This window comes from Pterocles gutturalis, unplaced genomic scaffold (assembly GCF_000699245.1).
Source record: "Pterocles gutturalis isolate BGI_N339 unplaced genomic scaffold, ASM69924v1 scaffold10424, whole genome shotgun sequence".
NCBI classification, from domain to species: domain Eukaryota; kingdom Metazoa; phylum Chordata; class Aves; order Pterocliformes; family Pteroclidae; genus Pterocles; species Pterocles gutturalis.
In genome coordinates this window covers 3,370-61,305 of record NW_010128238.1, presented here as the reverse complement: position 1 = coordinate 61,305, position 57,936 = coordinate 3,370, and the positions used below count along the sequence as shown (strand labels likewise).

At 39.3% G+C, this 57,936-nt stretch overlaps 1 protein-coding gene across 1 annotated transcript; it reads right to left on the bottom strand.

Annotated features, from left to right (window-relative positions):
* Positions 1–13,797: 13,797 nt before the first annotated feature.
* LOC104466188 (disks large-associated protein 2) lies at positions 13,798–42,567 on the bottom strand (the record flags this gene model as incomplete). The annotated part of the gene is made up of 6 exons (XM_010079533.1): positions 13,798–14,571; positions 16,896–17,048; positions 21,448–21,539; positions 29,213–29,628; positions 30,856–30,941; positions 42,224–42,567. Coding segments are annotated over 6 exons (1,310 nt in total), but the record flags the coding sequence as incomplete, so codon positions are not given.
* Positions 42,568–57,936: the final 15,369 nt, after the last annotated feature.

Here is a 57,936-nt window from a genome sequence, read left to right as displayed (position 1 = left end):
AAGGTAAAATGATGCAAGAAGGGTCAAAGATTTGCTTTTAATCAGAGCTGTCCAGGGAGGGAGCTCCCAGGACCCTGTTAACGTCTGTTTGTTTAGAGTACAAGGAAATAACAGTTTTACCTTTCGAGAGCTTCAGAGAGGGGGGCAGATTAGCAGAGAGAGCACAGTGGTGTGACGGGGGGGGGGGGGGGGAGGGAGTTGAGAGGGCTGTCAGCCCCTCTTATGCTTTCTGAAATCCAGATCTCCCTGGGGAAGTGTAAGTTAGTGCAAGGAGAATTGCAGCAAGTTAGATCCTCTTTGATTACAATAATCTTTCATTTTTAGCTACTGGAAATAAGCTGGTGACTGAAAAGCAGCTATTGTTCCCTCCTATCCATCTCTGACATCTCCCACCCACTTCCCCAGGAACAATTTCCCCCATATGTTTTACCTTGCAAACTACACCATTTCATTAATTGACTCAGAGTTATCACTCATCTTCTCCCTGAACTCACCTAACCTTTCCTGACAGGTGAAAATACAACAGCAGCTTCACCGGAAGCCTTTAATCTTTCTTCAAAAAAGTCAATGGTCCCAGTGTAGCATCTGACACCAGATAACATGACAGATCATCACAGAAGATATTTACAGAGACTTCCTTTGTGACAATGAAGACAAATACTAAGCAGCTCATAGGCAGGCTATTCCATCTGCTTTCCAGAAGAAAAAAGTTTGGGCCCAGAAAGAAGCCAAGGAAGGGTCACAATCTGTTAGATCTCACAAGGTAAATGCCATTGAGGTGAAATACATCACAGATGGTAAATTGTGCTTCCTACAACAAATCTTTCACGTGGCCATGGAGGGCTGCTGTCTGCTCCTCAGGCCCTCCTCTTGCACAAAGCCCATCCTGGTGTTGTGTCACCTCCTTCTCCCCTGAAACAGTTAATTCAAGAGAGAAATTTCTAACCCCTGACTTACAACAGCATTTTGATTGCTCTTATTTTACTTTGATATTTGGAGACAAGCAAGCTGGGAAATGCCACACACAGGGAACCTCACCTCCACGTGTGCTGTCACAGCTGGGACACGCATGGCCGTAAACGACCCTTCTGACTGAAGGGACAGAGATTCACATTTATCTTCAGGTATTAGGCTTTCTTATTCTTTGGGTACTACATTCAGAATGTAAAAACTGATGGAGTATTACAGCTTCTTACTAATGATTACAAATAAGGATGCTCTTGCAAATTTTATTTATTCTGTGTCACATTAAAGAGGTCAATTGATAAAATGTATTTTTGGAAAGATTATCTTGGGAGAATGGAATGAATCTGAATGGAGGAACAAAAGATCTTGAATTTGTTATGTAGCAGTTTGTCTCAAAATGATACAACTACCTGTCCTAATTCAGGCTGGAAGGTGTTGAAATGCATGAATTACCTTGTCTCATGCACAGACTGTTTGCTTTCTGTCACAATATGCATGTGTGTATTTGATTTGGGATCTGGCTGTGGAAACAGTTATGTAGTGTGAATTAACTCAAAAACGCTTTTTTACCCTAAAGCACAATTACGGCAAAATCCTGTTTCAAATCAGCTAAAGTACTTACATATTCCTAATAAGCAAAGAATAAAGAATATAGCATTTGTGTTTATTTTGGTCTATAAGTTTTCCCTTTCCTCAGCCTTGTTCTCCTTATCCTTCTTTTCAGTTTCCTCTTTCCATGACTTAGACAAGAAAATGGTTTATCCCAACATATAGTCATACACAAACCAAACAAAATATAAATTTTTGCCATTTAAAAAAAGTAAACGTATGTAAAATTTACAGTTGATCCTCTTTTATTTCTGTATCGACAAATATATACATACATATTATATATATACATATACCTATATAAACATACACACATACAAAGCCACATATACAAATGTATAAATATAAACATTCATAAAATTCTAAATACCTCTTCTTTTCTAAGATGTTGTCAGTGCTTCATAAATTTACAAATATTTTACAAAATTTACTTTGACATATTCAAACCCCAAAGCATAACATTCATCTGCTTCCCTTACCGTTCACTCATGATTTATTTCCTATCTGGCACAGCTGATTTATCACCTCTATTATGACGGGGTTTATGTCACTTTTTAATACTTAGAATCCTTGTTTTTTACCAAAACTAATTTCCTTTTTAAATTTGTTTGTAGCAGTCCATTATCCTATGCTCCTCAAGGATCTGCATTTAAATTGATTTGTCATTATTTTCCATTCCATTGACCTAAGCCCTGTCCTTCTCAAATATTTCGGTGCCAACCTCTGCAGCGAGTATGATGAGGTTCAGCTGCGAGGAGGTGAACCACGCACGGCAACGATGGGTGCGCAGTCCTTCTGACGAGCAAGCCCCTCTGTGTTTTTATGTGTTGCCTAAATAGCTCACATCTATGCAGGTGAGCTAGTGTGGGTCATGAAGAAGACAATAACCACCCAACAGCCACAAGGACTTTCTAGGAGATTTTGGTTGATCATCATAATTATTTCTACAGATGGTCAGGATCTGAGCTCCTCTTCAGCAGTAAGGGCTGTGGTGATGTTACTCCTCATGCAGAGCAGAAACTTTCTTTTGATTCTTCCCTTAATTCCAACATCTCAAGCAGCCCAGTGCCTGCTAGTAAAAAAAAGGGATATGAACCTTGTTCTGAGGACAGAACATTGCTGATTCAGCTGCTGTCACCAATTTTCTACAATTCCTTTGTTTGGTATTAAGGCCTTTTATTCAGGAACGACCCAGCTTCATTCCCTGCTGATCTGACAGACCCGTAATACACAGGAGAAGAAGCGGAGATCCAGCTGTGACCCTGAGCACTCGCCTCCCTGAGTGCTGATGCCAGCTGAGGTCCACGTGAGCAGGGCGACACTGGAGACCGGCCATGGCCACAGTCCGGGCTAGCCTCTCTCATCCGCCCTCCTGGACACCGTCTCCTTCTGGGAGGAGCTGGGGAACAGCTCTCAGAGCAGCACCTGCAGCTTTGGCCAGTGAACACCTCTTTTACACTTGCAAATGGCCAGTTGCTTATAAATAGGATCGCTTGTCAAGCCAGCGGAGGGGATGGGTGAACTGGACGCATTCCTTTCAGAGCATGTGTGCAGCCCGGGCGCTGGGTGGTAGGTCCTGTGGCTCTCCAGGGACTCTGACACGTGGATCGCATCTGCAAGGTTGTACAGGGTATCCTTGCTGCCTTGTATTACTGAGTCCTTGAGCTAAATATTTTTTTCCAGGATTCAGTACCCTTATCCAAACAAACCAAAAAAAGCTAGACTTTTATGCTAATTATGATAATGAGCTCCTTCCAGGGAATGGGGAAACAATTGCATTAACTGTTCATAACAACCTCTTTGTGTTGAAACAAGTCAGTCTTTTCTTGATCCATTTTCTGAGCTCTGTTCACTTAGGTCATGCTATCTAAATCTCTTATAATCCTTGTTGCATTCTTCTGAATTTTCTCCATGTGCTTCTCAATTTGTCCCAAATAGGATTTAATACTCTAGCAAAAACCTTACCAGTACTGATCAGAGTGAAGCAAGAACCTCTCTGTAGCATGCAGGAGACATCCCTACATCCCCAGAATCTGGCTTGCCACTTTCTCAGTGGCATGACTGAGGACTCAGCCATTCAGTGTCACTTTTGATATTCTGAAATGCTTCTTCCTATCTCACTTGGTCACATTTTGTGTTTAAGCATTTGCCTAAGATTCAGAGGGTAATTTCTGCCTTCTCAGAGAGGACTTGGGTGGAAGTGGCTAAGCTGAAGATAGTGAGATTCAGAGAGTCTGTACCCTACCATTGCCCAAACGTGGCAGTCTGGTTCCTAAACGCAGGCAGCCAAGCACACAAAAAGCATCCTGCCCTCTGCCCATCATCCCTGCTGTGGTGCGGGTCTAGGACAGAGATGTGCACAGTCTTCACCCAAGACCTAAAAGAGGCTCAGACTGTTAGAAGTCCTCAGACACCTGACATACAGTCAAATGCAGTGGCCATGGAGATTGCTACTGAGCAGCCTGGGTGGAGGAGGACGAGCCATGCCTCAGACACCCAAATTTTATTTTTATGCATCTGAAGACTTTTTCCTTCTATGGGTAATTTCTTTTAGCTTGGCTTGCAATGTCAAGTCCAATAATGTGTGTGCACCACAATTTAAGATTGTGTATACATGGCTGATTACACAGAACGATAATTTGTTAAGCCACACTAATTTAATGATATGCTAATACATTCACTATTAGATTCCCCCTTTCCTTATGAGCGTGTGATTTAGCTTGTGTTGATTTAGCATCAGGTTGACTCTCATTTACCTTGTGATCCACCATAGCCCATGTCTTCTTTGCTCCACTTTTTCCCACGTGGGTATTCCATCACACCTGAGCTTGATCACATTTTTCCAGGATAGCATTTTACATTTTTTCCTTCCTGAATTTCATCACATTGGATTTAGAAAGTGTGTCCAATGTTTTGGGATCACTGTGAATTTTGATTATATTCTCTGTACAACCTGCAACTGCTCCCAGGGCTGTATCTTATGATCAATGAATGTTATAGTTTTTAGTATATCATCAACGTTGTCAATGAAATTACTGACTTGCACTGAGAGCAGGTTAGATTTGTTGTAAGATTCTTCCTTTCTCTCCCACTTCAAAATCCCTTCTGATTTCATGCGGGGTCAAGGGTAAAAAATATATTTAAAATAATATTTTCAGCTGCATCAGATTTTGTTTTACAACAATTTTATTTAGACAGTATCTTCCTAGTTTTGTATAAAAAATGTTACACTGAAACTGTATCAAAAGCCTTAATGAAGTAAACATCTATGACAGCCTTCTGTTTTTATGTAACCATTAGGCCATTCATCCTGTTAAAGAAGAAAATTAAATTCGTTGACATGATAGGATGTTGGCAAATTGGTGTTGCCTAGTTTTTATCACCGTATTATCCTCTAGCTACTCATAAATTGATTGTTTAAAATTTCACAGCAGAATCTGTCCAGGGATTGTGTTAGGCTGCAGTAGGTTATGTAAGGCACTTGTCTACATTTCAAAATTTTCACACTTCAGCTGTGCTGCTACCGTTAAAACAATAACAGCCTTCCACAAACCCACTGCCAGTGTCAGTGCAGTTCAACTGGAATAAATATGCTAATTCCAGAACATGTATTCTGTACCTGATTATTTGGTTCAGCAATTGAAATAAAATATGCCACATCTATGCTCCAGCTTTACTGACCTTACTAGTTCATCAGCAATGACTGTCCTCATTTCTGTGGGTATGCCTACGATACTAAGGCTGGCATGCAACCATCTGTAATACTACTGTACAAGAAACTGCTTGCTTGTTAGTCCTGAGATCTTTTCCAGATTGCAGGAAGGATCATCCTATTTTAGGGAACTCATAAAGGCTAAGACAATCTAAGTGGTTACTGGGATTTCAGCTAGAAGTGATCAAGGCCTTTTTTGAGTTGTAAAATATCAGTACAGAACTGCCATGAGTGATGCTCTATGTCATAACATCTACTGTTAGGAGACAGACAAAAAGCAGTGCTAAGCTGCTCTAATGAACTCTGTCTCTAAATTGCATTTTCATTAGAACTGGAAAATTTTGGAAAATTTTGAGCCATCCACAATTGTCTCTAAATTGCATTTTCATTAGAACTGCTGGAAAATTTTGAGCCATCCACAACGGGTATTAAAGATGAAAATTCCTTTATGCAAATAATGAACCAGCAGAGTACTGAATCTTTAGTTTTACTGGTATTACTGCCAAGACCTTTCACAGCTTCTTCGTGTATCACCTGTCCACAGTGTACCTAGCATCATTCATTAATTACGGAGATGTCAGCTTTCACCTCCAGTTGACTCATGATGGCAAAATTCATCACCTCTGTGTTAAATTTTCGAACAAACATCTTTCTTGGACTCCGTCCCTTCTTGGGAAGAGATCCCTGAGGGTATCTTCCAACCCACTTCATTATCCTCTCTTTTTCTGATGGCTATGAAACAACTGACAACTGATGGGCTGCTGGGTGGCTGCAGTTGCTCTTCATTTTAATTAATAGCATCTCACTTTTCCCCTTGGTTTCTCTCCTGTATCTGCCTATCTGTTGTTTCTCACCTAATGGTTGGGTTGTAATCTCTTTGTGTTAAGGGAAATATTTTCATTTTGTAAATATGCAATCTTGTCTTAGTCCATAGCTAGGGCTCCTAAGTGTTACGATAGTATATATAATAAATGAGCAATAAAAATCCAATGATTCAAGCAACTAAGCACTTTTCTATGACAAATAAATTCATATTTGTCATAGTACTTCCAGCATCTCCTTTATTTAGACTCAGAGACTCCACATATTGTCATTTCATGGGTACCGTGGCTTCTGTCTTATGAAGTGTGGCCAATGAAAAGCATTGATCAAATTTTCTGATGAGATGCTAAAGCTATTCCCAGAAAGAGACTTTTCTGCCCTAGAAGGAGCTGGAAAACATAAAGTGAGCTAAAAGTTCTTTCGGCTATTCTGTTGCAAACAGCAAAAAACACACAGAGAAATGCTCCAGGATTCACCTTTCCAAAATTATTTCAGTTACTTATGCCCAATAACAACTGTTTACAAAAAATTCAGTTTCTGATGTTTTACACACAAAAGAGGCTATTATTCTGTTAATTACACACAATGGTCTTATTCAAAATCAGCACATGATATTCTTTACCTAAAGTATTAATGACTATAAATCAAAACTCATCGACAGCATTGCATAGCTGATTCCGTTATTTGCCAAATTCCTTCAGATTTTCGATGTGTCTTCCTTCGAATTCACATAAAACCCTATCGAAATTATTTTATTGAAAATTAATTTCCCGACACTCAAAAAGCTACATGTCTAAAGTAACAATTTAGTGTGGTCTACAAATTCTCTGATTGGAAATGGCATATTTTAACTAATCCAAAATTTAAAATGTAATAAAGAGTGTACTCTATTTTTCTCAAAAAATTTAATTGCAGAATTATTTACAGGAGATGAACATAAACAATACACAAACCAATTGAAAGAGGCAGCTTCATAAAAGAGCCATGGGGCAAAATAATGAAGCACATTTTCTTACAATCAGCTGGAGGTGAGTAGAGAATAATGAAAAAAAATAATAATAAAGCAATTATCAAATATGTTTTCAAAGTAACAAATAACATTCTGGTAAAGAAGATATTACTCAGAAGCAAGAAATTATTGTAGCAATGAAACAACATACTGTACATTCAATTTAGGTATCCTGCATGCTACTAAATAGAATTTATCAAAAGAACCATAAAAGCATGAGAAAGAGAATTACATAAAATAGTTTAATTCTAGTGAAGTGTAGATTTATACAGATGGTGAATATTTGGCACTCAGTTCATCCTCATTGTTGATATGATTTCTTATGTATATATATATTTATATATATTTATATATACCTTTAATGATAACTAAACAGCTAGTTTCCTGGTTCTAACATTCCTTGAAATTCTATAGGAGGCATTTAATTTAGTCTTCAGGCCACACATGAATATTTTGGCATGTCACATGGTAAATGAAAGTATGAGTTTTGTCTCTGTACAGAAAATCCTGCACAGTCATAGTGGCTTTTCTTCAGGAAAGAACAGTTCTAGAGCAGTATAAGTCAGGCTACTTGAAAGGGAGATTTTCTTAATTCAGGAAATTAATATATAAAGTGAACTAAACAATACATACATGCTGAGCCCTTTTAAAATGAGATGGCCATACTATTAAACCTCTGAAGGGTAAATCAATGCATGGATATGAGCATGTGGGTTCCACAGGTAATTATAAACAAAGCTAGTATATCTTTGTGAGGACTACAGTCAGAGACTTGAACCTACCACCAAGGCCTCCGCTTGATTGTGACCTGCCTGAAAGGAAGAACTATATCCTGGAAAGTAGTTATGCACTTGCTAACTCAAATGGTCAGTCCTTCCTACCTCCGCAGGACTTGCTAAGTCAGATATTGATCTGAATTATACTGACCTGAATCTGACAATCCTTTCTAATTTCAGATTCTTAGCATTGGTTATATTTCAACTGAGATCAGAACTAAGCCTGAAGGTCTGCAATAATTTATCTCACAAATAAGAAACTTGTGTGACCGTTCAGCTTCAGGAATGGGAAATGCTCTGTTGAATGAAAGAAGAGTAAGGGAAGGTGAAGAAAAGTCCCCACTAATGGGCTGTGTTGGTGAATAATGACCACATCTTCAAATAAACCTCCCCTTCGTTTAAGCTTAGGTGAAAATATTCATGGTTTTGTACTAGAGAAGTAAAAAATCCTGTCCCACAAAACCAATATAGAAAAATAACAATTTGGCCTTAATAAAATAAAGAATTAAATTGCCAGCTGATGAAAACTGTTCTGTGTTTGCGCAGTTAAAGAGCAAACCGTGTAGACAGATTAATTTACATTATCTACGATCTGACTTCAAAAGACCAGTTTCTGTAATGGGAGAAACACCCATGTGTGGAATGGTGGGACCATGAACATGCAGTCTTCTTCTGTGATCATCATTTATGAAACGCAATACTCATTTAGTGAGAAGGGATCTGGAATATGGTTTTTAGATATAATGAGTGCCATGGCCTCTTGCAGCTATTAGAATTTTATTTCGTTAAGAGAAGCTGAATCAGCCTAAGTATGCTGGCCAAATTCTCATTTGGGCAAGTTTCCATTTCAATTTCAATTTTATACTTGCTGTCCTGAACAGCCTATTATGTCGTTAAACAGCTGCAACATTACACCATAGAGGTAGCTGCATTTTTGAGATAAATTAAGCAATTTCTGTGTATACAGAGGGCTTAATTCCTGCCAGGAGTCTGTGTATGCATATGAGTGTGCGATAAAACAGCTGTTCCCAAAAGATGGTCCCTGGAGGCGAACATGGTGGCTTGTTGCAGATGGGCCGTGGGGCTGCACCAGGCGGTGACCCTGCCACGGCCGCCAGCGCTGAGGCCGAGCTGCAGAAAGTGGCATGGTCTACAGGAATGGGTGTTGACTGTGGTTCCTGTGTCCAGCTGTCTGGGACCACGACACTGAAAAATTGTTTTTACATATATATATATCTGTATGTATGTATATATCCTCTTTCTGTTATCTGTAGTATGAAATGGCTGCCTCTAGTCTGCCTCTCCCGCCAACGCACAGAGAGGAGTCCCCATTGCTCTGCCGTATGAAGAACCCTTAGGGCTAGAGCTGAGTCTCAGTAAAGAGCAGCTGCCCCAGCCAAAGCATAATCCTTATGCCTAATTCCTGTGCCCCCCATTATCCCTAGCGTTAGCTTGGTTGGAGGGCAGACCCGCAGAGGGAACAGGGCGCCTGGCGGCTGTGCCGCAGGGGAGGGCTGCTTTTGCAGCACGTGCCCAGATGGATCTCTTCTGCTAAGGAAGCCGAGGGGCAATGCACTTGCAAAGGAGAGACTTGCCAAGATCCCTGACCAAGCGAGACCAGCTGCAGGCACCATCAGCTCCCATGCCTGGCACCAGCCAGGGCTCTCCTGCGGCCCCTCCCAGGGGAGCTCCTCCCCCGCAGGGACTCCCACTGTCATCGGCATGAACAGAAAGAGCAGAGATTGTTCTGGAAGCTTAATTTGATGCTCTTAATTCCCTGCCTACATGTGGGAGGCACGGTATGAGCATTGCCCTCGCAATTGTTCTGGAAGCTTAATTTGATGCTCTTCATTCCCTGCCTACACGTGGGAGGCACGGTATGAGCACTGCCCTCACCTCTGCTTTGCTCAGGACATCCTCATGGTTCTGTGAGTCTTTGCTTCTCCTTCGGCACAGGTTCAGACCGTAAGGGTCCCCCTGGGCACTGGAAGGGTGGTGTGGAGCGAACCCCCCTGGCAGCGTGGGGACAGGCGGGAGAGCCCCCAGCATCCCGCCGTGCTGGCTCACCAGGCCACAGGGAGGGTAACCCGCCCCAGCTGCAGCCCAGCCGGGGTTGGTGTGTCGGCTAATAAAGTGCTTGGAGATCCTTCTGGATGAAAGGCACTGTATGAATCTAAGTGTCAACCTGTCATACACCAGGAAGCACCTCTAGACATTAAGGGGTTTGCTGATATCCCTCACCTCGAACACCATTTGCGGGTGGCATCACTACATCGCACAATGCTCTGGGAACACTAATGGGAGTAACGTCCCTTCACCTTTCCATTAAATTCTCTGTCTCCTAACGAGGCTCCTGCCACACAGGATTTCACAGCTTTTCAGCACACATAGCTTGACACCTGGAGCTGCCAAACCAGCTTCAGACCTCAAATTAACATACACAAATCAGCGCTTGACCTGTCAGCCTCCGATGTGGCCCTGTCACCAGCGCCAGCGCTGAAACTCCGAGGAGGGCGTCAAACCCACCGACCGGCAGCGCAGACAAAGGCTTTGAACGCCAAGGGTGGAGATGGGCTAATCAGTGGGTGCACTGCACCGGGCACAGGGGGCTGGGGTGGACCTGCACGGGGAGGACATGGTGTGGAGCTGCCCAAGGGTGCTGTGGGGCCAGAAGCCTCTCAAGGGCACCGCTCCAGCGGGGCATGAGGAGACCGTGGGGCACGTATGGCACGTCATCACACAGCAGTTATTTCTTTTCCTTGCAAAACCACCCAATGACCGAACATTCCTTCATTTAGTACTAGATGCAGTGCTGAAGGAGATGAAACCAGAATACTAATTTACTGATACAGCAGGACATGGGCTTATTTTAAAACAAATAATTTCCATTATATGAAATGTATCATATATATATATGAAATCTGCACACCTTCCTATGCACGCTTTAGTTCCTTCCTCATTGATCTCAAATCTAACATAGTGACAAGGTTTAAGCATGAATTAAAATGTCATTTTTTGGTATCAAACTGTACAACATTATTAGTCTTTGCACACTGTCAAAGGCCATTCTGATCAGGTCAATAAGAAATAATAAAACATTTCATAGTGTACTTCACCAATTTACAAAGAATTTCAAATTTTAAAAAATGTACAAAGCAAAAATAAGTACAGTGAATATCAACAATTTTACTAGTCAGGTCTTCTTTATTTAAATTTTCAGAATTCTGTTTATTATACTTGTGTTTTACAGGCAATGAAGAAATGAACAGAGACTTTCTATAATTTTAATCTGCTAAAATAAATATTAATCTAATTAGTACTCAGTTAAACACTAGGCTATTTTGCTATATCCAGCTGTTCTGTGTTCTCTAAGTGGAAAGTATTCCACTTTCTATCTTTGTGTTTATTTATGTTCCTCCTATGTTGGTTTTGTACCTGAATTTTATTTTTAAGATGTGGGGTCAGATTACAATTGATCTGTTTATGTGTTTATTAAGATACCACATGCTGTGCTTCTCATGTCAGGGACTGAAGCAATTTGACTTTGATTTATTTGCAACACAAGTATGATAAGCATAATGTTATTTTTCTAAACTAACCAGATGTACCATATGTAAATAGAAATGGCTTGTTTGCCTTTAATGATGGAATGTTACCTGTACAAGAATTTAATATATTGCACTTTGAAATGTAACGTGCACAGATAACATATTATCCGATTTTTTCAGTAGGCATCTAGTTTACTTTAGATTCTTTTTTTTTTTTTTTTGGAACAAAGGTGTAACAAACAGAAATCGTAGATATCCAAAGCTTATATTGAACATTTTCTTGTAATGGCATGGGAATGTAAAATACAGGGTTGGCGTCATTCACGCAGGCGTATTTTTGCCTGAGAACATCCAATCAAATTTTAACATACAGAAAAACTATCAAAATATTATTCTAAAATTAAAGACTTATATGGGCTTCTCCAAGTCAGCATTATTAGGGCAGCTGGGATCTGAGCTTATCTGTAATCCATTGTTTTAAAATTTGTCTTTATAAAGTCTGATTACAACTTGTCTTAATCACGTGACCTATTGCTACAGGTGGGGGTTTTCAAGTGAGTAAGTCAGGTGTGATTTCTCCTTGAAGTGTACAGGAAAATTAGATAAAATGTATCAGCTGCCATATATATCTGTATAGGGGGGTTTGCGTCTATTTTAAATTTCTTAAATGTAGGAGAGACACTGGCTTTAGTTTTGTGTAGATATTTCTAATTAGCAGCTCCACTTAAAATAAGATATCAGTTTTCAAGACTAAAGATGCCAATGTCTGCAGGTACATTTGTATTTAAAATAGTACAACAAACACAGGAAGTAGCATCGATATTATACACTACCCAGGATTCAGCTCTTTCCTAGAAAATGCCTTGAAAACACAAGGGTTGGGAAATATAATGATTTAATCTATAGAAGAATATTTCAGGGAATTTTTTTTTTTTTTCATTTTTGAAGGATATACATTCGTCTTAGTTTTTGCTTCCAAATATAGTTTAAGGCTATTTGGTAAAGTATATACCACATATCAGTCTCAATTTACAGGGTTTTCTCTGCACAGAAACTTCTCAAAACTTCATCTCTAAAGATTCATATCTTGAAGCTAAACATGCTTTATCAGCTGTGCTCCAAAGACAGAACTCATTCTTAATACTACACACTGTAGGAAAAAGAGAAGGAGAAAGAAAAACAAAAAAAACCCCAAAAGAAAACAGATTTGAAGCAATGTCAGATCTGCATAACCTACGATACTTCACGTCTTCAGTCATTCATCAGGCTGCAGGGTGCGTGGGATTCAGATTTAAAGTGCTCATCAGGTGAAGAACCAAAGTGCTTGAGTATAATTAAATAGCTGTTCTGCCTATGGCTAAATACATTGCATTTGTTAAAGCAGGTAAACAGGGGATGCGATAGTTGGGGCTGTCTGTCTCACTGGGTTACAACTGTTTTGATCTAAAGTAGTGTTCTTTTGGATTCGAACCTCGGAACTGGGGGCTGCGGGTTACTCATCTTATTGCGTCTTCACCTGAAGACTTCTAAGTGCTGGGTTGCTCAAAGGTAGGTGAAGTGGAATAATTCTGCCTTAATTTGTTTTAAATTAAAGCCTCTTGACTGTGGCAGTTACCGACTCTCTGTTCTGATAATGTGAGGCTTGAAAATATATTATTTTCCTTATATTCCATGGCTGGAAATCACTTATCTCTTGAGTCATGTTTTTTTTTTTTTTTTAATGTTTGAAGCACGCAAGAAGCTTATTCTTGCCATAAATGATACTGCATAGAAAAATAGTTCTAAAAAAAAATACAATTGTAAACCACAGTTCACCTTTACCTTAACATAACCATTTAAACTTAGATATACTTACCACTCACATTCATATTTCTTAAACTGTTTACAACATCACAACTGGCATTTTAAACAAGCAAGATTTTTTTTTTTTTCTCAAGGATACCCTGGAAACTCAATTGATATAACATTTTGAGAGTTTGAAATATTACATGTAGCAGAGCTCTTGAAATGAAAGAGAGAAGGTTTATAAAATAAACGTTAATATGTAAAAGAACTGTTAAAATGCAATGAGTGTTCCAAAGGAGCGAGTATAACTTTTTCTTTACACATCTTGCTACAGAAGATCTAACTTTTTAAGGCTTCTGTTTTCCTTTCACCCATCACTCAAGTCCTCTTGCATTATACTTTTGCTTAGGTTTCAGAGTGTTGTTATACTGCTAACAGCAAATGTTTCTCAGTGGGCATTCCCACCACCACCAGACTTGTATGCTTCTTGGTTTCTGATGAACTTTGGAGTTTTAGTGGCTGGATATCCCTGTTCATCTCCAGAAACTTGACATGACATGAGAGGCCTAATGTTATTTTGCAATAACAAAGATGAGAAGAGTGGCAGAGCACATGGGTGAATATGTTAGCTGGGTTCTAGGAAAAGAAACTGGAGGTCAGAGAAATAAATGGGTTCTTTCTTTCCTGCTCTTTACATTTGTAGCACCTTCTACTTGGATTAGCTAATGCCTCTAGTGAATGGTGAGATGCACCCATTTATAGTTTGTTATTCTTATCCCTAATTATCACACATTTTATAAAAATATAAATAACAAAAAAGTAAGCTGGGTTCCATCTCAAGAGGTGTTTCTTGTTGTCCTCTGAGAATATATTGGATAAGTCAGGTCTCGACAAGCCCTATCCATTGTAGCTGATTGTAAGTCAGACAATAAATACAAAAAGAAGTCATTCTTGCGGTGAGCTCAGCAAATTCTGAGGAAATCAAAAGCATTCCACTGTGCTTATGGCACAAAGAACACAACAGCAAGGGCATATTTAGTGGAGAGAATGAGACAAAAATTACCAGGTAAGTGACAAACTGTACAAGCATTTTGTTTAAAAAAGGAACTCTGCAGCATTCTGTCTTTAAAGCCGGGTTTGAGCCTCTGGGATATATATCTCGATGCTGTCTGCACGCTCTGTGGCTGAATTCTGCCGAAAAGAAGCTGCTCTCTTAGCAGCCATTAGCCGTCTTCTAGCTTCTTGTCGCTGTCTGTCAGGTAGGTCCAGAGATTTTTCTCTTGTGATAGGGAATTTTCCTTTTGGGGGCTTCTTTGGTACAGGAGGAGGAACCTTTCTTTCTTCCTGCAATAGGGTATTAAAACTGAGGGTGAACTGCGTGCGGAAGGTACCGTCAGCAGAGCATGCAAATCAAAGACATGAAATGCAAAATACTGGTTACGTACATCAAGCATGCTCAATTTGTGCTCTCCAATCAGCTGACTGATGGATTACACGAATAGCTATCCACACTAAGGACACCGACAAAACCCTGTTGTTTCAGCAACGATTACAAATTCTGCAGTCCTGTGACTTAAGACTACACTTCCTTCTACTGTCCTTGCAGGTATCCTGCACATGCAATCTGTGTACCTCACTTACACAGGAATTTGTTTCATTTCAGCTGACACATTATTGCACTCATTATAAACAGAAACACACACTGGCTCTCCAGTAAGAATTCAGCACATCTGTGTGGTCTGCTCAAGTGAAAAGACTAAGATTAGCACGACAGGGTTTTTAATTAAATTAATCATACTGAGTTTAGCCTCAGCTGGATATGAGATAGCAGCTGTGTATACATGGCTATTAGTTTAGTCTCCTCTATGAATTGCTAAATGGAAACAGGCAAGCACCAACGAGAGAGAGAACATAGGGCTAACCGTTCTGCTTGCTGCCTTGACCATTTTAAAGAAGATTATATTGAAGAATTATCAAGTTATAAAGTGAGAGTCAGTAGATTTTGGTACCAAAGTAAAATTGAATAATAATTGTTTTGAAGTATGAAATTGATATTTTACTCCATTTAGAGACTGTGAAATATCATATAAGGGCCTTAAAAGTTATCATATAAGGGCCTTAAAAGTATATTGTAGAATCACAGAGTCATACAATAGCTTAGGTCGGAAGGGACCTCTGGAGGTGATCTGATACAACCCCCATTCAAAGCCTGCTTGAAATTAGATGCAACTTTGATGTTAAAGCAGGTTTTTCAACATCATATTTAATACTGGCCTGAATAGCCCCAAAGATGGAGATTCCACAAGTTCAAATGTATAGCATGGCTATTATGATCAATCTTTCTTCTATATCACTCTTAAAAGTAATCATAATCTTAATTGTCCAGAGTATGGGCTGTTCCTTATGGAGAACACAGTTAATTTGATGCACAGCAGTATTCAAATAATACAAAAATTGAACTGATATGCCTATGGTTTACAGACTCTTCATTGTTTGTTCTTTCTTTCAAAACTAATTCTGAGTCTACTACCAAAATGCATTAGTCAAGACTAAATACCTAAAGTTATTTAAGAACATAGTTCTAAGTTCTCAACTCAACAGGAACAGTGCAACAGCCTAAAATGCTATTCCCCATGACAGCCAGCTTTTCCAGTCTTTATTTTCTCTATTTCCTGGTTTCAGCCAGGAACATAAGGGCTCCATTCCTGTTGTTCCATATTTTTTTTTTCACTTTTAATTATTTCCCTCTTAGGAACATCACTGTTGCTGTCACTATAGTAATTTCTTACTTCCAGTTGTCACTAGTAAGCAAGAGTTGCAAACTCACCATCCACCAACCAGTTGGCTGAAAATTAAAATCCAAGAGGAGCATGAAGAAATGAAAGAGTTGTCAAAATGCCTCCTAATTTCTCCCAAACCAAACAAGTATTCACCTGAGGCCAACTGTACTGACTCAAACCAAATGCTGTCTTTCATCTGACTGATACAATAATCAGCAAGGATAGTGGGATAATCAGGGTGAGGGATGGAGCTCTAGAAAGGGGAAAGGCAGTTTCAGAATTACATTGCTTTTGTGGGCAATTTGCCACTTTTGGTTTGTAAGCATCATGGCTGGGGTGTCTCCCAGGTGGTGGAGATGCAGGGAAGAGGTGCAGGCGTTTTGCCACAACTACTCTTTGTCCCCCAAACTTCCATGGGCCAAGCTTTAGTTTGGCCTATGCTATGTTTTGCCACATGCTTTTATTTCACTCCTGTTCTATTAACAGTTGTGTCATGCAGGCAGGATTAAACACTGTAGTGCTCAGGTTTGATCTGCCCCAAATGTAGCAGGCTGCTGAGTTTACCTTGACTGCATTCTCGGGCTATTGTCCTCAGTCCAAATTAACCAGAACATACACCCTTTAGAGTGTGAAACCAAAGAATTTGAATGAAAGTGTTATGGAGTGGACTAACTTAGCAAAATCCATTTTATTTGTTATACAATTCAGCTCAGCATTGTTAAAAAGAAAAACCCTCACATCTGATGAAGTTTCCCCTGTATAAATTGGGCTATGCCAATTAGACACCTTTAGGGGTAGAAACCTGTCGTGTTTCACTATTGTATTTAGCACAAGGAGACAGCAGGACTACAAATGGGGAGTAAATGGTATTGTCCATGATCTGCTTACCTTCCTTTCAGGTGATTCTATTATTTTCCATTCATTGAGTTTCAACTGGTGCAGTTCATCAAACTTCATGCTTACGTCTTCAATCGAGAGCTGCAGTAAGTCCCAGAAACCTGCCAGGTCCTGGGAAGTTGGTCTCGGCATGGCACTCGGGTCCTGTCATGCACAAAGGAGAGGATATGAATAGAGCAGGAGGCTTTCAAGAACGTGCTTTGAGGCAGGAGAGGCATCACGCCAGAAGACACTGCTGCAGTGCTGCTCAGTGCTAAGGCTACGCGCGCTTTGCAGCTGGGAGCTGTGACTGGAAAGTTGTGCCTCCTACACAACCCAAACATGAATGAGTTGGATGTCACACGCGAGCCTTCCTGAGTCTGTGCAGCACGGGAAGTTCCTCAGCACCATATGCTGTGCTGACCTGCATTACTAAAAAGATACAAGCTGACAACCTCTGCCTGCTGATTATTAAAGGAAAGGGGAATGTGGTTCATAATCTAGCCAGCCTGAAGTCTTTCTGGTTAAAAATTATGTTAACGATAGCTAATTAGAAGGCAAAACAACATCACAAAGATGTTGTCAGCTTATGCTGAGCTCGATGTTTACATTGCCTTGATTTTCAAATGCATACATAAGGTATAAAATTTTGATAGGCATGGCAGGATTTTGTTCTCCAGGGAGTTGAATCACACTTAGGAACTAGGGAGGCATTGCCCCCAGGTACTGTGGTTAAGTGGTGCTATGTGCACAAGACTTAGTGGAGCAAACACTGGTGGCAACAATTAGCAAGATGACCCTCCATTTTACTATTAACCTGATGTCAGTGCTGGATAAAAATTACCTTAGAAGGTAGTGTGCAGGCTCTTAACCTATGCTGTATGGGCAGCTTTGTCACTTTAATGAAATAGGGCTTAACTGGTAAACATCTCTGTGAAGATGATGGAGAAATGTTTCTTGCTTTCCAGGGCAGGAGGAAGCCATTAAGAAGGTCTATAGAATGGAGCTGGGAGAGATGGAGTCAAAACGAGTCCAAAGGGACTCTGGATCTCCCCTTCCTGGGAAAAAGCTCTGATGACTAGTTTACTATGTTAGAAACCCTGGTGTTATTGCTGAAGCAAGGCTCTGTTCCCCATCTTTTACAAATTTAGTGGACAAAGGCATTTTAGATATTAAACACAACCCCACATAACTGCCTAAAAACTTGGAGATAAGTCAGCATTTCTAGTGAATTCTTCCTTTGAATCACACATTTCTAGAGGTTTTAAAGTAGGAATTGCTACTCAAGCTTGGGTTTGCAGGTGCCAGTGTGGGAGCTGAGTGCCTGCAGCTGGGCATGACAACATGCAGTGTCACCCATACCTAAACCCCTACGGGAATCTGGGCCAAGAATGAGCCTAAAAGCCTATCCACTTAGAAGTCTTCACTAGAAAAAAGTCTCCTTTTCATAGGGAGCTTTGGGGACTTAACAGAACTGGCCATCCAGATTGTAATAGACTTCTGGGAAACATGATAGAACTTCAGATTAGTGTTCACTGAAAATGACTTAATTGAGTAGATCCCAATTTGGTCTAAAACCATTTAAAATCTATGTCTCTGGTACTAGTTACTCTACAGAGGCTAGTATCTCAGGCTTCAGGAACTGACTCCCCGTGTGAAATTTGTCAGGACGGTCCCACAGCGATACATGTTATATTGCAATCTGTTCTCTCCAGCTTGGTCTCCTCAGTCCCTCTCCCCAGTTTCCTCTATACAGCCACAAAATGATGCCACTCATTGAAATGCCTTTGCCTTCTGAATCAAGGCTAATTGCTCCCCTGTACCTTTGTGCACCCCACTCTGCTCATCGTGTTTGGGAAGATCGCAGCCTCCAGCGCGGCTGCTTGCAGAGGAGTGTGCGGTGCGTGCTCTGGACACAAGAGGGCTGCCTCCTGCTGCTGTTGCTTATGGATCTGCAGTCCATGGATAAAGGCTGGCACAAATGATTACTATTACAGCTAACTAAGTTTTGCAAAGATTGGCTTAAACCTGTTTCTTCTCAGAAGCTGCTCATTTATTTGTATCTTATTTGTAATTCAGCTTTGCAACCTTCCTTCTGAAGGAAGCCTAAAGCAAGCAAAAGCTACCTAACTGGTGCTCGAGCTGCTCTGTTTTTGCCTGCAACCATGACATATTGAGCAATGATCTCACAAGCTGAGCAGGATCTGTGCTGACTAGAGTACGGAGGAGGACACTTCAAAGAAAAAATGGTGTTACAAGACATAATGTGAATAATGCAGCAGCGAGTAGTTATTAATCAGTGATGGTTTTTTTCTAGCAGTTAGTGGGAACAGTACACGGTAGGAGATAGCCAGCCAGATTCTTAAAAAACAACTCCATCGAATCTTAAGAGTGTTATGAATTTACCCTGACTGAGAGTCTTTGGTAAGATATCTTAAACCAGAGCATAATCAAACGTGTTGCTTGACGTTCCTGTGACCCTTTAGAAAAGTCCATAGGCAATGGGTGAATTTCCTGGTTAAGTTTCAGTTCGAGTAAGTATATAACCCTTGATGCATTTTGAATTGGCAGAAGTAGATACTGTTGTTCTTTGTCCTATATTTATGCTTATTGTTGAACACTGTTAGAGAAGCTGCTGTGTGGTGGCCCTGTAAGTGCTGATGTTCTCAGGTAGGGGAATGCACTAACTGGCTGCTGTCTGGCACCGAGACTCTGCCTTAGGAGCATATGGAAAACCTGCTGTGGATACACACTAAGTGACTATTTAACAACAAACTCCGTCATTAGGCATAGGAAGGAAAGCCTCAAAACGTGAATGAGCTAAACACCCAGTCCTGCAGTTGCTGCTTTCTGCTGAGCCCATTGCTGATTTAATGAAGCTGAAGAATATTCAGAGCCTAAATCTTCAGAGTGGGAGCTGCTGTTATGGAGTTCAAAGGTTTATTATCCAAATAAGAAGGAGAGAAAAAAAATATTTTTTGGTCATGTTTTCTGCAAAGCTGTAGATTTCTCCTTTTCCTCCTATTGCTTTTGCAGCAATGAATTGTTCACACTTCCCAACAGCTGACGGCTGTGCTGAGCAGGAGCTGTGCTTGCTATTGCAGTAATGCTCTCCAGTACAAGTGCTGGACCCACTTGAAGATAAATGAAGTGGAATGGAGGTTAGGCTCTCCAAATCTCAGTTTGCTTAGCTTAATCAATCAGGTAATGGAGGGCACTTTGAAATTTGCAGTGAGAAACTTTTAGACATTGATGAAGATTTCCTCCTTTCGCTATGAAACAAATTACTAGATAGGAGCACACATGATGTATTCGATATTACAAACGTGGTCATCTCCTGCTTGCCTGACTTTGCATATTTCCTCTGTCATTTTGTAACAGCTATTAAAATTCTTGTTTTGACAGTCTTCGAAGTGGATAATTGGATTCTTTCCTAATGAGGACCAAAGATCTTATCATTTTCTATCAGAAGGCAGAACATTTTTGGCATGACTTTCTCAGTAATATTTGATTACAGTTTCAGGAATTCTGGATGTTTAACTTTACGGATGGTAAGTGGCAAGTAGGTCTCTGCAGAATGAATGTTTCGCCTTAAAAAGTTATGTGGCAAATACAAGTAAAGAAATGTATCTAACCAGACATATAGGTCATGTCTGCTGTCACTCATGCAACAGAATTCAACACTTTCAATATATGAGGTGTAGGGGCAATCAAAAGGTGAAAGTTACACTTGATTATCAAGTGAGCTGAAGAAAGTAGGTGCGCTACCACCAGCCATAACTAGAAGAATTATGTTTTTCTATTGAATAGCATCATCTTGCCACAAGGTTTGTATCACTGATGGCTGCTGTCATATTAATGAAGATAACATTTAGAATTGAATTAGTCTCTAATGAACTTCCAGAACAATAGCAGTAACTCTCACAAGTAATATACTGCATCTGTTCCTTTAGCCCTAGGACATCTTATATATAATTGACAATGCAAATTATAAAACCCAATTCTATGAATATTATGTATATTCTAATTTCCAAGATCAGTCCTATTTTCACCTAACTAGAAAGCTGGATCATGTATTCTCTGCTATTCTGCTATTTTACTGTTCTCCACTTACTGTAATGTGAAAAATTTCTCCTTTCTTACCAGAAGTAGAGTTACTATTTTAGGGTATTACAAAAATAGGCCATAATATTATGTCTCAGAAAACTTGCATTTGTTCCCTTCTCTCTTATTTTTTTTTTTTTGTTTGTTTCAATAAAGTCATCAAAAAAGGAAAGGACAAACTGCAGCCAGACTGAAACTATGTGTTTGCTTTGACAAAAAAAAATGTACTAACACCATACTTACATAAAGATTAAGTTAAAAAAGGAAAAAAAAAAAGGAAAAAGAGCAGTGAGACAAAATGTGAGACAGGAAAATGACGTTTCAGAATGCTGCTGTCTGGGTATGCTACACTTGTTTTGTTGTTGCCTTGGAAGTAAAAATATTAAATTCTAAAATTTAAATTTATGTTTTGTATGAATAGCCTTAAACTCTTCAAGAATGGCCAGACATGCTGACTTACCAGATTTTGCTGACAAAGCCAATAAAATTGCTGGAATTTCTGAGACATGAGGAGCTGAGCGCTTCCAACAGCACTTCGGATCTTACCTAGGACTAAGCATACAGACAGGTTATTACCAATAGATGTATTTTGGCAGTAAATACAAAATCCAGCTAAAAAAATATGTAGCTGAAATTACTGTTTATTTTTTAAAGGAAGTAAATATTTGGTTTTGCTGTTTGTGATTATATACATAAAATATTTTTGAAGAAGATGGAGATACAGGGAAGCTCTGCAGCACCTTACCCTTTGGCAATAAACAAATAATATATTAATAACTCAGAGCAGCTAAGACTGTATTTGCTTAAGGAAGTAGAATAAACCAAGGGAATATAGACAGCTTCCTGAAGTGGGCATACATACATATGTTTCTGAGAACAATCTTAAATTTTAAAGTAGATTACACCCCCCTCCCATTTACATTTGCTCATGTAAATGGAAAGCTGTTGCAACAGTCTTGCGTCAAGAACCACTTAGATGCCTGTTCCCTCTCATGTCAAAGGGAGCTTTGTATGTACCTTTGATAATATCTTCTGGTTCTGCACTCACAAATGACTTCACTCAGTTGTGTGGATGGATGATCCCTGGGTGAGCCCTCTGTATCCTGCCTGTTCTGCAGGTAACGTTAATACATTAAACTATAACAGAAGATACTCCTACTGTAAGGATGAGATCCTCAGAGGAATCATGTCTCTGAGATGTCTTGGTACCCCCGTTAGGATTTACAGGTTGCCTACCCAGAAAAATACACAAAGTCCTAAACACAGGGGCTTCAGACAAAGTGGGACACAAGCGAGTGCTCCAGGACTTTGCTGAATCATGATCAGTCCCCATGGTTTGTTGGGCTTTCCCTGCTGTCAGTGTATTTGCCATTTACAGTGTGTATAAGCACTGGGGAAAGTGAGCAAATCCATTTTGCTTGACTTTGCTTCCAAGAGTCATCTGTCTGAATCAAAATTTCTGGATGCTCTATAATCAGTAACCTGAGCTCATCAGCTCAGCCGTGTTACGCACTTATTTTTAGCTAACCTAAATCTCTTCCTGGAGGTGCCTATTCCTTTCTGTTGACTGCAGTGCCTAAGGGGACTGGCTTATCCCTAGAAAACGAACTCGTTCTGGACTCCTACATTTTCTGGGATAAATACCATGCTTGGGTAGGTAGCAATATACTTTCCTAAATCTCCTTCCTACACATCCTCTCCTACACTTCCTTTCCTCCACATCCATCTCTGTGCTGAAATAGCAACACTTTAAAAAGCATTATAAGCTGGGGTTTCAATGGAAGATCGACTTTATCTGGAGAATTTCCAGATCTTTGAATAATGTTTAGGGTAAAGATAGAGAGAGGCACGGGAAGGGGGTGAGATAGGAGTTACTCTGACATCTTTCAATTCAAGTTCAGAGAACAAAATTGAAAATGCAACCACGATGCAGAGCAGGGAATGAAGCTACAATAGCACAGCAGAACTGATCTGCAGCCTGTCATACACAAAATATTAAACACTGGCAGGGCTTAACATTTTGTTGTTGTTTAGAATGAGTACAGGAGGGGACGGAAAACTGTATTTTGCTGGTAGGTATTACATTTTAATTCTGCTTTCTCTAGACCAGTGAAACATTTGCTTAACCACAAGTAGCAGCAAGAGATAATTGGGAAGTTTTAGGCTCCAGGTCTGTGGAAACATGCAAACTCTGTAACTTTATAAGAATGTGTTAATATGTAGAGCTCTGTGGTTCTCAAGCTCTGTTCCATTTTCTGTTAGACAAACAGTACAGCTGCACCACAACACTAAATCAAACAGCAATATGCGTAATTCATCAGTCCCGTGTGGCACCCGTTTGTGAAAGGGTTAAGTGGTTCAGGGCTGCATGAGTAATTCACTGGCATTTTGTTTTTGTTTTGTTGACCAAATCAAATCAAGCATTTTAATTGGTTTGGTGTTTTTGCTCACCAAACCCCTTACTTTTCTTTATGGAGTGATTGGCATATGGAAAGCAATGTTTTAGGTGTTAAAACCTGAACAAACATGCAATAACCTAAATAAAAAATGTTTCATTTGATCTGAAACAAATTGTTTTGTTTTGTTTTTCAGCATTTTTTGTAAAGGCAAAGACTTAAGTGACAAACAAACAGCCTTTTATCCTCCTTTTCCCTTGGTGCTGTGTAGCTCAGGACATGAGACAAGCTCGGAGTGTGGGGTCAGAGTCCTTTCCTTGCGGGGATGGGGAACTGTGCTGTTGCAGGTCCCTGGCATCACCTGTTCCACGCTATGTTCAACCATTCACTAGGCAGAAAGAGAGTGAGGATGATTCTGTATGCTGATGGTAGTAGTGCTTGTCACACAGTGAGTAAAGTTCAATTTCAGTTTCCTCTGCTGAATTTTGTAGTTCATAGCTCAAATACATAGCCTGAGTAAGGGGCACTGGCTTTCCCCTACTGCAGAAATGTAGATCTTGACAGACTCTATATGTGACTGATATTTTCTAGTGAACCTCGCAGTTACCCCAACTCCCACACTAAATAAACATTTGTTTTATCTTCATTATCCTGAAGGATCATGTCAATGAACATCGGCAATTTAAAGCTCAGTCAGACCAGACAAGACTTAGGTACTGGCAATGCAGCATTTTGGTGTGATACACGTCCACTGGGGATGTAAAACAGTGGTTCTGGGATACTTGCATGTGTCACTGAGTCACAGGGGTGAATGCACATGTATAATTACAGCCCTACCATTTACTAAAGATCTATTTCAATTTCAATAAGAAAATCAGATGTAATAAAACATAGAAGTTAGAATCTCTCATATTCATGCTACTCTGCTTTGCTGTAATTAAATTAAAGTATTAAAACACTTCAATTCATAATCTTTAGCACAATATTAATAGACAGCCAAAGCCTTGTTATTAATTTCATGCATTGGGGAATTATTCTGATGAGTGCAGATTGATTATCTCCATGAAAGAATGATGAATGTTAGAGACTGGAGAGATTGAGATGTTTGGTGATGCTTAGAAGATTTTGCTTATAAATAAATGATGATAAAATCTACCAATGCACATAAATATATATAATTTTCATATAATCCATATACCTCCCTCCATTAAGATAATGTTATATTTACTTGAATATCAGGAAAGAGTCACACAACCTTAATTCTGCTTATGAATCACTCCATATGGCTGTATGAATCACTCCATATTTGCTGTGTGGTCCTGTATGGCTTCTACTCTGAAGACACACAAAACCTTGACCATTACTTCAGTAGAAACAGACTCAGGATTTATACCCTGGATAGAGATTGTGTAAGTTGCCTGTATACAGCATGCACAATTAACACAATGGTGTCTTTTCCTCTGCAATAAGCATACTACAAAATTGCAAATAATATATATGTGTGGTAGTGCTTGAGAAATGCTACAAAATCTTGTAGTTGAAAAGGGTTTCACATCACAAAGGCAAAGGAGGAAAAGTTAGATCTACATCGATGAAACCAAGATCATAGTCTGATGCTGTAGCTCTATTCTTGATAGGTAAAAGCTTTGCTCAGTTGTGTCGCTGCTGCACCAGCAATGAGAAACTACTAACAATCCATCTGCTTCTGGCATTCAGTACTGTTTATTTAAATTACATGGTTTAATTTAAATTTTCATTTAATTTGATTGTTCAGGTTTTTTCCTATACTCCTAAATAAATTGTTCCACAAGCAATCTGAAAAAATATGCCTGGAAAAAATATTCAAACCGGCATTTAGTTCATTTTCCTACCTCAAAGCAGGGCATGACATTTGTCTAATCCTCAAACCTAAATTAGTAATCTTCAGAAATATATGTCTTTTTCACTATCAGCACAGCAGGTAGGCATAATAATAAATGTGTCACGTTCAGAGTGAGATGAGATTTTAGGACAGCGCAGTGACCAGTTGGCAGTGCTCTGAAAAGTAGCTAGGGCAATGGGATCCTTGTGCACCAAGTGGGACTTGGTGCAAATTTGCCTTTTACCTCAATGGAACTGAGAGGAGAAAATTTGAGCAGAACAATACAAATGCTAGGAGGAATTCTCAGGTTCCACACTATGGGACTGTCTTTTATTGACTTTAAAAACTGTTCAAGGGCAATTAAGACATTCTGTAGTCATTCACAACACTCTAAATGTAAATTTCAATAGTTCCTGAAGGATAGGTTTGTGAAAAGCATTAGGAAATTATGTCAGTAATTTCTCTTTGGTTAAAGGATAAACCATATTTGGTCAAGCACCTAAGAAAGCTTTTATGGATGATTAATTGATGAATATACTAAAACAAATTGGTTGTGAGGTTTTTTTTTTTGTTTGTTTGTTTGTTTTTTCTTTTTCTTCAAAGTATGGGAGATTTAACTCTATGTTTTCTGTTGCTGTTCAGCCATGTCAGTATAGCCCTTGCAGTATTTTGGAAATATCAGTCAGAGGATTAGCAAAGAAAAATCCAGCATCCAGGGAATGAAAGGGTAAGGGGAGAGAAGGGTGATATTTTGAGCTCTCACCCTCTCTAGTGCTTTTTTTTCTTTTTTCATTAGAGATCACTTTACTATATAGCTACGCCAGCAGAGCTCCTTACCGTGATGCAGAAGATACCAACAAAACAACCTTTCTGCTGGCATAGTTTTTACTATAGTTAATATTTTTGCACCTCTCTTAAGATTTTTATATAAGAGTAAACTCTGTGTGGCTGTTCTCCATTTGACTTGTATACTGAAATATTACAGTGGCCAAGCTTGTGACATTCAGAAACCCAGGATGTCTTCTGCTTCCCTCTGCCAGACCTTGCCTACAAGCTGTGGGCAGGGACTGTGGCTCCTCGCCAGGCTCTCCTACTCTCCCCCTCCCTTCTTCCCATCACAGATCTCCCGGGCAGCAGAGTCCTGGCCCTTCTGGTCTTCAATAGCTTTGTGACAATTGAGAGTGTTTTTCTTGTCATCACCTACACACCAGTAATAGCCAAACACAATTTTCAAGGTGTAAAACTGAAACTCCAGTCAGCACCCTTGAGAAACACGTGTCTTTGCTTGAAGGCACCCTGCTAGTGCAAATGATCAGATGACTTACCCTGGGAACAGTTACAGACACATACACATTATATATATATATATATGTATGTAAGTATATGTTGTAATAAACACAGAAAACAAAACTAACTGCCCCCACAAAAAAAAAAACAAACATATGAACTTTGCAGAAAAAAAATACAATTCATGGCAACTGACAAATAAACAAATTCTGTGAAAAGAAAGAGAGAGAGGTTATTTTTACTACAATGATTACCTTCTCCTTTTCTAAGACCTGATGAGTGAAGTTCTTAAAACAACATTATGGGAGAAAAGCTACAGTGAAAGAAAAAATCAATACAGCAATCAGACAGCTTTCTGTGATCTCAGGGCTATTGTGTTAACGCAGAAAATGAAATGGTTTTCTAAAATGCCGTTCTATTTTAACTCTTCCTGTGATTAAAACAAGATAGAAATGGTTTCATAAAGACAGCCTTCTCCTACGAGATGCAAAGCTGTATTTGATCTTCAGGTACAATTAATATACCCGGGCCAAAAATAAATGATTCAGCACTAACAGTGACAGGTTGAATGTGCAAACTTTGCTGTGAAGTGTTTGGGAATAGTAGCTCCTGCTGGAAGATGGAAAAACAGATTTAGTTGCTTCTGGCTCCCCCATTTATGCGTATTTTCTTCAGGGAACAGCCAAATGCTTAAATATGTCATGATACATTTCATGCTGGGATATTATTAAACTTTAGTTCTTGTGGATACATTCCTTTCAACCTCCATAGCTCAAACTGGAGATATAAAACGTGTCAAAGACTCAACAGGAAAAAAATTATTCTGACTGAAATTTTAGAATGCTGTGAAGCTTATTGCCTCAGTGAAAACAATTCTTTGATAACTTCCTTTTACTTGATACAAGCTATATTAGGTGAAGGGATACCATTTCAGAGATAATGTAATTTGGAAACTATTTGAGGAAGATCTCTTGAAATGAGTCACACAAAATGGAAAGTTGAAAGTCTGGGTGTCACTTTTGACAATCAACTGAAGAAAACCATCTGATTTGGCATACACTGTATAGACCTATTCTATAATAATTTATCTGATCTATCAGGGAGGTCAAAGGAGATTAAAATCTTGTTCTTTGAACTTTTGCTTCAGATTGTAAGCACTGACTCCCTCACATCAGTAACAGGGAACCTGGGAAGCAGGTGGTTTGGGATACTTAATGATGGCAGAGAAATGTCGGTATTCAGCAGTGCAAAGATTTGGGGAATTGAAAAACAAGATGTATATAGTAAAAATAAGTATTAAAAAAATAACCATTATGAAACAAGGATTGGAAATCCTCACACAGACTAAGCAAAGCAAAATATTTTATTATTTGTACTTTAACAGCCCCTAGGAGGGTATTAAAGTCTTCACAGCATCATTGCAAAGGGAAAATTCTCAGCTCAGCTCTGCCATGACAAAAATAACGACAAAAACCTACACTCCAGAAGGAAGAAAAACAGCCTTATGTTCTCCCCCATCCCAAATCCTATGTTGTTACTTGGCAGACTTTTGCACAATATAGTGGAGAAGTATGACTGTAAAATAAAAAATGATGAGGTAAAAACATAGACATGCCTTCTTTTGAAAAGGTCAGCACAAGAAACAGAAATTGCCCTTTTAGTCACCATGAAGGCCTGGCCTAAGACCTGAGGGTAGATCATAGCAAGAACTCATTGACGGGGAAAGAAGATGATCAGTAAAGAGTATTCAGAGGTGATGGTGAGATTTGTAAGAGTGTGGAAAATGATGCTTGTAAGAAAACTTAGTATGAACTAATTTGTGATCTGAGAAAATCTCAGCTGAGACAATAATTCAGATTGGCAGAGATTGAAATATTTATAAAACTGAGCCTGAAGAACAAGGATAATTGACCTCAGAGGGAATCACAGAGAGCTGGCTACTGAGTGCTAGGACCACTTTGATATATTACTATCATTAGTGCTGGCTTGGATCCTGTTCCAAAATAGTCTACATTATTTTTCACTTTTCACTTTATCCCATCACTCCTTTCAAGGTGTCCACTGGATGTGAGAGAATAATAATGATTCTTCACAAAACTGTAATAAGAAAATGCAGCTGAACTATCTAATAGTGCATATGCCTGTGTAAGTGCAGAAGTGCTTTAACTGTTGGTCTTGCCTACTCTTTTCTGTTCTTCGAACAAACCCTTTTTGATAGGCAGAAATGCCTGTAAGGAATTAAAACATTTTAAAAATTATTGTTCATTAATAAGAGGCAAATTCTCAGGTTTCAGGAAAAGGGCAAAAAAATGTTCATGTAGGACTACTTTGTGTGCTCTGGCAAAGGGTCAAGCACTGGAACTATAGAAGTGATGGGAAAGAATGTGTCAGAGTTGGAGCTGTGGATGGAGCTATTGCACCACTTGAGACATATCTAATACCAGATTGTGATCCTGCACTTGACTCGGCAGTTGCCTCCTCAACTACTTCTACAAAACCTAACTCTGGGGAACACCAGCTTGCACAGTTAGTTGCAGGACAGGGGTCTTACATCTAATGGTTCTGTAGAGTGTCTTTGGTCCTACAAAATGAGTAATGAAAAACTACAGACCACAACTTTATCCTAACAGATTTCTTATTTTAGCAGACATCTATAAGAAAAGTTACTGAAATGTTCTTACTTTCTTCAGAAAGATCATTTTCTTCTGCTTCTCTTTCCATTTCTTTACACCATCCTTCCATTCTCTTAGTTTCAGTATGTAGCAACTTCATAAACCAAGATCCGTCCCGTCGACAAGGAGACATTCGACCAGTCTCTACTGTCTCAATGGCTGGCTCTAGCCAGGGTTCTGGTGGTGGAAGGTTTGAGGTGTCAACTGGGGTCCTATAATCTTCTCTGTAACTGAACAGTCCCTGTGTCCTTACAGTTCTCACTGCGCTGTATTGGGTGGGCGTGCTGGGCTCTGAGTGCTGCTGGAATGACGAGCCAAACTGAAGTCCCTTGTCCTCCATGGTGATGTGTCCTGGAAAGCCCTCCAGTTCCAGGTCAGCCTGGACAGCAGCTGTTACACTGTTGGAGCGCTTGAATCGTCCATGTCTAGGTGAAGAAGGAGGAAACGAAAGAGACTAAGGCATATAAATACATATGTGATTATACAGGGGCACAGAATAATGTGTCAGTGAATGGATTCTGGTTTTCTCCTTGGACTTTATGCTAAATATTTTTTTCTTTGTGCATATCTCTCTAAAACAAGATAGTGAGTAACAACAGAGAGGAAACCAAAATGCATAGTGGCATCATTGATCTGAGCAAAGATACAAAAGAAAATAATTTAAATTAGCTCTGGAAGCAACAATTGATTTATTCTCATACTGCAAAATACCATGTATCATTACTAAACAAACTGGAAATAACTAGCAGAACTGCAGGGCTACATCTCCCAATAGAAGCCTGTTAAGTAAATATGTTAAAAAAATTCAGATATTAAGGATCATAATTAGATAAAATCTGAAAATATGCTAAGTTAGGACTTTGAAAACTCTTTAATAAAAGAAAGATAGTAGCAGCAGGTTTAAGAGTGCAGTTATTTTTGACTTGCCTCATAGGATGGCCATTAAATGTTGATCTTCTGTTGTGATATGCCACCAAATAATGATGTTTTAGAAAAGCTTGATGTTAAAAAGTTAGATAGAGCTGCAAAGTTTATTTGTGAATTCTTCTCACGTCTGAGCCTATTGTTTCAAATTACTTCTAGTCAATGATGGTAAAAGGCAATTAGCAGCCAGATACTGTCTGACAGCTGCCGTGAAATGAGATAATGCTCCCAGTCCAGTAGTTAACAGACAGTGCCTGCCAGGGGTAACCTGTGGGTTAGCTCATTGCCCAGCAGTTTTACAAAGCTAAGGAAGGACTGAACAAGCATACAAACTGATTCTAGTTTAGGATAAAGGATCCTAAACATTGTCCCCTTGTGTGGACTGGGAAAGCCTGGATCAGCATGAGGGGTCCTGCTGAGGGAAGAATATTCCAATATACAGGTCTTTGTACTTTTACTGTCAATAATGAAATTGTATGAATCCACTACTTTAATTTAATAATAACTTTCACTTCCTTCCCTCCAACTAAAAACTGGAAGGTTAAGTAAATATTAATCAACTGCTAAGTAATCTCTACAAATTTTACCAAATAACCGGCATGCATATAAGAAATTTGGCTTTGTGAATTATTTAGGGGCAGCACTTGCCAGATGTTTGTTATTAACTCTGTTTACAAATGTGCATTGTGTTATGAAAGACTACAGATTTTTGTACATGCTTGAATTACCGTTTTTCATCTTCCACTTGTATTCCAACAGAGTGGTATTCCCGTAGGCCTCTGCTTTCAGTATCTGAATCAGTTGCTGTTTCCACCTAATTCAACAGAAAAGATACATCTGCAGAGTGAAGAACCGACAACTCAGCACTGTTTCTACCTGCACTTATTCAAAAGTAGAATCCTAGAATCACAGAATGGTTTGGGTTGGAAGGGACCTTGGAGATCATTGAGTTCCAACCCCCCTGCCATGGGCAGGGACACCCTCCACTAGCCCAGGTTGCTCAAAGCCTCATCCAGCCTGGCCTTGAACCCCTCCAGGGATGGGGCATCCACAGCTTCTCTGGGCAACCTGATCCAGTGCCTCACCACCCTAACAGGAAAAAAATTAAAAATTAACTATATATTGTCTCTCTTACTGCTAAGAAACACCCGGCACAGTAAAATAATTGAAATAGGTATTCAGCATGATTTCATTGTTTTGGTGCTGTGCTTTATAAAGCTTTGCACAACTACATCTGTTCTGCTGTGTAGTTCCCTATTTCAAACCTAAGCAGATGCAATTACTCAGTTCAGTGGGAGCAGGAACTAAGCTTGGTCTGGAAGAGCTGTTCTTAGAATGAGGAATCCACAGGATAGTCCCTTTTTATATTATTATAAAACAGTCTCATTATAGTCCTTGATTTACAAAATAAAATAAAATCTCAAGTAGTCCCATAAACTTGCAGGTGATAAAAAGAAATGCTGCAATGAATTTTTATCGACAACTGCGTTGACAAATATAGAACTATTTAAATTAAGTGAGTGATACAGCAGAATGCCGTATCTCACCTTTTTTAACAACATGGTCCTGAAAAATGCTATAGCAAGGAAGTAATTTATGCTCTTTTTATAGTATTCCCATCTGAAATACACTTACCAAAATATATCCACAGCAGAGTTTTCTTCATAACTCAGACCACATTGCTTTTGCAAGTTTCTGTGGGATTTTATATAACACTCCCCACCACCACACCGCCCCCAAGTCTTTGACACAGACATAATGAGCACTGTGGTATGCGAATTACATTGAATCAAGGGAGAGTCAGGAAAAAGAAAAAAGAGAAGAACTGACTTTTACTTTTGAATGCTATTTTCACTGTTAAATAAAAAAAAAAAATAATATCAGCAACCAGTTTTTCAATATGCACACTCCAAGCGTGAATTCAAAGAGTATGTCCTATGATAAAGAGAAGATAACTTTTCCCCTTGCAGCAGTTACAGGTGCTTCTGGAAGGAGCCCAATGGCCTTTCCATCTCTCTCACCTGCATAGTCCCAGTCCCACCAGGTTTCTGGAAGGATGCAGAGAGAAGGGGGAAGTAGGGTAGCAAGTGAATGTACATGTGGCCTATACTGCTTGAAGAAGCCAGTTGCTGGTAACTTCTCTTTCCATCTTGAAGCCATAGCTCCATGTACATTCGTGTGGAAGGAAATTCCAGCCAGTAATCAGTACACGTTCATATTTACCTGGGGGTGGGTTTTGGAGAACTTAATGAAAACAGCTAGTGCAGGAACCCTTTAGTAAATGTTAATGGCATCCTTGAACCGTACAGTGTAGCGTCAGGCACAGGTCTGACAAAAGCTCTGGATATCAGTGTGGCAACTGTCAGAGAAAGACGTTTCCCAGCAATTCCATTTATTTTGCATGAGCATGGCCTGCTGTCTGTTTCCACCTTGGCAGTTGCATGGAAGCTGGCTATATTCACTTGGGTGAGCAGCGCATTGGGAGAACTAAGATGTCAGACTTGGTAACAGTCTCTTAGATTTGGTGTTGTCAGTATAAAAAGCAAGATCCCTCTTGATGCTGGCAGCCTCAACCACAGAGGTAGGTGGCTTGGGGAGAAAAAACCCATGACAACGATCAAAAAAACCATCAAGTTGGTTTCCTAGTTAAAGTTGGTCTTGGCTACAACGTGAGTGAGAAGCTTAAGCTGTACTTGGAGGGTCACTCTCTCCTGAAAGAACACTGCTATAAGCCATAAGGTCCGGCTTCTTTGCACAAGAGATAGCTATCAGGAAAGACACCTTTATTTATAGTGCAGAAGGGTCTATTTTTCAAAGAGTCTTGACCAATAAATTCAAGTCTAGGTGAGCCACTAGACACTCACCTAGCCCTTTCAGGGATGTGAGAAAAGGAGTGCATAAAACATCTTCCATAAAGTCTGGTGAGCTGAAATGAATTAACTGGGCCAAGAATGAGGTACAACATCTATCTTGTTTGGGGGGTGAACAGAGAGGCAAGTTGCACTTGCAGCCGTGACAACAGTGATGAGAACTCAGTCAAAGATGTGTTTTGAAGATGTCAAATGTCAAGGTGCCATGACCAGTTAGTCAAAGGTTGGAGAAGAGAATGGGTCTTTTTGCACAGCCTCACATGGCAGTGTTTCTGACAAGGTCTAATAACAGTGTAAAGGAAAGGCACAGTATAGCTGATAGTGTCAATCCAAAGTGATGGAAAGAGTTATCGACTCTATCGAGGTTCTTGAGGCTTCTTCACACTAGGTAAGATGCTGATGGTGATGGTGTGATGAAGTCAGTACACCTGAATTGCTCAGGACCACAGCTAGGACTGTGTTGGACAGCCAGCATGGCTTCACTAAGGGCAAATCATGCCTTATAAATTCAGTGGCCTTCTATGATGAGGTTACAGCATTGGTGGATAAGGGGAGAGTGACAGAGATCATCTAACAGGACTAGTGGAGAGCATTTAATACTGTAACACACAACATCCTTGTCTCTAAAATGGAGACATGGATTTAACGGGTGGACTCCATGGATAAGGAATTGGTTGGATGGTCACACTCAAAGACTTGCAGACAATGGCTTGATGTCCAAGTGGTGTCCTTCAAGAGTCCGTACTGAGATCAGTATTATTTAACATCTTTGCTGGAGACATGGACAGTGGGATTGAATGCACCCTCAGCAAGTTTGTGGATGACACCAAGCTGACTGGTGTGGCTGATACTCTAGAGGGAAGGGGTGCCACCCAGAGGGACCTAAACAGGCTAGATAGGTGAGAGTGTGCAAGTCTCATGAAGTTCAACAAGGCTATGTGCAATGTCCTCCACCTGGATTGGGGCAATCCCAAACATGGATGCAGGCTGGGAGGAGAACGGATTGAGAGCAGCCCTGAGGAGAAGGACTTGGGGGTGTTGGTTGCTAAGAAGCTCAACATGAGCTGGCAGTGTGTGCTTGCAGCCCAGAAAGCCAACCGTGTCTTGGGCTGCATCAAAAGAAGTGTGACCAGCAGGTCAGGGGCGGCGATTCTCCCCCTTTACTCCACTCTCGTGAGACCCCACCTGGAGTACTGCATCCAGCTCTGGGGTCTCTAACATAAGAAAGACATCGACGTGTTGGAGAGGTCCAGAGGAAGGGCACAAAGATGGTCAGAGGGCTGGAGCACCTCCCATACAAGGACAGGCTGAGAGAGTTGGGGTTGTTCAGCCTGGAGAAGAGAGGCCTCTGGGGATACCTTCTGTCAGCCTTCCAGTACTTAAAGGGGGCTACAGGAGAGATGGGGAGGCACTCTTTATCAGGGGGGGTAGTGATAGGATGAGGGGTAAAGTTTTAAAGTGAAAGAGCATAGATTTAGATTAGATATACATAAGAAATTTTTTACTGTGAAGGCGATGAGACACTGGAACAGGTTGCCCAGAGAAATTGTGGAAGCTTCCTCACTGGAAGTGTTCAAAGACAGGTTGGATGAGGCTTTGAGCAACCTGGTCTAGTGGAAGGTGTCCCTGCCCATGGCAGAAGGGGTTGGAACTAGATGATCTTTAAGATCCCTTCCAACGCAAACCATTCTATGATTCTATTCTATGATTCTGTTGGACTGGGTCCAAACGAAAGGACCAACATAATCACTTCCACTTGTGGGATTGTTGATCAGGATCCTTGAACTTGTTCAGATGAACTGCACCTCCAGATGACGGTATCAGTGATGCAGGCACAGTCTCCACAGCATTACAAGCCTGTGAGTGGTCAGACTGAAAAAGCTGAGCAGATGGAAACTCAGGATTCATCAGGGCCTCCTGCTCACTCCTATGGCTCAGCATGGAGGGACAGGACATTGCATGCCAGAGCAGACCTGAACCAAAGCCAGACAAAAGAAGACAAGCTGATATCTCCCCACGTGTCAGTCTTTGCCTTCAGTTCCTTCTAAAGCACTGTACTTCCTTTGTAGAGTGATATCCTTAGGATGACCATTTCTACATGCTATATTCCTTGGGACCTACTGAATGAGTCCTGGAGGATGAGGTGGAGGCCAGATTGCCAGCCATGGGAATAGGCTAAAGAAGGTCAATGGTTTCATACTCGTCAGGCTAGCATACAGCTAGTAACACTGTGGAAGTGAGCAATGGTCAAGGGACAGAGAAGAGACTTTTGTCTCAGCAGCTCAGACACAGTGATGTTGGAAACATGATGGTCTAAAGATATAAATAAGGAAAGGTCCCTAGGGAGAACATCAATTTGGCCAATTGATGTTGTTGGAAAAAAGCAGGCAGACTGGCAACACACACTTTTCTTCCATATTGCATATCAAATGCTTATCTGTTTTTGCCAACAACATTGTTTGGTTTAGTAACAGATAGCCTGTCTTCTTTTGAACTCTGGTTCTGACATGTGGAGGCAGATTTCCCTTTTATATTTTAGATGGGCTGGTATCATTCCACTGATGCAACACATCAAGAAAAAGTCTTTTACATCTACCTGTTTTCCAGTGCTTTCTTATTGCTTTTTCACCTAGAGGTATATCCTGAGTAATCTGCCCAATATGCAATTGACACTGACACCTAGCATTTACAGGCACAAATGAAGTAATCTACTCTAAAATTTTATTCAAAACAAATTATCTGGAAAATTATGGTTCAGGTATCAAAATGAAAATGACATAAGTTACTTCTAAATATAAACTCTTGCCAAAATATCCTTCCCTCCAGCTTGCCAAGGCTGACACTGACTAAATGACCTGATGATTGCCTTCATATTTTAATGCTTTCATTTCCTCACTGTGTCTTGTAACAGCAGGTGAACGTGAATTTTTTTGGTGCAATCTAGGATTGCAAATATTGTAACAACCAACAAAACACCTGGAAAATGGAGGCAAATGCCAACACAAGTAAAAGTGGGAAATAACAAAATAGTTTGCACTCACAAAGGAATGAACAAATAAATTGCATTTCTGAATGACAGATAGTATAAAGACTCCTGCTAGAAGACAGCAGGAAAGTCTTTAGATTTAATCAGATTGGCTAGGCTAGATTCAAATGAGCTGAGGAGAAAAAGTAATATGTTTGGTTTGATTGTGTGGCTCCTGAAACTCAAATAAGCTTTAACAAATCTGTTGGTATTATCCACAATTCATTATTGTTTTAATACTTGTATGGGTTCTAAAAGCCTTAATATTTGCAAATTGGCCCATAATCTCAGTAAAGCAAAATAATGTGACAAATTATATGTCTATCTCATTATGAAGGAGTTTCACACTGAAGAGGAGAGAAAGAAAAAATAGCCAGACACTGACCAAAAGCAGAAGAAAGAAGAGCAGTAGATCTAACATAGCAGGTCATCTTCCTCTCTCCTTGCAAACAAGAACTAAAGAATTAAAACTTCTTTAGAAATTTGGCATTTTATGCTGTGAAAAAGGTTGTTTTATGGGCTTATAGTGTGCCCGTAAGGCTTATAATATTAATAGTAAATGTAATGGAGCATTTTGAGATTATTTCTATTTTATTTGTCTTGTCTTTCACAAAGACATAATACTCCCCTCCATGCTATTTGCTGACCACACAATATTATGAGTCCTCTGTGATCAGTCACTACTGACCGATCGGCTCAAAATTTGAAACCTAAGCACCAGATACTGGCACTGACTTGGTAATAAATGACCCACAAGTAAATTATATTAACACAAAATTATTTGAATAAATGCAAATGACTATTGTGAATAACTTGTTTGTTATAATCAATCTTAGTTTTTTTGTAGGCACTCATTCTAGAAAAGGATGCATGAACTGACTAAATTATTCCTTCAAAGTATTTATTAAGCTTTTTTGAGCTGATAATTTTAACTACTTAAAAGCAACCTTCATTTCTGTATTAACATATTATTCTGCTCTTAAATATGAGCACTGCAACATAACATTGTAGTGTCCTAAAAATTCCACTCTAAGCTTCTATACATACTGACTCTCAGGGAGGCTTGAAGTTAATATATTCAATGCATAAAAAAACAGATTTTAACCTGGTGTCTTTCAGTTCTCTCTCATAAGCATCAGTAATAAGAGTCCTTCAGGCCACATTATCTCTCCCCATGCAACTTCACTGCCCTCAATGGGTTTTCGCTGCCGTAACCGATTTGTTCTATAATTAGAATTTAATAAACAATCTCTCTGATGATGCACAGGAAGGGAAATAATTCACCTTTCCTCTCTTGCATAGGCTTCTCAGCAATAACAAGAGTGAAAAAGGGAAGAAAACACTACATTTGACACTAGATCAAGTACATGTAATTGTGAATGCAGATAACCATTCTTAGGTACAGGGAGATCTCATTTGTATGCGGTGACTTCAAAGTAGGAAAAATACTTCAAATAGAACTACAGTACTAACTGCTAATGCTTTCCTTAACTGACAGAATACTTTAGTCAGACAAAAAACATAAAATCTTTCAAAATAATTTTGAAACCCACCAAAATAAACCTTCATGCTTGAGTGATGTTTTGTCTCTCACCATGGGGCTCCATTTCACTACTCCACTACTTCCCAGCAGAACATCTGGACTACTCAAATATGTAGTGTGGCACCAGTGTTTTAAGAAAGCACTTTTTGCAAAAAATGCATGCCAGAGTTTAGAAATGGTGTTTGTGCCAAGCTAATATGAGATAGTAACAACAAAATAATGCACACAGCTCCTAACTTTTTCGGTGCATTTAATGCTAAGTGGGAATTGTTCTGAACCAAGAAGTACTCTGCAAGGCGGCAATCTGGGTGTTTCCCACTTTGTTTCATTACTTTAGATAGCAGTTAAGGAAATGAACAATGGTCATTTGTGAAAAGAGTAAAAAATTAGATGGCTTTAAAATAACCATAGCTTTGTTTTAACTACAATTCCAACTGCTAAGCTTTTTGACAAGTGAGGAGGCCAAAATGCAACCAGTGGCTGAGAACTCTGCTAACCAGCTAAACCTGTGAATTCTGACTCATCCATCCATCCATCCATCTATGTATCTATGTATCTATCTATCTATCTAGGTCAATGTTAACTTTAAAGGCCAGGTTACAGTGTCTGTACCATGGAGGTGTTACCAAAACTTTCACTGACTTCTGCAGGCCAAAGACTTCATGGACTTCTCTCACAAAAGCCCAGTCTGACAGTGGTTCTAGGAGGAGAATGAACAATGCTTACTTCTAAAACTTTGGATCATTTATGATGCAAAGACCAGTGTAATCAATGCAAGTATTTCTTTTGATTGCTATGTGTACACTTAAGTAGAGCACTGACACGGATGGTCTAACCTTAACAATACAAAGAAAATGTAGATGCTCATCCAAGTAAGCATGCCATGTCAGTACAAAATGCTTTGCCTTAAAGGGAAATTCCAGTTTGAAACTGCAGTTTCTTGAATAAAGTTTTTACCATAAAATGTTAATAATTCCATAAAATATATGTATAAATATTATGCGGAAGATCCCCTTTTGATACAAAAAATTAGGCATGCGAGCTATTGCACTAATCCTCCTGAATACAGCTTTTGATTTATAAGAATAATTTGTTTAATGAAGATTCTGGAGATTAAAAAAAACCCTAGATATTTTGAAGCATAATCTCCTGATGGTAAATGAAGATGACAGAGTCCATTCTCTATCCTACAATTAGTGTTCATCTCCAAAATATCATCATGAATCAGCCTCCACACTTACAACATTTGTTTCCATCTCATCTGCTTCCAGAGTTTCTGTTCATTTTGAGAAACCTTGATGTCTTTCAAACAGAGAAGAAACAAAGGACAGCATGTTTTGAAATACTTGAAATAAATAAGGAGTAATTTCCTGATGTGTTTTCTCATATATTTTACAATCCAAATGCTTTTAATATGTAATAGCTTATAACTAAAGCAGTTTTTGAATGTCAGTCATTAGCATATATACAAAGGTGTGCAAAAGAGCAAGGAAAATCCCTGGAAATATATTAGCAATAACCTTGTTCCTGATTTAGTGGTTATTTTACTCCAGATAATCTCTACCCTCCATTTTAATTCAAATACTTTGACTGGTTTTCTGCTGTCATGACAGAAGACAGATATGAAGATTATAGCTACTAGTATTACTAGAGTTCTATTCTTTCCTCTACATATATATTTTTAAGAGTGCTGACTAAACTTTAATCCCAGAATCAATATTTTGCAATTTGTTTGAATTTAGGAATCAACATATTTTTCTAGGGCCTACTACTAACACATCCGACAATATTCCTCTTGATTTAAACGTGTCAGTGAAAAAAACCCCAAACAAACAAAACAACAAACCAATTTCTGGAGAATCTTTGTTTCTGAAGCTTTTTTTTTTGTTCAGAATTCCCATCTGGGATAGGGCTAACATGCAGTGAGATGGGTCACCATACCTGTGCTCTTCTCTGTCCTTGCAGACAGGGTGCTACTGCTCATCATAGTGAGTCCAGTGCTCCCCTAGGAGCTTGGGCTCCCTGGGCATGTAAATACCAATCCTATGGCACATGCCCACTATGCCAGGAGTTTTTAAAAGGACTTTTATTCGTTACACGTACACTACACACTACAGATAACCAAAGACATAGGAGCCCTAGGATGGATCCATAGAAGTTCCTCATGCAGAGGCATTGTTGGTCATTCTTTATCTTTGTGCCTCTCTGCGCCTGTATGAAGCTCTGTTGGCAAGCATTCTCACACCAACGTGTTAAAGGAACGAAACAGTAAAAAAATGCATAAATTAACCATCCTGATAGCAAATTAATTAATGCAAATAAATGCAAATTCTATGCATTACCCTGGTATGGCATGTTAATGAGAAAACAAGTAATTTAGTCAATCAAGGAAATATGCAAATAAAAAACATCCTTTTCTAAGGTGTTTTGATGCAGAAGTCTAAAAGAAATTAAATACTTTAACAGTATTTTGGGGGAATAAATACTATTTATATAGTTTGCAATAATAGTATTCTACCCTGTGTTTTTATTCCTTACAAACCTGGCAACAGAAATACAACAAAATAAATTTTCTGCTCAGAAATGCTGCAGAGGGGCATTTTTCACACTAATGTGAAGTTTGAAACTTACTGCAGAAAAAAACCCAAACAACTCAAATGTGGTCTCAGGATACTGTGTTGAGGGTAATTTTGCAATTTTAACCTTATCTAATGCCAAATGGTACAACCAAGCAGTTTGTACTTCTCAAAAGATAACAAACAGCTCATCCCTCTCAGACCTGCTGTTACAAACAATATCTGCCTCCTTCAGCGTCTGCACCTGAGGACCAGTAATGCGCCAAGTGTCAGACGATAAGTTGCTACAGAAGATCCACTGCCCCCATGGAAATCATTGCACAGATGTTTTTGAGGATTATAAGCACATATTATTAAACACACCACATACCAAGAAGAGTCAGAGCCCAGTGAAAAGTACGGGTCATCACCTGCAGTAAGAAGCAGGATCAAGTGATGTAATCAAAGTTTCAGAATTAATTGCTGAAATACCAGGACTGACTGAAGGGAGACACCAACATTGTTAAATACCACTGCGCACAGCTGCTGTAAAGAAGAGATAAGAACAACACTAGATACTATTCCTTTCTGGAGAGTAAGTTTCAGGTTAGGGGCTAAAAGGTACCCAAAATTACTTGCTACTCCTTTGAGATTTTTACTGTTATCTACTAAGCCCCTTCTGTGAACAATTTAGGGTACAATAATTACTTTGTAAATCATTTGAAAAGTAGCCATATGAATATTTTACCATTGCTGTTCAACTGCATTTTACTCTTCTGCATCTAAAGTAGCAGAAGCAAATACTTTTATGTCGAGAAATGGACAAGCAGCTTGCTAGCAAAGCCTGTGCCTTCCCATTAGTCTAATACGTTGTGGGGCAGCAAAGTTATACCACACTAAGACGTTAAACAGTGAAGTTCAATCAGTACCTGTGACATGCTTAACCCAAATACTTTTCTCTGATTGTATTTTTGAAATTAATGGAAATAGTATTACTACTTTTTAAAGAAAATAATATACTTCCTAGTAGCTGAACAGTCACTCACAGGGCTTTGTTACATGGACTTACTGCCTTCTCAAGATCTATGTTGCTGCCTCCACAATACCTGTAACTATGCCAAAATACATGGCATTTCCTCTATAGTTGATCTGGCAAAAGTAGAGCTTTTTAAGCACAGAAGTGAACCCAGTGATGTAAAAGGGAATATTCATATACTTAAAATTATGTATGTGTCTAAGTTACAGCAGAACAGAAGCCTAAATTTTCCTTTACCCCTGTGTCTCAAACGACTTTGCATTCTTTGCAAGTTCAACTTTGTGATTTTTATTACTGGTTGGTATTTCCTAGAGATTTAAACAAATGACCATTGTTACGCATAGTGCTTTCCATTTAGTAGAAGCAATAGCGTCCAGAATTTGCATTTAGAATCGTCTTATTTCATTCACCTAAAACAACACAATGTAACTGAGCTTTCCACAGCCTGACAGACATTTTGTCAGATGAAATAAATATTCCATTTTTTGGTAGACAAATGGAGGAATGCTGAAAGACTGTGCTTAATGATTTCACTTCATTACTTGCCATCTATAATTATGCTGTATCTATGCCAACACATTTCTTTCTCTTCCTTGGTACCTTCTCCCCAGCACAACTAAAAGTAAGGGTGGGGCGGGGGGCTCTTTTTAGGCAGAATAATGTGAGGATCCAGCAGCATTACAAGGTCAAAAGAGAAAGATAATGGAAAAAATACAGTCAAGCATCTTAAAGCTGGCGTAATTCTATAAAAAGGACTGTGAATTCATGGAGGGAAGGAGATGAACATGCTGTTCACCTGTAGCTCTGCAGTATAATTTTCATATCAAGTGTTAATGACAGGTAACCTCCCTAGAGATTTATTCATTCATTTTCTTCCAGGTACAGCATATTAGCTGAAGACTTTTCTGCACAGCCACGCTGCCATGATGTGAATCACAATTAACGCTAAGCAGCCAGGGGTTGTTTCTTAGATTATTAGAGCCAGTGAAGCTGAATGGCTCATTCTATGCTATTTACAGAAAGAAGGCAAGCAATTCATCACAGAACAGACGTTAATGAGAGGCTACCTGGATCCCTATGGAGGAACGTCGACTCTTAAGAAACTCCTCTGCTTTTGTCACTAAAATGGCCTTGTCACTGGTTCGTATCGAGGTGCCCTCGGACGCATGGCGCTGCGCAGCCGCAGTTTCCAAGGCGAGGTTCATGGCCTTGTTACTGTCCAAACTGTCGGTGGAGTTGTACATCCCTCGCCCGTCCTGCGGCCACGGGGAAATCCTCTGAGTCCGGCTGTCGTGATATGCGTCCTGCGTGGATTCTGTGCTGCTCTGTGCTGTGACTGAGATCAGTGGCTTGGAAGTGGTACGAGGGGGTACCGGTGGCGGTGTTTTTTTGTAACTTGTGTAAGTTACAGCTATGTAAAGAATTAAAAAAAAAAAAAAGAAAAAGAGAACTCAAGATTAATCTGATGGAACCTTCACAACAGAAATCACTTTAAGATTATGCTACTTAAAAATGAAGATGGTGCAACATAGTGCTCTTTGTGAAGAACCTCATTATCAGTTGAAAGTGTCTCTGAGAGACAGATGGGTATCCACATCAACATCTTATTTCAACCAGGAAGCAAGGGGTGGAAATGAGAGTCCCAGATTATGGTGAAGATGAAAGAAAGTTAATGAGGATTTGTGTATGTCAAGATTTGTTCTGGGTAGGTACACACTGGGGCTTCTGAGGTTGCTTCTGCATGGGGTAAAGCTGATAAAAGAAATAAATAATGATTTTTTTTTCCCTCTTGTTGTGATCTGAACTGTGGCCTCTGTATTGACACAGCGTATTAAGAAAGTAGCATCAATATACTGGAACTAAATATTATTCAGAAATTTCTGCTTTACTGTATGCCACACTTTAACCTTTAAAAAAACCCCTAACTTCCAGCTGTAGTGTCTGGAATTAGGCAAGATTGGCTGCTTACACAGGAAGTATATATTTTAAAAATATCCACAATATGGTTAATAAAAGGAAATTCCAGGCATGCAAAAAATGTTACAATATATGCAAAGCTACTATATACCTGGACAACAAGCAAAAACTACAAGTAATACCAAAAGCAGTGACTTTTTATCTGTTATCCTGCAGTAAGCCTTAAATCCTTAGAACATACATTGAAGGGGGATATACTTAAATGCAGAGAATATGGAAATATAGATACAAAAATGAGTCTGAAACACTGGGACAACTGGATGCACACGAGTAGAACTAAGACTTTTAGTCTGATGAGCAGAGCAGGTCTGAGGCTGGTTTAACACAGATTCTGTCTTGCAGCAAAAGGCTCAATAAAACATCCAAGAAAGCTGTACAGATGCAGAATTGTGCCAGTACTGCTTCCTTACAAAATTTTAGAGGTGTCATAGAGATAAATATTTAGTCATTAAGATCACATAGCTGAATTTTCTAATTGTCTAAGCCCACTATACTTTTTTGGTACTAATATGAGCATTTCTGTTATGGAAGTGTTTTTTCCCCAAAGAACACAAAATCATAATTCATAAAATTAGCAACTGATACTAAAATGCATTGTGATATAACTTCCATATTCCTTGTACAGGAAGATCAAGTCCAATTAATTTCTTGTATAATTACAGGAAGATAAACAAATTTATTATTTTACCCCATATCAATAATGCTGAAATAGCATAACTTATACATGCAGAAACCAGGGTAATGAATGACTTAAGGAAAAGATTTGCCTTTTTCTGGTGTTGTTAGGCACATTGGACATTGCAACAGCCACTCAGGTAACCTCGTAACTGGGGTTATTGAGTCCAAAAAGGATTCTACAAGAGTTCCTCTTCCCATTATATAAATATGGGCTGATGAGCAATGAAGTCAGAAGGAGCACTTCTCTAGTTGTGCTTTTTGATACGAGGCTATGTTGCAGCTCTCTGCAGAGAAGAGACCAGTTTAAGGATTTGCTAATACCTGGGACTGCAGAGGATGTATCACAAGGCTGGCCTCAGGGAAAAGTGAGCCTAGAGAAAACTACTCTTAAATTTTGACTCTTGATAATCATAAATAAAAGGATGATCATAAATAAAAGAGAGTGAGGCAGAGCTAGGAAGTGAAAACCTCAATTTGAAGCACGTTTTGAATTACTGCTGATGCTGCTCAGTCCTGATGGAGCTTTAAAGAGAGTCTTGCTCTGAGCTAGATTGCTCTAACAGAGTGAGACGTGAAAACATGCTTTTCAGATGCTGAGACTCTCTGCTTTTTTTGAAGTGCCGTTTTGTTGTCCTATCACCAATCTTATCTCCTGTCAGTTTTGTAACCAGCAGTTAAACAGAAAGAAAAACACAATATTTTTCGGGTGCTTTAAGGAATACAGAAAGTTCACAAAAGTAGGCAAGCTGTAAAGCTTGGAAATTAAGCCAGTGTCTTACGAGCTCAAGTGTTGGCTCTAAGGAATATTTTCAATAACAGAGTTGCCATGATACTGTTCCCCTGCTTTCCCCCTGCAAATGTAGATGCAAGTGATCAAAGTGCTGGGGAACATTAGAAATAGAGACAATGGGGTGAAATAGGGTGAGTGAAATACAGAACAGGAAGCTATTTTTACCTATAACGTAAGACAGGTTATCACTGTTGCAACTAATTTACTGTTTTTTACCATCTGTCTTCATGCAGAAGAATAGCAGTGAATAATGAAACATATGGCAATTGTGATAATGAAACATCATAAGCAAGTATATCGCTACTACTCAGGCAGCAGATCACTTCTCTGTCTAATGAATATATAATGTTAAACTTCTGTGGCAACCCTTCATAGCTAACTTAATCTTCATTTACATTTCTGAAAAAGAGAAATTCTCCTTGTGGCAAAACCGAAACAGTTGCTTGCTTTTTTTTTTTTTTTTTTTTTTTTCCCCTTTTTTTCCCCTAGGATTGAATATTTTATTTCAGAAATGTCTGATTGTTTCAGTGGAGTGATGTGTCTTAAAGCCACCAAGTATCACAGTTAGTGCAGTATTCTGGCAAGCATTTGATCATGAGCACTGAACAGGAATTAAAAACTCCAGAGATGTTCAACAAGGAGAAGAAACCAGGAGAAGGACTGAAAGTTCGTGAGAAACTGGCTACATATTTACAGTGAAATATGGCAGGAAGAAATCTGATTAATTTCTAAGCTACAGTCACAGAGATCAAATATTGAGCAGGGAATAAAAAAATCCATCTCTACCCAGTTAATGAGTTCATATCCAGCACAAGTTTCAGAGCCACAGAAATCTGGGACTAATTGGAGCCTGTAACAAAATCAGGTAAGAGGATGGAAGTGAGAATTTTTGAGGCAAAATTTGCTACCAAATTCTTTTTGCTTTAATCACTCAAGTGGTTCTAGTGAAGTAAATAGGATAACTTAGATGAATAATGTGACCAAGACTTGTCCTAGATAAACTTGGTATGCATTGCTGACAAGAGATGATTAGATAATAGATTAAGGGTTTGTTAAAGGAGAAAAGTAACCCTGTAATCCATAGTTTACTATTCATGCTTGGTTTTAGGTCTCTAATAAATAAGTATTGTCTTAAGGTCTGAAGCATGAAATTTCATATCACTTTCAAATTTTTATCCTATTAATTATTTCATCTGTGAATGTTCCTGTTATCAGCAGTAATGTATTTTTTCTATCCTGTCCAATTCTTGGCCCTAGCAGTCATAAAATTAACTTCCTTTTCATTTATCATCCCCTTCTTATGCTGATGGACAGGAGCTCCTGTCAGCTTTGCATCATTCACTGCTTTGCAAATTTTATTGGCCTTAGTGGTTATTACTTCAAAGTAACCACATAAAACCTCCTCAGCGCTGCTTCATGTCTTCCCCATTTTTTGGCCCATCACGCTACAAGCCCCAGAGCAGTGGTGGGTTCTGCCGTCCCTGCAAGGAGGGCCGGTGTTGGGCCATGAAGCCCTGGGGTACCGAGTCCTGGCCAAGGACAGTGCCCAAGTAACTCCGTCCCGGACACTAGTGCTGAAAGCTGAACTGGGGAAAAGCAGACTGGGATGGAGGACCCTTGTCTTCAGTCACAGCAGGACAGGCCGTGGGCCAGAGCCAGCACAGTGGCCGAGGACGAAACACAGCGTGAGGCCAGGGGCGTGCAAAAGCTGAGCACCAGGAAGACAGAGCTGTCGCAGTGAGACTTTAGACTGATTTAAATTGTAGACTTCAGCAGAAGCAGAGACACGCTTCATGTTTTGACATATAGAACATCAGTCCTGGATAATCTTTCATTTCTGTGGCTCACAGAAGATGACCAAAGGTCTCTGATTTCTTTAGTTTTCTGAGTAGCTCCGGTGTGCATATGCTGGGCACTCCTGATATTTCTCTCACCAATCCTGCTGCTGAGCACTGAGGCTCAAGCAAAGTAAAAGCAACAGCCTTCTGCCATGCTGTTGGTCAATTTGTAAAATCTCTAACTGCTCTGAAATGCAAAGAAAAAGAAAGTAGATGGTACAAGAGGTAAATAGATCTTTTTAATGTTTAAACACAGAAGGAATCATAAAAAAGAAACAAAAATTTTCCTTCCACTTGTATTCAAAGGCTATCTTAATATAGGAAGCTGAAATTATTTTTTGCCTTTTTTAATAAAGCAGGAAAAATATTATTTTGGAGCTCATAAGATAAAATCTTTCTCCATTTGTTAGCTTAATGATCATCAACTAAATATGATAAAAATGGTAAAAAACTGTTCTAATTCTAAACTATATGGGTATTTCAGACTACCACCTGAATCAAAGTATTAACTGTTCAGGTACTTGCCCACTTCAACATAAAACATGTGCAATCAGCTCTGCTGGATTTTACTTTAAGGAAGGACATGGTTAGAAAAATACAGAGAAAAGAAAATGATTCTGTACTGCTTCATAGTGGGCTAGACTAAACAATGATGAAAACCAGGTATAAATTGTTTAGGAGGAAGGAGCAGGTGGCAATGTAGCATAATGTGCATTCATTTGTCACTCAGGCAGGAAAAATTCTAACACATCCATTTGTTTTTGTAAGGATCATTGCCTTTATGTAAAAAGTGCAGTGCCCATTTGCACCAGCTCCAGTTATCTTCTCCTAGTACCTGACTTACATTTGATACCTTAACTGCCAGATGACCCTCACATATACAACATTGCCAATCAGTGCTGAATTTGGTGGAGAAGTGACTACAAATGACCTGTTCTGTAAACTGCATTGATTTCTCTTATGTGCCTTGTGATCCCAGTCAAGAAGCACCAGTGAGAACCAGAGTATCAGGCATTATGGCAATACTACAGAGCAACCAAGAAGACAAACCCAGCACTGAAGAACTGGCAATTTGATGGTTTGGACACATACAATAGAAATCCAAGGAAAGTTTCTTGGTAGTTCTTAAGTAACAGGATTTCTTTGTATTTAATTGATATACCTGGAAGCAGAATATCCCTCTTAATCTACACTGCATTTGATTAAACTTGAAAGTTTACTGTTGCTATAGCCATAGAAATGTCAGCTACTCTGCCTGTATTTCAGTGCCAACACAGTTCATACTAGAAAGAAAATGACTAAACTAATTCAATTTAGATATACCTTCAGGTTATCCATAGAGATTCACAGACAAAAGGCAAAAGGAGAGACGTGATATATTTGATGAAATATCAGTGGCTGTAGGTGACATTCAGAACATCTTTCAAAAGGCAGCCTTTTAATAAATCACTGCTGTTGGTCCATTTGCAAGATAGAGTCATCTGATGGGTTTTTACAAATCAATATAACCACTAAGCACTTGGTCAAAATAACATTATTTAGGCTGAGATCACAAAGTTAACTGGATGATTAATTTACATGAAAGCACCATCAATTAAAGGAAATGGTTGTCCCTTATGACACACCAGGAGTAAACTGGATTTTCTGTTTTGTAAGGAGGTGTATTCAGAAGGAGGATAATTACTCTGCAGGGAGCGTGGAGCTGCCCTGGAGGCAGAGCTCCCGGGGGCATGTTGCCGCAGGCAGGCAGGGCTTTGCTGGGGAACCTCAGCACGGAGAGAAACATAGTGCATGCTCCCAGGCTGATGCTAGATCTTCTGCTTTGCAAAGGGAAGGTGAATGCTAACCCTGAAACCATTTCACAAGAAGAAAAAAAGACCTTATCATAATGAAAGGCCAGATTTAAATCTAATCCTGTGAAAAGAGTACTCAGTTATTGGCAGTCTTTTGACCATCAGAATACTGGTGTGGCCAAAGGTTTATACAGTCCCAGCTAACATGGCTGTCCTTGAAATGCCCTGAAATCTCTTCACTATGCTCCATCACGGTGACCTCTGAACTACTCTTAAAATAAAAATGTACTTATGGATGCATAACAGTTGCTTCTCAAAGCACAGAATTACGAACATTAAAAGACCATTAAGAAATCAAAGGGGACTTTTGAGAAAAAAAATCTCAGCCACTAAAAGAGTTTATTTCCCATGAAAAGAATGAACTCTTTGATGATTTTTTTTATCAAGCCGTGGATGTCAAAAATAAGAAGTCCCTATTTAAAAGAGAGGATGTTGGGACATATATTTTTATGTATATATACTTACTGTCAACTTCCATAACACACTGGTCTCCAATACCAAACATAATTAAAAGGAGACTGTAGTGTCAAACAGGCCAGTTCAATTTTTACAAAGAAAATCTGTTTTTTACTAAAGTCAAGTTCTGAAATGTTGGAAAGAGGTTTCCTTCTTGGATCAGTAGTACCTTTAAAGTTCAGTCATAATAAGATGATTTAGAAAGACTTAGTTTTGACATGTGTAGCCTCTGGCTACTTAATTAAGGAAAATGTGATCAGCTATAATGAGGGGAAAAGGCTAAGGAAAATTAGTGTGTTTGGATCCAAGTCTGCCATTTTAAACGTGTGCCATCAGAGGCCACCTGAAAGACCTACACTGGTGATTTGGAGTCTACTTTCTTTTTTCAACGCTGGAACAGTATGTGCCCTGGCTCTGCACAGAAAAAAATGTTTCGCTCCATCACCTGGCCTTAGGCAGTGCCAACTGAACGCAAATGCAAGTCTTTCAAAATACTTCTCAAACACACCCCCTTTGCACTTAAATTGAAACATTGGCTGTATGTGAGCGTAGGGCAGGTGAGGAAGACATGTCACATCCTCATGCAGTCCAGGATCCTCCAGCCCTTTGCTGCTCCCTGGATAGGTCCACACCTTTGCTTGCTGCTTTGCTAGTGAAAGATCCTGTCATTTCTGAGGGCTTTTCATATTCAAGTTTCTCCATTTGTAAGGTGATTTTTTTTGAAGTGTAAGGATATTCAAACCTTGCAGAAATAGTCATTAAAACTTACTGATGTCATACTGTGCTTGCACTTCAAGAGATCTTTTTATTTTTAAATAAGTTAATTCTTTTAATTTAATCTCAGGTAAATTTCCCTGAAACATAATCAGAGGGTTATTTTAGTTATTAACCTATCTTCCTGCATTTTCCTTTTTCTCATTCAGCCCTCCGTAGTGTATCCTAGCCAGTAAAGGGACCAGGTAGTTTCTCAATAGAGAAGGAGTCTTTCTGAGCTTGGATATCCGTGAAAAAGAACCTTGTTTCTTGCTTGCTGGGTTAAGCAGTAAGGAACAGCTGATATATTCACAGTAATATTTTTGTGAGATGTTTTCTTGGAAAGACTGCTTACCCAGATGAGTTTTATCAGCACAGTTTACATGATGGGCTGCATTTTATTCAAACTACATAATCCAAAGCATTATCTGGGTGGTAGGTATCTGTAGCTTCCTAACCTTTCTTCCTGATGGGTCATTTTACATGTATTGTGTTTACGTAAACCTGGATATTTGTCCCACCCTAAAGTCAGATGTTAATTGATGGTCTCATGTTGCCATAGTCCATGGGGGCAAAATGCTGCATTTACCCTGTCCCAGTTTTTTAAGTAGGGCCATTTAGTTACAATGTATTATGGCATATCTTCAAGACACAGTCAGTATTTGAGAACTATAAATGAGAATCTGTCTAACCTCACATTAGTCACTTAAAAAACAGTCATCCAAGTCTAATTTAGTTGTCTGATCTCTTTTAGAATTACTGGGAGGAGAAAAAAAAAGCATTTCTGGGGGCAACTGTCACCCATCTTAGATGCTTATTTTACCAGGAAATGAATCATCCTATGCAGGTGTCTACTTTTCTCCATCAACCATAAAGGGAACCAAGGACAACCAGCTCAGATCAGGACATCTAATTCTGAAATGCCTACAGGGGTGAGATAAACTCCAGCCAAATGTTCTGTCCCTGTGACAGCACTGGTAGGATTCTGGTATGCACTGGGACATAACCTCTCCTGTCTCACATCTGTGTTCATTGGAAAGGTGGGAGCTTCATCTCCTCTGTCCACATCCCCTGTGAGCTGGTTGTTAAAGTGAGCCTGTGGGGAATTTACCGGCATTAATGACTGAATCCTTCCTTGATCCCTTCTGCTGGACCTACCACATAGCAGCTAGTAATAGCTTGGTCCAAGGTCCCTTTATAACTCCACAGAGGTATTAAAAACAACCCTGCTGTATTTCTGTAGTTTTTAAATTGATTGCACAGTTCTAGGCACTGGGCTAGACCATGCTGTTAATCCCACTGAAGCTGCTGGTATTGAAGTCAGTGGAATCAGACCAATTCACACAAACTCAGAATCTGAGGCATTAGCATAACACATAATTGACACAGGCAAGATGTGTGCTTCTTATATATGACTTTTTAAAAGAGTTTTTCAAAATAGCATGTCACTGAGATGGTCCTGTCATATGAATCCTATATAAAATGTTATTTTTAAAGCAGCATCTGGTTTTGATACCTCTCTGCTAAACAGAAACTATACAGCACTTGTGAAAACAGACTGAAATCATAAACATGACATGTAACCTCAGTCAGAATTTACTGGGGTAATGCAAAATTACTGGATTAGATGTGGTTGTGTTTTTTTGGTGTGGTTTTTTTTTTTTTTTTTTTTTTTTTTTTAAGATCTGTGTGTTCTTCAGGTTAGACTCAATATTCTGAGCAGATCCTTTTAGGCTCAAGTTCTGTACATCTATCTGATTTTGTACAGGAAACTAACAATTAAGTGGAAATGTGACCACTAAATTTGGAAAAAGCTGGAGTCTAAGTACACACTACAATCTTCCAGGAGGAGAACAGTCTAAAAGGAATTACTATAATCAAATAATTCAGTGCATAAGTCGTTAACTCCATTTTGAGGAAACTTAGGTTTGCAGGAAGCCCATGTTACGTAAACGATAAAATCTGTTTTGACAGTGTAATTAATGTTAGTCTCAAAACAGAAATGCAAATCAAACAAGACATCAAGGTCAGAAACTGTAAGCCTTTGCCAAAGTTAAAAGAGATGTGGGCAACAGAAACCTCATAGACTGCTGATGGACTAGTTACAAAGGGTTCTATTTTAGATCAGCTAATTAGCAAGAAATTATAGCCTAACAAGCATCCTATAGACAGCAAGGCAAAGTGTTGACAGCTGTTTTGCTCTTCTAAACAGCTCCTATGTGCATTGAAAATACTGAAGTTGCATTAAAAACACAATCTCAGTTTTTTGGTTGCAGGAAGGAAAAATGTACCTTTAACTATACTCTTATTTCATTTACAGAATGTATGTGTGGCTTTTCAAGAATACAGATTGTGTTTGTGACATCATCAAAACAGTAAGAGACAAAAGAAGTGCTCCAAGAGTCACTCTTACTGGGCTACTCTTTTCACACTGAAATAAAATAGAAAATTTGAAAATGTTTTTTCAGTAGAATCAAACCATTCTTGCTGTAATTCTGTACTAAAAAAAAAAATAAATCTATTCTTGAACTCCCATATACCCTTATCACACAAGGCAAGTAACTTCCATCAGCCTCCTAAACCCACTCACAGACTTATTATGTAGGTTTGTCATTGGTCCTGTTTGTATATTTTCTATTCTCATTCTTACAGTAACTATGCGCCGCTTTGTGATTTTCTTTAATTTACAGCAAGGAATTCTAAACCAAATAGGATGAGAAAAACAGTTTGCTCACTTAATCTTAAGAAAGTGTTTCACAGCAGAATAATTTTACCAGTGCATTATGGTAATGGTCCTGCATTAAAGAACTTAAGTGATTACAAAATATTTTCATCAAAGATAATTTAATACCTTTAAATCATTCTTTTAATCCACAGAGAACTACAAGTCTGGACAACAATCTCAGAGTGCAGTTTTGAGATTGGTAACAATACAGGCAATAGTGAAATCAAGAAATCATTTTTTACCCAAGAGACACACGGAGTCAGTGTCAGTGTCAAAAGACGTGCTCAGAAAGCTACTTGCAGGCTGCCAGCCCTGTACTGAGGTGCAGCAAATGACGCTGCTGGGTTTTGAGCTCTCAACCCTGTAAGTCAGAGCATGGCTCTCAGTTATCCTTGTTTTCAGTGGGACCATGTTTTAATCTTTCCTTTCACCCTATAGTGCAATTTGAATAGGCCTGACTTTTACCTCAGGTTTGTAAAAGTTAGCTAGCTATACTATGCCATCATTGTAGACTATTTTTACAGGCAATAGAGAGAAATAGGGACGTCCAGAGGACAACTTATTTCATAACAGATATCAATCCTAAAGGAGATAAATCACATTTCATTGACTATAATAGGACATTAATGTGAGTGCATTTGACAGCCAAATTTTAGATATACGTATTAGGTGAGATGAATTTTTATGACTGAATTTTTGATGTTTTTTCAACGGGGAGAAGAAGACAAAGAGTGGAAATACATGTATTTTTCTGGACACAGAACTATCCCAAAAGGTTAATTTGTATTTAATATAACAAAAAGAAATGCATATAAAAATCATGACTCATTGATATGTCCTTGATATTTTGTTCTCAGTCTCAGAAAGCCAAGTGACAAGTCACTCACTTCAAACGCAGTATCTTTCCTAAAACTGTTTGGCTGTCCTCTAGTTGCCCTTGAGGAGTAGCAATAAGCTGCTTGGATTGCTCTGATACTTGTGGTTTCCACTGCATATATTCTAATGGACTATATATTGAGACTAAACCTTGGCCTTACAGTGAGTACAGAGTTTTTTGGCAAGCATTGGGGTGGTACTAGGTGAATGTAAGACACCTCAGTGTCGGTGGGGGTTTGTTGACTCTTTGTTGGTGCACAATAGGATCCACACACTGTATTCAGTATGAGTCAAACTCACCTAAACATAGGTACCTAATAGTCTTTTTAGATGTCCTAGGCCCTCCTGCCTAGCTTACACCTGCTTGCCCAGGGGGATCCAATTCTCTTGTATTGGATGTCTCAAATGTCTCAAATGTCTCAAACAGTACCAGCCAATTATCTTTGAACTTAATGTGAATTTGTTGTCATGGGAACTTAGACAACTAGTTTTCATAAAACCGGCTACGTTTAGACCACTTGTTCTGGAGGCACATCCCACACCATTCAACTAACTTGTCTGGCCAAAGGCTAATTCTGTCTGGTTATGCCCTAGGAATGTCATTATTTTCTCTGCTCCTCTGGAAAAAATCTTTCAAGTAATGTTTTAAGAATCAGGTTTACCAATTGCCCTTCTAGGGTAGATCTCAGTCTGAATAAAATTTCTGACACAAAAATTGAGACTTAAGTACAAGCTTATCTTAACAAATTCCTAAGAGGCTGGCAGAGATATGCAAGCATACCAAGAGGTTTTTTTATATTAACAAAACAGAATTTGCTGTAAATAAAACTAAAGGTAGCTATAAAAGTCTCTCTCTTACTTCTATGCCTCTCCACTCAAACATAGATACAACTGTATTTAAACAGTGAAGAATTTGCTTTGCTTGTACCTTCAGATGCCTCTGTTATTGGAAATGATTTGGGTGGCAGCTGCCCACCAGTATTCTGTTCTCCTGGAAAAGGCAATTTTTCAAGTTAGAAATAATGTCCCTCAGGAGAAGTACACTTGTAAGTGGCAAGCATTAATCAAAATGTCCTTGCCATGAGGTACAACAGTAGCAGAAGCACCTGAACTTGCCTCCCTAAATGCCTGATAATACATTTTTGGAAATAGCTTTACTAGCCAGTGGACATTTAGAAGTGGAAGGGTCCCTACGGAAGCAAGACCTGGCTTGCTGTGAAGGAGTTCATTGCTATTTTGAAGTGCGGCTCTCTTTCTCCGCACATACCCTCTATCAGCCCCTGTGCCTTTGCTAGGACCCACAGGAGAGGAATTCTCCTGTGGCTGCACACAGAGGTTTTTTTGAGTAATTTTTTATTGTAAAGAAGATAGAGCAGAACATGGCTCACACCCCTGTTGTACCGAAAATGTAACAAAGCTAAGGGATAGTTTGTGAGCAAACAAAGCTGGGTCAACTTCAGGACAGTTATGCTTAGTTACATTAACTGATGGGCTGAGGCCCTGATGGATGAAATATTAACATGTGAGCTAGTAAAAATCAATGTCAGAACACAAGAAAAATGATGTCTCTATACCCAGCGCAGCATAATTCCAGCACACACGTCATCATTATGGCTCCTGACATATGTCCTCAACAAAAACCAGGACTGAATACATGCAGAGCTTCTGAGTTTTCTCCTTAGAGGTTTTTTTTTTTTTTTTTTCATTCACAGAGGGACATAGAAGAAGCACTGGAAGGAGAGGGGTCCTGCCTTCTTTTTTACTAAGAAGTACAAGGAAGAACTATGCTTCCAGGCTCACCCACCCTGTGAGTGTCCCCCAGCTGCACAGACCAACCTGAGGACAAAACCCTCCGGCAACCTCAAGCTAAACAGCCAGGCTGACGCTTACCTCTGCCACTGTTAGCTTCTGTCATGTCAGGAAGGCTTCAAACACCTGAGCAGTGAATCACCTTCCTTAAAGAATTTTTTTTTCTTTCTATGCATTCTTTTTTTTCTTTTTTTGTTTTTTAATTTTCTCTGTAATATCATACAGAAAATGAAGAGAAAACTCATGAAAACTGATCCCACAGAACAGCTTTGAATCCAAATTCTGCCAGGGGAGGGAGCACGGGTGTCCCTTCTAATAAAGAAAGAACCAGCTGTCTGGCAAATCTAATAGGTTACGGGGGAATTATGTCAAGTACAGAACAGCAGGAGCAAGGGAGAAACACTCATTACACATATTTTAAACTAGCCATAGATGGAAGGCTGCAACTTCATTTTTTTATCTTTGCCTCTGCAGATCATCTGTACCAAGGAGAATGAAAATTATGAAAAGCTCCTGGCTACTGCTCCAACTGTTTTCATGCCTCATCAGCCTGAAGAGGCCAGGCAGCCAGGCAGCCCTGATTAGCATAGCCTTCCTCCATCTCAGGGAATCCCAGACTTATCAACAGTGGCAACGGCCCCTTGGCCATCCTCTGTTGAAGTCCTCGAACCTTCATCCCAGTGACTCCCTGGGCCGCTTCCACCACATAGAGCTGCTACTAAAAAGCAGTGTCAGCATAGCAGCAGAACTTCAATATCTTTAAAATAATTGAAGACTAATTATTCCCCCCAGATACACCCAGGGCAATGAAAATGATGTGTTCATATCCAAGTGTAGAACTGGGCTCATCGTTTGTTAGTGTAAGACTTATTCTCACAGTATAGGCACACAAGTTGGCACAGCACCAAAGTATTAGCTCAAGATCCCCAAGTGCTCCCACGGATATATGGTATGTTTCCTGCAGAGAGTTAGAGTGCCAGATAATTCCATGGAGCCCCAACAGTAATTAAACAAAGTCAACAGGCAAATTATAATTGAGAAAACAGCCTTCTATATCTTATTTGGACTGAAGGTTTTGTGGTTTTAAGCATACCTGTTGTGGATACCACTGCTAGCTATTACTTAGTGATGGATACTAGTAAAAAAGTCTAAGACTCAGCATTTATTTCTATAGAAAGAACAGAAATTGTGGAGATGTCACTTCATGCATATGTTTCCCCCCATTTGTCTGGGTTTTCCTAGCCATACTGCATTGGATTAAGAAGATCCAAATAGCCACCTGAATGATGTATTTCTTGAGGAAATAACAGAAAATCACACATTTATTGATCATAAAACATTTTTCTTTTAGGAACTGAGGAGAGTTTTTCCAATTTTTATATTTATATACATTTATGAAATCCTCTCTGAGCCTCCTCTTCTCCAGGCTGAACAGTCCCCACTCTCCTATCCTTTCCCCATGGGAGAGATGCTCAAGACCCTTTGTCTTCTTAGTGACCCTTCACTGAACTCCACTAGCTCCATACATAGTAGCACCATGACTTCAACTTTTGCCTGCCCTTGGTATCCTCCTACCTTTGAAAAACAAAACCAAACCAAACCAAACCAGAAAGAATAACTACTGTCATTAGTGTTCAGATAGCAACCAGCGAATCAGTCTGTTTGGAGTCTGCATGGGTAGCTGTGTTATGGAACAGCACAACTTCTTGATGAAATATCATATTCTCGTGCCTTTATATTTGTAGGTACATGACCATGCAATCTATTTACTGGCAATGAGAGTTTTGTAGCTGAATATCAAAAATGTGCTCTAAAAATTCACCCTACATAGCCCCTTATTTCATAAATGGAAGCTGAAAGTAGCTTTAAGTCAGGAGAAAGGAAACCTGCAATTCCTCAGGCATTCTGAGTAACTATATGAGCTGTAACTGAAAACTCCCTCATGCAATGTGACCTTGTTTGAATTAATTGGTTTTGGAATTAGCGCTCAATAGTTCAGTAAATGTGGTATTCTCTGAAGTTTACTCATTGCCAAGCAAAGTCCTACTGGCTGAGAAGAGTAAAATGGACAAAAGACAGCTCCACACTTCTCATCTTTTTCAGCGGACCCTTTAGTAAGCACAAGTTTAGTAGAGCTACCTACTAAGAATTAGCTAAAAGGAGGTGCATATACAGCTGTTCTGACAGGTTTGCATTATGCTACATTTTCCAGAAAAATGAAGTCATTGTAATGCAGCGTACGGGCCACTTAAGGCTGGTAACTATATCCCCTGAAATCAGCAGTGCTTCATGCTAAGTCCCTCTCAAGATTGGCTGGAAATCCCTGAAATGGGAGAAGAGATCTTGGACGGACACTTCGCATAGGACAGAAATCCAGGATGCCTTTATGTAATGTGACCCAACCCTCATTGTGCTGAAGTCCATAGTTAGGTGGATTTCTTTTTTTTTCATTCAATAAACAATACAGTTGTAGCCAAATAACTTGGGTTAGAGGAAAATGTGAAGCAGCTTTGAGAAACTGAAGATGATGCTTCCTTTTTATTCATCAGCATGAAAGCTGAAGAACTTAACTGAGACCACTCAGTCAGTGCTTGCTGCTGCAGAAGGATTTTGTACCTCTGACTGGAGAGCTTCAGTTCCTTCTTACAGGATATTTAGTCTGTTCTGTTTTAGCTGTTTCAATTTGCATATAAAAGCAATATTCACTGAGCAGATATCCCACCTGATGGGTGAGTGTCCTGAACAGCAGGGTAGAGCAGCAATAAAGGTGAAAGTGTTTTATACAATGTATACTAATGCCATCAGGAGAAACCGAGTCTCCCCACTACATCTGAACAGACGATAAGATGGTGTTCAGCATGTCCCAGATGGCCAAAAGTGAAAATACCGAATTACCCTCTGTGTCAGAGGAAGGACTTTAACATGTTTTTCTGCTTCTCAACCAACCATCCTACCTGCTACCTCCCGTATCATTGCAACTCAGTAAGTATTTCTGCATTCACAGTAAAATCAAACAACATCAGCA